The 57,840-nt window shown below is 36.3% G+C and overlaps 3 protein-coding genes across 3 annotated transcripts; all 3 read left to right on the top strand.

The window, feature by feature from the left end:
• The first annotated feature begins 4,801 nt into the window (after positions 1-4,801).
• Positions 4,802-18,063, top strand: LOC137714995 (vacuolar protein sorting-associated protein 41 homolog). The gene is made up of 19 exons (XM_068454190.1): positions 4,802-5,168; positions 5,926-6,195; positions 6,277-6,456; positions 7,307-7,567; positions 8,405-8,537; positions 8,629-8,719; positions 11,494-11,596; positions 12,639-12,742; positions 12,853-12,946; positions 13,090-13,245; positions 13,328-13,390; positions 13,571-13,636; positions 13,999-14,199; positions 15,204-15,281; positions 15,391-15,510; positions 15,618-15,698; positions 15,796-15,881; positions 17,168-17,249; positions 17,340-18,063. The coding sequence occupies exons 1-19, from the start codon at positions 4,908-4,910 to the stop codon at positions 17,781-17,783; spliced, it is 2,874 nt and encodes a 957-aa protein (XP_068310291.1). The 5' UTR covers positions 4,802-4,907; the 3' UTR covers positions 17,784-18,063.
• A 14,306-nt stretch (positions 18,064-32,369) lies between these two features.
• Positions 32,370-38,961, top strand: LOC137716087 (uncharacterized). The gene is made up of 9 exons (XM_068455480.1): positions 32,370-32,851; positions 33,011-33,197; positions 33,306-33,442; positions 33,527-33,639; positions 34,099-34,342; positions 37,295-37,447; positions 37,564-37,643; positions 37,765-37,814; positions 38,280-38,961. Exons 1-9 carry the CDS (start codon positions 32,435-32,437, stop codon positions 38,414-38,416), a joined length of 1,518 nt encoding a protein of 505 aa, XP_068311581.1. The 5' UTR covers positions 32,370-32,434; the 3' UTR covers positions 38,417-38,961.
• Positions 38,962-55,643: 16,682 nt separating this feature from the next.
• LOC137714133 (uncharacterized) lies at positions 55,644-57,387 on the top strand. The gene is made up of 5 exons (XM_068453416.1): positions 55,644-55,823; positions 55,926-56,075; positions 56,215-56,325; positions 56,700-56,766; positions 56,862-57,387. Exons 1-5 carry the CDS (start codon positions 55,662-55,664, stop codon positions 57,152-57,154), a joined length of 783 nt encoding a protein of 260 aa, XP_068309517.1. The 5' UTR covers positions 55,644-55,661; the 3' UTR covers positions 57,155-57,387.
• Positions 57,388-57,840: the final 453 nt, after the last annotated feature.

The following is a 57,840-nucleotide window of genomic DNA, read 5'->3' on the forward strand; positions in this document are numbered from 1 at the left end:
AGGTTGGGATTTAGCACCTATGCTTCTAGATAGGACCTAGGCAGACTAAACAGATTTAAGTAAATTTACATCTAAATAAGTGTCCATTTACACTTAAAAAATTATACTTGTATTGAGAATTTGGATTTATTATTTAATTAGGTTTATTATTTAACATATAACATACAAAAAAATATCAAAATTTTTGCTCTAGTATTGCACTAAATTTGATGATATGAGATGAAAGTTCAAGTGATTACGAAGTTCGTAGTATTTTATGAAATATTTTCAAATGTCATATGAATTTATAGTAAAGTTTAACAGAAAAAATGGTGTCAAATATATTGTATAAAAAAGTAAGTATTGATTGAGTAATACACTATTTCTTTATTAATTAAAATATTTTGTGGCACAATCTGATGGGACAACAATTCATAAAAATGGGGAGTTGGCACATCGGAAATGGAGAGATAAAGTATTTCTTCTTCATTAGAACCAACATCAAAGAATAGTAAAGCTAGGGCGGTCTTCTATGTGTTCTTCTTTGTCTGAAGTTACATTTTTCTTCTTGATTCAAAGTTTATGGTGCCACATCTGCATAGCTATGGTGGTCTGCTCTCTTCCAACACCTACCTAGACTGTTGGGTGGTCCTAGGAGGTCCTCATAGGCGCTTCTTCGGACTTCCAGATGGTCCCTAGACCACCCAGGTTCAGGAATTGATTTACTTATGTCTGCAACCACGAAAGGGATATAAAAAACAAACCATGTCACGATGATGTGGTGTGAGCTCGAGTTTTTTGGTAGAGGAACAATTATTTCTTCATGGTTGCATGACTTCAGTGGCGGCTTTGGAAGTGCCAAAGTTGACTTTCATACTAAGTTTCGTACTCATAAAAAGAAAAGGATTCTCGCTGGATCATTTTCCTAGGGATCCCGTGATCGTGACCGTTCATCATACATAGTGCGGTTAGAAATCATTTCAAAATTTAAACTTTAAAATTAATTATAAATAATACCTAACGAAAACTGACCGCACGATGTACGATGAACGATCATGATCACGGGATCCTCGCCAGATCCTTTTCCTCATAAAATGCCATAGAAGAAAAAAAGATGGTTTAAACTTTAAAATAAAAGTTTTCTACATTAAAGGGCCCATTTTAATTTTCACGCAAGTTTTCTGAAATCTCAAAGCCGCTCCTGCAAGTCTTTATATAATGGTAAGTATAAGTTTAAAAGTAATTTAGGGCACGTAAGACTCTTGTGATTGACTAATTTGAGACTCGTTATCTTGCCTATTAAGTCATTTAGTTGTTTTACTATGGAAGACGTGACAAAAGGCGCTAATTAAGAGTCTTGTTTAGGTAGACCTCTTAACCATTTCAAGTATCATGACCTAGAAATGGGCTATAGTTGTAGAGATTGTTATCCTATCAATTGTAACGTCCCGACCCGAAAATTTATTTTCGGAAGATAATTACTATGATAGGCCCAAAATTAAACTCTTGTTTATTTTCTACCGTTTACCACAATTCTTTTATTTAATTCTTAGTTACTCATAAAATCTATAACCTACTTTGTTTACCAAAAACATAAGGTAACTTTTTAAATTAATCATCCAATTCCTTTCCTTAGACAAATTTTCAACAAAGTGTTAATCTCGGTTATTTTCAAGGTTGCATCTAACTCCCGTTAGACTGCCTACGTACCCTTGAACGGAATCAAACGTTTCGTAGTTCATATTTCATTTCCAATTCTATTCAAATAACCGAAATAACCAACATTAGCTTTAATAAATGAAATACATCAAATGGATACCAAATTCATGTTTAGAATATTAAAATTTGGACAAAATGGCAGCATCGGCCCACTGCCCATGCGCCGCCGCACGTGGCGGTTTTCGGCAAACGGAAACCCAATTTTTGGACGAACTCCAAAAATTACCAAAATTTACAGGAAAGTAGAGTTCAAGGAGAGGAACAACTTTCATACCTAGGCCGAAGTCCAATTCGGCCGGGAAACACCTCAAATTGCCCACGAACTGTCGTAACCCTATATGTGGGTGTGCTTTGATTCGACCTCCATCCTCGCTCCGACGCCTCCACCATTGCTTGAGATTTATTCTTGAGATTGAGGGGAGTCTATTGGTGGTGGTAATTGGCTGAGTTAGCTTCAGAAATGGCGGATCGCCGCTGAGACACCATCGCACCCACCGGTGCATTCCCCGCGAATCCAAGGCCAAATTGTATGGATTTTGGGGCGGAATTGGTAGGGGAAGGCTAGGGAGTTGATTCCATGTGAGGGATGGTGGTGATTCGCCGTGAAACACCGTGTATGGAGTCGGAAAAATCGAGCCCCATCGGTCAGGTCGGGTAGTAACCCGTTCCCTTTTTTTTTTTTTTCTTCTCTCATTTCCCTCATGTTTCCCTTTCTGATTGGTCCTCTCCTTTTTCTTCCCCTCCCCTGATTGGTCCACCCCCTCCCTTTCTCTCATTTCCTCTCCATCACAGCCACACATGTGGCACATCCATTGCTCCAGAAAATCTGGAGCCTTCTAGATGAAGGTTAAAATTACAAAAATATCCCTAATTTTAAACGTTAATAACTTTTTCGTTATAATTCCGTTTCATGAACGGTTTATGCCTACGCGTTCGTGAGATTGAGCTCTATTCAAACATATAAATTATGACCTCGAAAGGTATACAAATTTTAGATAATTAATTTCCAACCTTCAAACGTCGTAATTAGTTTAATTTAAAACTAAATTCAAACAAATTAATATAAATTCTCGAAAAATAATATAAAATCTCAATAATACAAATACGTAAATTATAATAATTTCCAGTAACAAAATTTTAAAAATCCTCAATTAAATTTTTCATAACCATAAACAGTGTTCTCTAGGTGGCGCCGAGGTACTAGACGACAGTGCTCTGCCACGATTAACCCGAAATCGTTTATTAAATCGGCAAGGCAATTAGGCGGCGTAAGGCGGATGCCTAGGCGGGAAGACGAATGCTAGGCGGGCGAGACAGAAGCTGGACGATCTGGGCGGCATGGGAAAATACAAATTCCTACCCAGAAGTAGTCGAACATTGGGTAATCTGGGCGCTTTGCGTCTCGCCGTCTTGTCTTCCTAGGTCTCGCTGTCTTGTCTAACTGAGTTTCAATGTGACGACGGTATACGAGAGGAGGGAGAGAGAGAGAGAGAGAGAGAGAGAGAGAGAGAGAGAGAGAGAGAGAGAGAGAGAGAGAGAGAGAGAGAGAGAATGCATCTACAATTGCAAATATGCTGACGGCGGCCATGGGTCTAGAAGCGAGCAGCTTTAGTTAGGGTTTTTTTCTTCTAAAGGTGAGTCGGTGACTAAGATGGCCATTTCACCCATAAATACAGGTGTCCTTAATTTTATGTTTTAATAGGATAAATGGGTTAGACGGCCATGGGGTATTTTGTTAGGATCCTATTCAAAATTTAAAACAAGCCCAATCTTGCATTTTGTTAGTTAAAATAAAAGGCCCAACAAAATTAATGGCTTAGATAATGATACAAAACTAAAAAATAAGTCTAAAATTTTAGACATGTATATTTTTCTTTAAAAAAAATTTAACATATTATTCAATGTTATTTACATATTATATAATAAATTGAATAAATTTATATGATATATAACAAATTTACTTAAATCCACCTAGTCTGCCTAGGTGCTAGGACTCATCCCATCGCTCGACTAGCGCCTAGCGTCTTTTAGAATATTGAGCATAAATCAATTTATTTTTGATTTTCTCCACATATTCATAATTATGAATATTCCATTTTATATATTTAAATTGTCAAGGTATTACATCTATGATCCAGTGAGATCATTTATTCTTCAACTTTTTGGGCTTATCTTTCTCTGAGGCCTTTCTAGGTTTGTAGAGGAGTTCAAACTTTGCTTGTCCTCCTAAAATCAATATCATTTCGTCGGAATACATCATGTGTTTTCAGGACCCAAAACTAGTTGGATGGAGTAGATAATTTCCTTGATTATCAAATTTTTAATTAGGTAAAAAATCCCTTAAGTCATCTAAGCCCAGTAACTTGCTGAGTTAAATGGTTTGTAAGTTGGATTACAATATCTCACACATGAGTCTAACAAAGGTGTCTTCTATATCAAGTGAGATTATTGAGGCCATCCTTCTAGTATTTAATGTGAATCCAAGCGTGAGCTTATAGTCGGACGTGTTCTTGGAGGGCATTTCGCCTGTTGAGTTCTTTATGTCCACGTGTTAATTCTTATCAACCCATATTTGTATTAAAACTCAAAATTTCCAACTCACTGTCTACAAGAATCAAACTCAAAATTTTTGATTCAACATATAACATACTATAAAATAACATTCTATACCGGTGGTGCATTTCGAGTTCCATCACTACTCTTTTGTGGCCCCTAGTTTGCTGTGCCCAATTTCATGTCTCATCCATGTATTATTTCTGTTTGGTCGACATGTGTCATTCTACTTAACAGCAATTAACTTAAGTCTTAAACAAAATAAATTAATATAAAAATAAACCACAAAATGGGAGTCCAAGTGAACACGACAGCGACAACACGCCCAATGAATAAGCTACCCGCAAAATCTAGTCGGCAGTCGACAACCACTCTACCTTGCGGTCAGAACCCAATCGCGTAATAAGACCTAACACATTTACCGGATAAGTACGAGAACACGTGTCAATGAAATAGAAAGGGGACATGAAAGAGACACCAAGTTGGTGACAGCAGAACTGCGGCCCTCTTTTGTCGCCTTGGAAATTAATATACCTCGGAAGTAGAAACTCAAACCAAACAGATCTCTCTCCCAGTTCTCAACTCAATCATTCTTCCACCTTTGTGTCTCCGAGGCGACGGAACAACCACGAGAAGAGCTGAAGACGTACATAACAATGGCTCCGATTCCGCCCGATAACGGCGTCGAAGGAGACGATGAGAGAGAGGAAGAGGGCGAGGAGGAAGAAGAAGAGGAAGAGGAAGAAGAGGAGGAGGAGGAAGAGGAGGAGCCGAGGCTCAAGTACCAGCGAATGGGAGGTAGCATTCCCACGCTGTTGGCTACCGACGTGGCATCCTGCATCGCCGTCGCGGAACGAATGATCGCGCTCGGGACTCACGGCGGCACCGTTCAGATTCTAGATTTTCTCGGAAATCAGGTGAGGAACTGAGCTTGAATTCAATTCAATTTTCGTCTTTCGAATGATAGTGGTTGGGATTATTGCATTGACCGGTAGGTTAGTGCGATTCGTGGGGATTTGGTAGGTTGTGGATTGAAGTTGAGCTGGTTGGATCTGGGTTTCTTGGTAATTTTGAAATTTTCACTGTTTTACTGGGAATTGAATGTACGGGTTTTAACCCAGTTGCATTTAGTTTTGGGATGGTCAATGGGGTTTTCGCAATTAGCTCAAATGAAGCTGTAAAAGAAAGCTACTTTAGTTAAATTTCATTTGGTTAATTATATGCAGGGGTTATAAAGTTTTTTCTTTTGATTTTCCTGTTCTTAATTTCGTGTTCAGACGTTGGCGTGTTAATTGAATTTTCAACTATGGTGAACTTATACTTCTTGTAGGGTGACTTAACTCTACTTGTCCTAAAATCCGTCACTCAAAACATTTTGTTGTTTGATGGGTAAATTACCTATGCAATAGGTTCGAGAGTGCAAAGTTTAACCTTGACAAGCAATGTAGGTAGTTTGCAATATCTGTACATTGTTTGCAAAGATGATTTCTTTGGGATGTCTGTAGGTAGTTTTTGAACTCACAGTTCTTATATTCCGCTGTCAATACTAAATATTTTGTGGTATGGGTGTTAATACTCTATATCAGTTAAGATTGATATACTGTTGCATTTTGCACCTGATTTATCATTGAGGGCAATATGCCAATATCATGTACTTGATTGGCTTCTTTACAGGTTAAGGAATTCCCTGCTCATACTGCTGCAGTGAATGATCTTAGCTTTGACATAGAAGGTGAATTTATAGGAAGCTGTTCAGACGATGGGTCTGTTGTAATAAATAGTCTTTTCACTGATGAGAAAATGAAGTTTGAGTATCATCGCCCAATGAAGGCTATTGCACTAGACCCAGATTATGCAAGAAAATCATCTAGAAGATTTGTAGCTGGTGGTTTAGCTGGTCATTTATATTTTAATACAAAAAGATGGCTGGGCTTTAAAGATCAGGTTTGTACTAAAATTATACTTATAGCCTGTTAAAAGGATTTCCGAGTATGTTTTTAATTTCTCAAGGCAATGTATGTCTAGGTTTTGCACTCTGGTGAAGGTCCTATACATGCGGTGAAGTGGAGAACAAGTCTCATTGCTTGGGCAAATGATGCAGGTGTTAAAGTGTATGATACTGCAAATGATCAACGTATAACATTCATTGAAAGGCCACGAGGAAGCCCACGTCCTGAGCTTTTGCTCCCTCACTTATTTTGGCAGGTTAGTGAAAGAGTAACATGCTCACAGTATTTACTTGCACACATGACCACTCTTTATAAGCTTTGATGTGGTGCATGTTAGTGCAACTTGCGTAAAGTGCTTGTATTGGGTGATTCTGTAGTGCATTTTGAACTTTAAAGTTTTACAGTTTAGGGATTTTGTCTAATTAAGTAATGAATTAGGGTTGAGATTTGAAAAGTATAGAAGGGACATTATGGCGTATTGCTGGAGTTCTGGGGCAGCAGGTAATCTTGGGATTGTAATGCCTGTTTCAAGGGTAATTAAGGGCTAAAGTTAGTAGAAAATGTTTGCGCTTAATTGGGAAAGGGTTGGATAAAAGATTGGGTGGAATGGGAATCTCAAATAGTGGTATCTAATAGTTCCTTTAACAACTGATGTAAAACTGCAAGTCTTGCTCGTGTGTTTAAGAGCATTTACCTTTGCACCCAAGTTCTTGTGTTTGAATCATCCCTCCCCCAGTATCGCTTGTATTGAAAGAAAAACTGATGTAGAACCCAGGGAAATTCACCTAATGCTCTCATAACTCCTAGAAAAACTTTGGACTGGACATGACTAATGAAATGTAAGTGTCTGCACAGAAAAATTGTAAGATTCCAGTTCTACTCTGGACATTATAGCATTTATAACTCTAGGACTAATGGTTCAATCTCAATACTGATTTAACCCCGGAGTCCCTATTAAATCAGCTTCATGATAGATAAGACTTTTTGATGTGAAAAGTACCATCTAAGCTTCCTTTCCTATTTGCACAACCTTTTCTTCTTCATTCTTCACATAAAGTAGTTGTGGTGTCATTTCCTTATTGCTCACTGTACTTCATCATATTCAGGATGACTCGTTGTTGGTCATTGGCTGGGGAACATCAATCAAAATCACATCGATAAAAACAAATCAGTCAAGAGCCACCAATGGAACATATAAGCATGTCCCAATGTCTGGTATGAACCAGGTGGATATTGTGGCATCCTTTCAGACCAGCTATTTCATTTCCGGGATTGCCCCTTTTGGTGATACTTTGGTCATTCTAGCATATATCCCTGGTGAAGAAGATGGGGAAAAGGAATTTAGCAGCTCTGTTCCATCACGACAGGTACTTTTTTCCTCCTTGTTCTTTGGTAGAATAATTTGTCAGTGCAAAATTTTCATTTTTTATGGTTTTTTTGTTTTCAAGATTTTCCTCCCTCACTTTATTCAGTTTCCATTATTATGCTGACTCAACTGTGCTTTATGTGAGTAAGTTCTACGAAAAAAAGGGATTATTAGATCTAGGTCCCTGATGTAAATTTTTTTGTTAGCTTAGTCTGGTGGCCTTTAAACTTTTAAAGTTAAGCAGGAAAGTCAAACACAGCATTCGTTAAATATAAATCCAAAAAGTAACATGCCATTAAATTTTCTTAAACAACTTTCAAATACCAAACCATTCATTATACATGTCTATTTTTGATGAAATTATATTTATTAAAAGATTTTGTTGAGATCTATTAAACAAGACCCTGAGATAACTATTAAATTGTGTTACGAAAAGTGAAAATTAACATTCATGTCTAGCAGACACATTATCTTTATAGAACATCATTCACCTTTTTCTTACATCATTCTCATGCATCTAATTAATACATTTTTGTTACGCAATATTATTCATTTTTTTATATATCAGGATACTGTGTCTATGGATACAAATATGTAAAACATGAAAATTTGAGCATATTGTAAATCCCTTGTAGGGGAATTTTGTTAAATTTTCCATTTATGTACGACATAATCACATTCAATTGGGGGAATTTTTTTGATTAGTCAACTAGCATTGTACCTATACCTAATGAACTGTATAGTAAATAGAAAGTTACCTACTTTTCATCTTCTATTGTCAGTCATGCTATGACTGGTTCCTGTTATTGTTTCTAACTTTTATAATATTTTGAAGCAGGGAACTGCACAGAGACCAGAAGTACGTATTGTAACATGGAATAATGATGAACTTTCAACAGATGCCTTACCTGTACATGGCTTTGAGCATTACAAGGCAAAGGACTATTCCCTTGCTCACGCTCCTTTCTCAGGTTAACATACTTTATCTTTGAATGTCATCGTCAAATAATAGCAGAATAATTTACATTTATATAGCTGTAAAACCCTTTAGTTTGAATCTAGGTAGCAGCTATGCTGGCGGCCAGTGGGCTGAAGGTGATGAACCACTGTACTATATTGTTTCCCCAAAGGATGTAGTCATTGCAAAACCAAGGTCAGTAGTGTCTCTTTCTATTTGTGCCTCTAGAGTCGATAATATAATATATAAACATTTGTAATACAGAACAATAATTTTCTCCATTGACTCTTGAGTTTAATATTGAAGAATTGATCTCCATGTTCTAATAAAACTTTGTGATGCGGAGCCAAAGTGAAGGCTTTCCTAAATCAATGGGTGTTTTAGTCTTTTAATCTCTAGGGTTTTAGTATTTTAATATTTAGGGTTTTAGTCTTTTGATTTCCTACGTTTATAAGGTTTTAGATTCTTTTCAGTTTTATTGGGATTAGTTTTGGATTTTCTTTCCTAGAATAAGTTCTCGTTTGTGCTTGCGGCCCAGAATGATCTAAACTTAGGTGCTTGTGGCCTGGAATGATCTAGTGTCATCGTCTCATCCATGGTTTAAGAACATTTTTATCACAAAAAGAAGGATCTTGTTATCGCTTTCTTTATCTTTTTCTTTTAAATTTTAGTGGGACAATAATCTTAACCCTGAATAAGAACTCCAAATTAAAACCAATGGGAAATTTTATTGGAACCCAATAAATCTCTTTCCACGCCCAACTTTAAGGAAAAATTCTTGAAATTCCTATTTCACCTTGAAATAAAATTGAGAAATTAAAAAAAAAAAAACAGAAGTAAAATTTCTTTCCACACCCATGGCTTCTCTTCCATGGCTTCCCCATTCAAACACCGTTCATAGAACATAAAGGCTCCCTCTTCATCTCAAAGCTTTCATGTCCAACGCCTCCGCCACCCCTTCTCTGCTTGATGGGCAAACGTGCTTCTCCATGTTTGTAGGCCTTTGATGTGCGGTAGGTGTCATCTGTGGAAGGGAGTCAGAAATAAAGAGGAGTAGGTGGAGAGGAGACGCTGGCAACGAAAGATGTGCTGGCATCAGTGAAGAAGGTGCAAGAAAGTGGTGGAAGTCGAGGTGGTGGCATATGGTTTCATATTTTTTTTAATTATTTTTCTTTTCTCACGTTAATTTAGGGGCATGAGGGGAGAGTTTAAGAATGGAACCTCCTCCAGCTTTACTGGGTTGCAGTTTGATATTTCATCAATATTAAGTTTCATAGCCATAAATGAAGAAGAAAGTGATAATGATTTTAGCAAATTAGAAGAAATACTAGAAGAAGACTTAGATCTAGACCAAGAAGACTTCTCATACGATGAAATGACTGACGAGAATGAAGAACAGGTATTTATAAGTAAAAGTAAGTTTAAAAAGACTAAGTCTGAATTAGAAGATTTTATTAGAATTGCAGAAGAAACACAAGTTTGGGTAGAAAATCCGATTAAATATTGGGAAGGAAATCAAGAAGTAGCAAAATTGGACATTATGAATCCAGAATTAAGGATAATAACAAGAAGCATAGACTATGATAATAAAGACGAAGAAGAATTTCAGAAGAAGATAAAAACCCAGGACCGATCACAAGGAATGATGCACAACTTGTCCCTGTTTTCTTTTATCAACAAATGCTTGTTCCTTAACCAAAAAAACCCCCTTATTTTATAATGTTAGTAAAATACAAGTGCAAAATTTGATCAGTCTTCCTACAATAAGGATGTCAATATTGTAAGAAAAACTGCACTCATCATTCTGAGGGTGACCCCAGAATGCATTTATACGATCGGAACCGTCTATATTTTAAGTCATCAATCAAGGGTCATCCATGCAAAAAATTGTCCAAATCCAAAACTGTTTGGTCATCTTAAATTTACCAAACACATAAAGCTAAAATGAAAATGCGGATAATCAGACTAAACGGTTACTGATATAGCTGATTTTTGGCACGGATAATCCTTTAAAGAGTATCTAAAAACTGAATGGTTCCGATCATTGAATTGCATCCCGGAAATTTTTTGTTAAATTAAATGTGAGCATCCTTATGGTAGAAAGCCTATAAGTTTGATTAGGGGAATGACAGATTCATAATCCTCATATACTTAATAATCAAATTTATGTGTGAATTTTGATTAATCAAGTCCACGTCCAAGGTCCAATTAAACTACTGAAATATCAAATCTCAATTCTTCCATCCAAATGAAACCTTGGCTGATAGGACAGATGATTTGCCAAAGCCCCGATCGAGATGTTAAGGTTAGGGATATCCAGAACAATTCTAGAAGATATGGTTCTTTCACACTGTCAGTCCCAGCCTTTGCTGAGGTCTTGGGCTTATAGGAAGTTAAAAAAACAAAGGCTTGGGGTGGGGGGCATACAGTAAAGATGCTTAGAGCACAATCACCTTCAGTTATCTCCTGAATTTAGAACCTGAAGCTCAGCCTATGACTTGCTAAAACCACTGGCCCCATATTTGAAAGGGCAAAGAATATCAATCTAAAAATCTGCATTTAATTCTTTTTTTTAAGGATAACAAGAAGTAAAATTATGAGTTAAATCATGGGACTTTTCCTATTAATTTTTTTTGGTAAACTTATTTTAAATTTAGTTCATCATATCTTACCATACTTTTATGTTTTGTACATCCCCCCTCTAATGGTTGCCTTCTTATTTTGACACATGACTTGAGGATGTTTAGGGAATGAGCTTAAATGGATTATTGGCACTGTAATTCTTTCCAATACTTGTGTAGTGGTCGCATTAGTTTATGTCTTTGAGATTGATTTGAAAAGAATTTGAGGGGTACTTAAGTGGAGGAGAGTACGTTGAATTTTATTCAATCATAAAATCTTCAGAATTGAAGATATTTTAATCGGGTCCTGCTAATTTGATAAGAAACGGATGTATATATTCTTTTCAGAGATGCTGAAGATCATATTGCTTGGCTTCTTCAACATGGTTGGCATGAAAAAGCTTTGGCTGCAGTTGAAGCAGGCCAGGGACGGAGTGAACTTCTTGATGAGGTATTATCAATTCATTCTCGTTTTCATATCACAATAGAGAAAAGGTAGCAGTGTCCGTATTATGTTTTGTGCATTATAGGAGCTCTTTTCTTCCTCAAGTAACATGTAGCTTTCACCTTCGAATTAGTTTCTAAGTGCCATAATCAAGGACAGAGGCAGCTAAGGCGCACTGGGGGTAGCTTCCCCAACTCACATTTTTTTCCTGTTGTTGGGAGAACAAGTACTCATGTGTAAAGGAGACGGATAGCACACATTACCCAAAACACTCCCTTTCATTCACACTATTATAAATACAATGTCTTTCTATAGAAAAAAAGTGCTATTGACAAAATCATAGTTTAGTGAATTGTGCTGTGAGGAATTAAAGAAAAAAAGTGCGTCAAATTTATATAGAGAAGATAGGTTTTTTGTTGGTTTTTTCCCCCTTAAGTCATACTGGAGTATCTATTTCTTACCAGACTATGTAATAGATTATGTGTCTATTACAATTAACAAGTGAATTCTAGTGACCACATGATGTGATTACTGGTTTGTGTCCCTTATTGGATTCCTCTTTCTTTAAGAGTTTTACTCCAAAAAAATTTTGTCAATAGTTTTACTTACATTGTTCAAAGTCCACTAGAAAAAAATTTCTGGTTGTCCCTGGCCATATTCCTGTTGATACAACTACCATATTGACTTTGACATTAAAACACCTACCATATCGACAAGTTTCTTAGCTGCTCAATTTTTAGCCTTCTGGCTAAAATTATGGAGTACCACTTTTTCTTAGCTTTGACATTGAGTCCACTTGAGCGAGTTGTGTCATATATGAATATGGATCACTTAGTTTCTTATGCACCTTGGTCTTATGAGATTATTAACAATAAGGGAAATGACAAACAACATAGATATAACCAAAGAAAAACTACGGAGAAGCTCTGTAAGATTTTTTGGCTTTGTTATGTAATTCATGAGCTTATTCCCTTATACTTCCACTGTTAAAATTCCTGTAGATTTAGTTAATTGCACAGTTTGCTTAATTTTCCTTTCGTTTCTCTAGGTTGGTTCTAGATACCTTGATCATATGATTGTGGAAAGAAAATATGCTGAAGCCGCATCTGTATGTCCTAAATTGTTGCGAGGATCTGCTTCAGCATGGGAAAGGTATTAACTATCATTTTCTGTGACCCATTTTTTACAATCTTCCCAGTAAATAATTGGAAATTCAAGCATGCAATTCGTCCAAATAACTTGGAGCGGACTGTGCTTCACAGATGGGTTTTCCACTTTGCTCATTTGCGTCAGCTTCCCGTATTAGTCCCATACATTCCAACAGAAAACCCAAGACTTCGTGATACTGCTTATGAGGTTTGTGAGGATAACATTTTTAATTGCAGTGTGAGCTGCTACATCTTTTCTAAAATCATTTATTTGACAACCAAGAAAGGCTTGATATCTTTTTTTTTTTTTTTTTTTTTTGTTTATTTATCTTTTCTTCTCTGTGCTGTAAGGTTGCTCTTGTAGCTCTCGCTACAAATCCATCTTTTCATAAGGAGCTTTTGTCAACTGTTAAATCTTGGCCACCCGTGATCTACTCTTCATTGCCAGTTATCTCAGCTATAGAACCTCAGCTTAATACATCGTCCATGACAGATGCCCTTCAGGAGGTCAGTCAGGAATTATCTACTTGGAATATGAGTTTTTAATTATGATAATTCTGATTTTTTTGACATCGCTTCCCTTTTTCAGGCACTAGCAGTGTTGTATGAGATTGATGGGCAATATGAGAAAGCATTTGCACAATATGCTGATGTAGGTGTTCATGTTGCATATTCACGTGCAACACCTTTATTCACAAAGCACAGCGACAGTTAGAATTGATTACATAATATTTAACATCTTCTTAATGTAATTTGGGAATTGAGCTGTTGCATCAATTACTGTGCTTTGATATTAACTGGAAATTTCTTTTGATCTTTTTTGGATTTACAGCTTTTGAAGCCAGACATATTTTCCTTCATTGAAAAGCACAATTTGTATGATTCTATTAGGGAAAAGGTATGGTAAATATGTTCACAATTTATATGTTGTAAATTGGAATTTATAGTTTCTCTGTTTACTGCTATCCATAGATATGTCTATGTTTCCAACATTAATAATGGTCTTTTTGTGATTTTCCCAAGGAGGTAACCTTCATAATTTCACCGAAACATTGGTTCTGATATCAATGATGGTGTTGTCATTCTCTCTCTAATATAGAAAACATCAATATTACCTACTTAATGTTATATTAGGGGTTGGGGATGTGTGTAATTGATAAATAAGAGAGGAATAATTTTCAATTTATGGGTGTTTTATTTTTACTATCATGCTCGGCCATGCTAATTTTGTGTGCTTGGTTGTCGCCTCTGTGTTTTCAGGTTGTCCAGTTAATGATGCTAGATTGCAAGCTGGCAGTTCCTTTGTTGATCCAAAACAAGGATTTAATAACTCCATCTGAAGTTGTTAAACAACTTTTGCATGCAAGTGATAAGTGTGATTCCAGATATTTCTTGCATGCGTACTTGCATCCACTATTTGAAGCAGATCCTCATTCTGGAAAAGAATTTCATGATATGCAGGTATTGTGGAAAGCTAAAATAATTTAGTTGCCCATGTAATTATATTGGCTTCTGTTCTTTGAAATTCTCATTGTATGGGCTATGAAGTTACTTATACTTAATTGATCATTGCCTTAACTCTATCAACTTCCTGCAAAACGTAGTTGAATCTTTCTGGATATCAACCATATTTCATTCACAACTTAATTTACTTGCTCCACTTTTCTTTTGTTTGAATTAAATTCGTCCAAAATCCCCCCAGTCATTATTTTGTTGTTAGTTTAACTTAGTTTTCGGTTTTATAAGTTTATTTTGTGTTGATTAGAATCCCTTTCTAATCCTCGGAATAGAACGATCCCTACTTACTCATACTACGATTGCATAATTTATAGGTTTTAATTTGTGCGTTAGTCTCTATATATCTTATCAAGATAATGCCAAAACTGATTTATGGCAGACAAATGTAATCAACTAGGTTTATGGGAGCTTTTGGTTAGGATTTCAGATGGTTATTATGTTAAACAGTTTTGTTTTCTAATTTAACTAAATGCATTGTAGGTACCATGATAGTTGCCTTGTCATTTCCCGTTGTAGAGAAGACTAACATTCTCATATAATTTGGGTACTATGAGTTGTATCCTAATACATCCATATGCGCTCGGGGTGATTATATCTGACATTAGAAGATTGTTTAGTATTTCCAAGTTTAAGAAAGAACTGGTTTTCCCTTTTAGGATTAGACCTTTATTTTGCTGGTTTTCATGTTTTTGTTATGAGTGAAAAATTGAAACTGAAACTGCAGGTCTTTGCTATTGGTAAATAGTATGTATTTGGTACCATATAATTGTTTTAACAGTTTCCATATAGGAATCTCTTAAGGTATTTATTTTTATTTTGTTCTATTACTTCTCCGGCAAGAGCTTGTATTTGGTTCTTGAACTATGTTGTGCCGAGTGGTGAAATTGTATCTATAGCTGGTGTGCATGCCGTTTAACTCTTGTGGTGTCATTTGTTTATTGTGGTAGGTAGAGCTTTATGCAGAATATGATCCAAAGATGCTTCTTCCTTTTCTTCGTAGTAGTCAACATTATACCCTGGAGAAGGTTTGAACAGTTCATAAATAATCAGTTATCATGAAATTTAAATGCTCTTCAATGCATTGACTTGTGATATATATATATATATATATATATATATATATATATATATCAGGCATATGAAATTTGTATTGGAAGAGATCTTTTAAGGGAGCAAGTGTTCATTCTTGGAAGAATGGGAAATGCTAAACAAGCCCTTGCTGTAATCATAAATAAACTTGGGGATATTGAAGAGGTACCTATTCTTACAACATATGTCTTTAGTTGTTCCTTTGGGGATATTTGCTATCTCTTCACTTTGAATTGTGGCAATAACAAGATGAGTTATGGTTGTGCACACAGGCTGTAGAATTTGTAAATATGCAACATGATGATGAACTCTGGGAGGAGTTAATCCAGCAGTGTCTTGATAAACCTGAAATGGTATTATTCCGGCTAGCCTGCAGATTTGGTATTTATGCAAAGTTTGCTGCAAGTCCTCTTCAGTATCCTCTAATTTTTTTATTCTACTAATTTGCAGGTGGGCGTGTTATTGGAGCACACAGTTGGAAACCTAGATCCTCTCTATATTGTGAATATGGTTCCCAACGGATTGGAGATTCCTAGGTCAGTTAGATCAGAATATTGTGGTGGTGTATTTCTTTCTTGTATTCCATCTCTTATCAATTAATGGAATTCTTCCCTTTTTATAGAATTCCTAGCATGTTTGAATTTTGGTATTTTAAGCTGAATGAAATGTTGGTATTGGCCTACTCATTGGATTCTCCATAATGTTGATATTGGGCCTTATATAAATTTTGATCATCTTGGAGATTCCATTGACTGATATGGTAGCAAAGTATTGTGTTTGCTATGCATGCTTATAGCATTGATTATGTAATAATGTTTCTTCTTTTGTTAAAACCCTGACCCCGTGCCTCTTCGTGTCTAGATTTCCTGTAGATACAATAGTACATCCCTTGCTTGATTTAATTGGGTGGTGCTATTCACACCTCTTCCCCTGTTAATTTATGTCCTTTGATCCTCCTCAATTCATTTGATTCGATAGCCGCAAATCGAGAGGGGCGTGTGTGGAAGGTAAAAAGGGGTGTGAATAGCACCACCCTTTTAATTTTTGATAATTATTTCCTATTGAATTAGATAAATAAATAAATAAACAGAGACGTAGAGATGGGTCCTTTTCTTCTAGACATTTCTTGACTTTGTATGTGATTATCACAAATTCAAGGGCTATCATGTTTTCTTTGTATTTTGGTGGTGAAAGTATATACATTAGAATTGTTCCATTTGTGCCAACACAAGTAGAGATTACGGATAGCTAGAGTGTGTAGTGTTTTGATTCTTAAATGAGGTAATAAGGACTTAGATTGTGGAATAGCAAATATGAACAACTAGGATGTTCAGCTGGTGATCATAATGTATCTTAGTGGTCAGTGACTGAAGGAATGGTTTGACAGTTCGAGATATATAGTCGTTGTCAGGTCATTATTAGATCGGAACTGTATATGGATATGCATATATGTTGCTATTATTTCGTTGTTTGTAATTTTTGTTGCTCTGTTTGGATATATTTCTTGAGAAGCTTATGAGTCATTATTATTGATTAAAATAGGAGCATTAGATTGTCCCATTTTGACCAAGTTGGGATCAGCTACCAACATTTACGAATTGATTTCACTTAGTAATTGTTGAAAATTGTGTTACTAGTTTCTAGTGGTCCCAGTTAAGCTCCACCATTGCATCTTCCAAATTGATGTTGCAAATCATTAGGTGCAACTGTGTACATCTGTATACATGCAGAACTTCGATATTTTTCGGTTGTAAATATGAAGTTTTATGAGTATTTTTAACATAAATATGTGTATTAACCTTCTGTAATTTTGTTTTTTCAGGCTCAGGGATCGGCTAGTCAAAATCGTCACCAATTACAGGACTGAAACATCTTTAAGGCATGGGTGCAATGATATTCTCAAGGTACTCCTGTTTTCCATGTAAATTTTTTGCCTCTGATTTGAATAACGGAGCAGTGTAAAAATTATCGATTTGGTGTAATTGGGAAAACAGGCTGATATTGTCAACCTCTTGGTCAAATACTACAAAGAGGCAACACATGGAATTTACTTGGGCAATGAAGAAGATGAGGCACGGTCAAAGAGAAATGATAGTAGGGCTTCTCAGGTGATCGAAAAATCGATAGGTGTGAGAAGCATGGAGGTTAAGTCAAAACCCAGGGGCGGTGCAAGGTGTTGCATGTGTTTCGATCCTTTTTCTATACAAAGTGTTAATGTCATTGTTTTCTTTTGCTGTCATGCTTATCACGTGACTTGTCTTATGGATTCCACCTATACGAGTGAAATGAAAGGGAGTGTGGCCACTCCTAGTGAGAGAGTAGACGATTATGGGTATGACGACAGTGATGTGGATGACAATGGTGGTGATGATACCCAACCGGGTGGTTCCCGTATGCGTTGTATCTTATGTACTACTGCTGCTAGTGGAGTGAAGTGATGCATGCGCGTGATGTGAATGTTTGCATGCTTATTCTTCTTTTGGTTCAGTTTTTGAATGCACGCTCAATGTGAGGCTTTATTTATCTTTTGTTGTGCTCATAGTGGTCCATTCTTGTATCATAGATATACATATTGTGGAAAGCGGCTTTTATTTTTTGGCTAGCTTTTGAGGATTGATGCCATCCGGGCTAGTTTCTTTAGTGCAAGTTTTGCAGGTTTGTTTGAGTTGATATGTACCTGCATTGCTAATGTTAGAGGTTCTTTGGGCTGTGACAATATTCGGGAAGTGGAGGTTGACGGAGAAGCAATTTTACGTTTTGTTTGTTGTCGTTACTTTTTGTCTTCCTCAAGGAACATTAGAATTCACAGCATTTTATCCAGTTGATTAGTGATCCTTTTTTATTCTGGATGGTGCTATTCATGCACTTGTTTTACCTCACACGTTTTTGATAATTTTTGGCCATTGATCATCTTCAGTTCATTTGATCTAATGATCGGAAATCACTTGTGATTGTTAACCATGATTACGTCGTTTTAACAAATAGTGATTTAGGACCAGACATAAACTTGTCAACAATTTGATTCCAGATCAGATGACACTTGTTTTCTGGCTTTTCTCGTCGATTCAACTGAACTCATAGGTTGTCAATAAATATTCCAGATTTGATTTACTTTCATCCAATTTTAGTAGTTTTATTTTATTGCTACAAGGAAAGCTGGGTTGTCTCTGAATATTGAGTTCGAAGTGTTTCTTTTTCTACCGTAAGAGTTCTTATAGACGGAGTCGTTTCATTTGGTACCCCAATGTGGACTTATCACATCTTGAGGATGAACTTTCGTTCTTACAGCTATGTTTTTGAAGCAAATAGTTCAAAGTGAAGATAAGACTCATTTATCTTTCATTTAATGACTTACGTCTTTTGGAGTCATTTTATAAAGAGGAAGGTTGTTGTCAAATTTCGATTAAAATGTGAGTCAAAAATCCAAATGAAAAGAAAATGATTTTTTTAGAAACAAAACATGCCACTTTCGATTAAAATGTGAGCAAAAAATCAAAATCAAAAGACAATGATTTTCTAGAAACAAAACAAGCAAGTGGCACAGAGGATAATGTTTTTGGTCACATCACGAAACATACTTGCACTCCAAGTGTTACGGTCGCCGTCTTGATCATTGAAATTTTAATGGTCCTCAAATATATTGAGTTCATTGAAGAACTTGTATTGATTTAACGGGGGACTTATTTGTCTATTCATTTGTTATTAATGTATTTTCAAAATCAGAATTGTCTATTCTTCTTATTATATTTGTAAAAAGTTATTTAGTTTGAACACTTTATAAAATCATATTAAGATGATAGCACATGCGCTGTTGAACGTAACCTCCATTTAAAACTAAAAAAAGGATAACTTACCGGCTATCGTCCAAATTATTTTTTTCTTAAGCTCTAAAATCTACTCACTCTTATAGAAAAAATAAACGGCAAAAGACTGTTTACTATACCCTCATGTTTCGTAGTTTTCAACATTTAGTACATCAAGTTTTTTTCGTCCCAGAGTCATACCTAAAGTGTAAATTTTGGGATAGTCTCATACATCCGTTAGTCAAACTATTAAGTCTTCCGTTAACTGTGACGTGGCGCCCATGTGGACAATGAATGGACGCCACGTGTCATTAAAGGGTCCATGTGAAAATTAAAAATTAAAAAAAAAAAACTCAAAATTTCAAAATTCAAAACCACCTTCTCATTCCTCCTCTGCAACATCAATTCTTCTCCCAATCTGCCAACCCCACCACCACCATGTCCCAAAAATCTAAATCACGATGCAAAACTGCAAAACTCGAACAAAGCCTAGCACCTCCAATCCAAAACCCAACCCCCCCCCCCAAGAGTTCCAATTCGCCATAGCCAAAGCCCAGCACCTCCAATCCAAAACCCGACCCCTCGAAACCCTAACCCATATCGTCGTCAAGTACATTGGCACCGTAGCCTCAGCCTTGGCCTCCTACGCCGCCATGGCCAAGCGCACCAACACGAACGTCTTTGACTTCGCCAACGCCCTTCCCTTCGTCTTCCCCCACCCTCTCTAAATTTACCATTTCTCCCGTCCTCCATGGAACGCTCTCAGGCTTGAATCGTCACTACCAGAAGAGGGTTGAAGCGGAAGCTCGAAGAAGACTTCAGAGATGAAATGATCGAGGGGGAACTGGACTGGAAAATCCTAACAGTCGTCGAACCGCAAGACGATCGCCCATATCTCGTCGGCGGGTTCTAGAGCAGGTCTGGATTCTGGAGTCCATATTCTCATCCGCGCAACCTGACCGCCCATGGCTTCGCTTTCACCTCCAAAGAATGTAGCGTGCTCGTTGTTGTCTTTCATTTTGGCCGGTGTTCTTGGAGTTAACAATTTGTTCATCTTTAATCTGAGCGAAATCTTGTGAGATTGTTTAGGGCTTAGGGTTTTTTTTTGGTAATTTGTATGTAGAGGAGCTTGTGGACATTATGGTGGATTGTGGAGCAGTTATGGCGCTTGTTAAGCATCTGCAGGCGCCTCCGCAGGCCACAGACGGTTGAAAAAGCCTGATCCCGTACAAGCACGAGGTCGAGAAAGGGGTGGAGGGTAGGGGAAGATGAAGGGGTTCTGGGTGTGTGTGGATGAGGGAGGAGACGGCTGTTTGTATTTTTTTTTGTTTTTTTTAATTATTTTTAATTATTTTTTTAATATTAAAGTGGGCCTATATTGACACGTGGTGCCTAGTAATTGTCCACGTGGGCGTCATGTCATCAGTTAACAGAAGTTCTAACGGAAAACTTAACGGATGTATGAGACTGTCCCAAAATTAAGACTTTAGGTATGACCCTGGGACGAAAAAAACTTCATGTACTAAATGTTGAAAACCACGAAACTTTAGGGTAGTAAACAGAGTTTAACCCAAAAATAAACTATAACCACTAAAAGCAAATGTAGTCACAAATGTCAATGAAAAAGGTTAATTTTTTAGTAATTATATTTATCAAATAAATATGTAGTTTGCAATATAAATAGGGAAGTGCAAATGACCTTTTACCATAATGGTGGGAAGGTGTTGAACCCTTACATGATGGCGTGGGTTTAAATCCTGTTGGTGACTAATTTAACATCTAATCTAACAAAATCTATCGCCTAACCCACAAAAAAAAAAAAAATAAAAAAAAAAATATATATATATATATATATATATATATATAAATTGGAAAGTGACTGGACAACATCAATTTCACCTTCTCCATAGGGTAGTTGCCATTACCTCTTTCTTGCTCTATCTTGTTTCGACCCATTTCTGATAGGATACATTGATCTTTTTTTGGGTCAAATGAATAATTCAGATTTTTCAGAATCTCTATTATTTCATATAATTTCTTTTTATTTGGAAATGTTCGGATTGAAACGAAATTTTCATGCCAGAATCATAACTTTCTTTTAATTGACAAATTATAGAATGACAAGATAAGGCAACAACTTAACATCAAACTAACGACAAATGTATGTATCATAATTGCATTCTTGTGAGTCGAACATGAAAACCTCTTCATCCAAGATTGGTTCGCTATAAATTCTTTTGTGCTTTTATTAAGGGGAAAACTAACCAAAAACCCAAGAAAACTTTTCTTTTGATCATTAGGACAAAACTTTGCAAAAATGCCTATCATGCCCCTCAAACATCAGTACAAGATTGCTCAGTTCACATGACTTCACTTAAAGGAAGAGACATGAAAACTGACACTTTCAGATAGCATTGCAATGCAAGAACCAAGGTGGCAACGCATGCAGCAGCCCAAGCCAAAATGGATTCATATGGCCAAAAGGAAGGAGAGACAAGTCAACCAATTTTCAGCAACAGTGCTGACAACTTTCAGAAAAAAGTGTGCTGTCACTATTTAAAAAATTGTAAATAATTGAAAAGTTATTTTGTTTAGAGATTAGGCTTTGTATATAAGGGAGTTATTCCTCCCATTCAGGACACACGAAACACACAGCAGAGATACATCATACCTACACCAACCTTCAATCCTCATACACTCAAGCATTCAAAACCTTCCTAGCATCCTTTGTAAACATTTCTTTGTAAACACTTCTCTTTGTAAACATTTTGTATATCAATAAAAGTTCAAGTGTACATATTCAAGAAATCTCCAAGTCTTAAGTAAGCTTTCTTTTCTTCCCTTAGTGTGTTTGTTTAATTAGACTTCTAGTCCAAAACAGGGAAACACTATTGTAGTTATATTATTAACCTGCTAAACTGACGATCATACTTTGTTCAAGCACTCTGTTATAGTTGAATGCTTGCCATACAAATAATTGGACATTAACTAGGGTACCTCTGAGTTCTTCGTACCTCTGAGTTTAGTCGTTAAGGCCTTATACTTGTACTGTGAGTGGCCATCATGCTGAAACATGTCGAGTTCCATGTGCAAGGTTTTATGTCTAGTTGTTATAATGGCTATCCGACTATTTAACCGAGCCCTACTTTCCGAATTTGGTATCAGAGCCAAGTTTAGCATTTTAATAGTATAATTATAATAGTAAAGTACCTTGAGGACGGAAGTCATTAACACAACTGATATCACACTTGCTTATTTTATATGAACAACAGATATTATTGTCCTTGTAGACCTTGTCAACCACAACCACCATGTATTTATTGTCCCAGACATCCAACTATAAATAGTATAAAGAGAAGATTAGCATACATATCCAAAAGAATTAGCAGGACTTTGAAGAAGCAAAAGTTTTATCTTGGTTATCTTGAACATCCTTCATTTATTTGTAAATATAATAATACTGAAGTGCAGCATAAGGTTTTAGAAGCAAAAAGAGCAACAGATCAAACTTTAGAGACCTTAAGAGAAGAAAGAGAGTTTCTAAGAAATCAGTTAGCAGTAACTTTAGAGAAAGGTAGACTGTAGTTTATGATAGATTACCTTAATTTAGAAATTAGTGAACCACAAAAAAGAAAAATAACCTCAGACCAAAATAGTTTAGTTTGTTATTTCCCATTGAGAAAGCATAATCATATTTTGCATAGTGAAGAAAATCCATAAGCCAATTGTATTGTAGATCTTATTATTAGTCAAGCAGAAAATATAAAATTAGAAAATAATAAGCATAATCATTTGTTAAACCAGTTGTTAGAGTATTTTCAGAAAAATTCCATAAAAACAATTAGACAAAATTTAGACTATATTACATCTTAGTTAGAAGATAATAATAAAAATATTCAAAAGTTTCCTAGCAAAAGAGAGATAAAAGAGCTTGTTGACCTCATAGATAGTAAGCCGAAGCAAGTAGAACTTAGATCATTAGAAATAGTTGAGCAGTTAAAATTAGAAGTTCAAAAAATTTAATTAGTGCAAAAAGAGTTGAGTGAACAAGTAGATAAGTTACATAATAAAATAGATAAATTATTAGTTTAATGACTGATTCTAGAACTAGCAGAAAATATATCTAAGCTTTGAAAGAAATTAGTAAACTAGACAAAGAACCAGTAGGTTTAACAGATTTTTCAACACAAGTATCCAGTAGTAATATTCCCATTAGACAAAATAATTTAATTATTCAATTAGTTTTAAGTTTGGCTGAAAAATTAGATCAAGTTGAAGAACAAATAGCAGAAATAAATCAAGTTTTACATAACGCATCTCCATCACTTCCACCATCTTTGTTAGATAAATTAGAAGATTTAACTTTAAGTGCAAATAATAATAGAAGACCTAAGCTAAATCCTTTTGATAACAGAAAATGGAACTCTTTAGGAAAAAAGAAAGAAGTAGTTAGAGCCGAAGATATTTATCCATATGAAGAAGAAACACAAGAATTTATTAGAAGAGGTTTTGAGAGAATACAGAAAAATAAATATAATTTGTATCAATTAGGTTTATTTGAAAATAGAAGCAGAATTGTAAGTAGCATCAGTCAACATGAAATTAGTTGTATTGATAAAGAAGTTACACTTAATTTAATTAGTAAGGAAGCAGTTACTCATTTGAGAAAATCACAATTTAGTCAAATTCACATAGGGACAATATTAATTAGAATAGCAGGATTGACCAGAGCACAAGTAAGTACAAAAGCTTAAGTATACATATATGACGATAGATGGGATAATCAGCAACAAGCAGCAAGAGCAACAGCTGAAGTAGACTTAAGTTCAAACTTCGCAATCATAGGTTGTATTCCAAATTATGTTATGACAATTAATGAATTTAGTAAATATATTAAAGTAAGCATAAGAACGAAAAATTATAATATGAAAGGTGAATATAAAAATTTGTGTATTAGCTTAATGTATATTGGTAAAGTGTCTGATAGATATAATCATAAGTTTAATTTAGAATTTCAAAATTTAGTTCAAACATTTGATAGTAAACATGTAAATATGATAGAAGCAAAACCCATAGATAATAGCTTTTTAGAAGGAACTCAGTGGGCATTACCTAATTTACAAGTAGCAAAAAATAGACAACCAGATAAAGTACAAATATATGAAACTAGTACAGGTCAAGCAACAATTAGGTTTAGTAATTACAAGCAACTAGAAAAAATAGAAGAGGATGAAAGCGAGATCGAAAATGAGAGTATTCATATGGCTTTTGATAATTTAGATATTAATTTAGTTGACAAAAATTTTGATCAAATTGTAGATAAGCTCGTAGAAGATATTGATCATTTAGATGAAGAACAATACTTAGAAAAATATAAAACATATGATTTAAGACTACATAGAATTTCGGATGAAGAAATGAAAAGTTTAATTTTAGAAATAAGAGTTGAACATATTTTAGGACCAAAAGAATATAATAATTTATTAGAATTGAGAGCAAAATGCAAAGTAGAATGTAATCCAGCAGAAGAAAGTGGTACATCAGGAGTAGAAAATCCAAATGCAGGACACGCAAGAAGAACTGATCGACAATTTTTGAGACCTTCAAATGAACACTATAATGAAAGAGCACGAGTAGACTACATAGAAGAAAACATGATAAAACCTAGAAAAAATAGGATTCCATATTTGAGAGGTTTAGAACAAATTATTATAGCAGGTAATATATTAAACTTAGATAGTGTAGATCCACAAGATTGGGAAAGAACGATTGAGAGATGGGAAAAAAGGTTACGTACATACAACATTAATGTTAGATTTTAGTAATTCGCAAAATATGTTAGATTATTTTGAGCATACTTTAGATGGTTTAGTTTTTGATTATTTCCAATCATGGAAAGTTCAAAATCCAGAATATCATCAGGTAGCTAAAACACATTCTAATATTGATGGTTTTGTTACTTTAATTAAACAAGAATTCTTAGATCATATTAGGTTAGATGGCAGAAGCAAACAAGAATAGAAAAGTGCAATTAGAAATTTAGAACAATTACAAATTTATGATTTATAGTATATAACTGAATATACCACAAATTTCTTTAAATATTTAGGAAGAACATGTAGAATTAGTGATATTAATTTATTAGATACTTATATGATAAAAATAAAAGGATCAATAGGTGAAAAGATTTGGAATGAATGACAAAAGCACCCAAAGAAAAATGATATTGCAATAGGACCTAGAATTCAACATATATATGATATACTTAGACAATAGTGTAGTAAAATAAAAGCTAAGAGACAAATTAGGAAACAATTTTACATGAGTTATAAAAATATAGATTTACCACAATATAATGGTTGTCATAAGAAGAATAAGCATAAGAAAACATACAAAAAGAAATATAGGTCATACAAACCATACAAACAACATAAGAATTTCAGCATAAGACCTTCAAAAACATATAGGAAGAGAAAATATATTCCAAAACAATTTAGAAAGAGAAGTGGTAGACCTTGGATTAGAAAATATAAAGCGCCAAAAGATAAGAGTAGTTGTAAATGTTATTCATGTGGAGAAGCTGGGCACATTAAACCTAAATGTCCAAAATTAAGTAAACAACCGAGAGAAAAAGTAAATTTAATGAAGTTGTTTAAGTTAGAAGAAGATGAAGACATACAATCAATATATAGTTTAGATGATTTGAGTGATAATGAGAGTATTTATAGTATAGAAAGTATAAATATGATAGATTCAGACTCGGAAGATTCAAGTAGCACAAATAGTGATTTAGAAGAGTATATGTGTGTATTTATAAAAGAACAATATGAAGAAGAATATAAATACATTAATTTAAGTTGACCAGAAAAATGTCATAAGTGTAGTAAATTAGTTGCAAATAAATACTATAATACATATTCAATATTATATAAAAAGTGTTATAGTAATAAGTTATTAGAAGTTAATTCAGCAGAATCACAAGAAAATACTGAAATATTAGGAAATACTGTTTATAGTATAGAAAAGTAAAAAAATAGTTCCTTAATTACCATAAATTGTGAAATAGAATTAGCAAAAGAACATAAGATACAAATAACAGCTATGATAGATACAGGGAGTACAAAGAGTGTCATAAGAGAAGAATTAGTACCAGAAAAATATAGGCAAAAATTAGCAAAACCAGTGAGAATAACACAATTTGATGAGAGACTAGTTTACTTAACACATTGTATTGATAATGAGTCTATTAAAGTAGAAAAACAACAATTTAATTTACCATTAACATTTGTTTCACCAGTAGGATCATACCCATTCATTTTATATTTGAATTTTTTGAAAAGTTTACAAGGTTTTTTATTTATGAATCCTAGCATAACATTTTTCAAAAGAGGTATTACAATAATTGACCAAAGTAATATTGTAGAAGCTTATAAAAGCATAAGTATAGAAGAACCTAATCGTCAAGATGATTATTATTTAGAAAACTCAAAAGAAGATGATGAGCTTAATAATATTGAAGAGTTTGATGAAGAAATATTTGAACATGAATATCCGATTTTAGGAGAAAACCGTATAAAAATATTACAGTTAGATAGACCAAAGAGTTTAGAAGAATATTACAATTAGCAGAACAAACTAGAATTATAGGAGAAGACCCTCAGTTGCATTGGAATAAAAATAAAATATTAGCAAAATTAGATATAATTAATCCAGATTTAACCATTAAGACAGCTGATATGCCTTGTAGTTTATTAGATAAACAAGAGTTTGAGCAGCAAATAAAAGAGTTGTTAAATTTAAAAGTAATTAGACATTCCAAGTCTAGACATATATCAACATCATTTATTGTTAGGAAACATTCAGAATTAAAGAGAGGTAAGACTATAATAGTTTTTAATTATAAGAGATTAAATGATAATACACGTGAAGATAGTTATAAGTTACCAAATAAGGATGAACTTATAAATAAAATTAATGAGAGCAAATATTTTAGCAAATTTAATTGTAAATCAGGATTTTGGCAAATACGATTAGCAGAAGAATCAATTGAGTGGACAATTTTTACTTGTCCAGAAGAACATTTTGAGTGGCTTGTTATGCCATTTGGACTTAAAAATGCTCCATCAATCTTTCAAAGAAAGATGGACCAGATTTTCAAGAAATATGATAAATTTTGTAGTGTTTATGTAGATGATATTTTAGTACATATTAAAAATAGAAATGAACATAGGAAGCACTTAGAGATAGTTTTACAAGAATTTATCGAAAATGGAATTGTAATTAGTAAAAATAAAATAGCATTAGAAAAACAAGATATAGGGTTTTTAGGAATGTATATCAAGTCAGGTACAATACAATTACAAGATCATATAGCCAAAAAGGTCTTAGAATTTCCATATAAGTTAAAGATAAAAAACAGTTATAAGCATTTTTGGGATTGTTAAATTATGAAAGAAATTTTATCCCTGATTTAAGAAGAAAAATAGCAATATTACACAGTAAAGCTAGCAAAACTGGACAAAAGTATTTTAATAGAGAAGATATTAAATTAGTTCAAAATATAAAGGAAGAAATTACTAAACTTAAGCCATTAACATCACCATTAGAGGATAGTTACAAAATAGTTGAAACAGATGCTTCATCATTAGGATGGGCATATATATTATACCAGAAAAAGTATAAGGATTCACCAAAGTCTGACGAACAAGTTTGTAGATATTCATCAGGAAAATTTAGTGATGTACAGTCAAAATTACCATCAACAGACTTAGAAATTTTAGGAATAATTAACTCACTTGAAACATTCTCTTTATTTTTACATAATGAAGTATTTACGATTAGAACAGATTGTCAAAATATAGTTTTTCATTATAACAAGATACATGCTAACAAATAAGCAGCCCGAAGATGGGTTAATTTTGTTGATTCAATTACAGAAAATGGTTTTAACCCAATTTTTGAACATATAAAAGGTAATGACAATACATTAGCTGATATCTTATCAAGATTAATTTGTTGAAACAAGAATGGAATATCGTGGACCATCATCTTCAAATGGCACAAGACCACAAGGCAGAAAATCATCTTTCAATAGCATAATGACGCACCATGGACCTCCACCATTCAGTGGATTTCAAAATAGCATAAGCAGACCAACATCACCACTAGTACCCACTTTCAATTTTAATGGCAATATTGTTGAAGGAATCAGAAATCTAACTCTGAGGTACAGGACAAGGGCACCAAAACTCTCTGATAAGTAACAGGTTCTCTTAGATAATTTTTGGAACATCCAAATCAAACAGCCAAGCATGAGGTTAGGTCATGAAAAACTAATTAGAGCCTTAGAACATGAGTTTGATAGTTTTAATTTCAATTTCCATCAAAGCCAACATCATATTCATTCTCTTGAGCACAATCTTCAAGTCATTTCTAGAGATCATGAGTCATTACTTAGTAAGTTTACCAAAATAAACCAAGAACTCCAATCTCTTAGAATGCAGCAAAAGGCAAGTGATACTCTGAAAAGAGAATTGAAAATAGGTTTGGAAACAACCGATCAACATAAGAATAAAGAAAAAGAGGTTATTGAACCCATAAGATAAGAGGCTAATGAGCCCATAGAAGAGATTAAGATTGAACTCTTAGAAGAAGAAATTGAAATGGAACAACATCAAAATTATGAGCAGCATCAGCATCTGAGTGATAAAGAAAAACAAAAAAAATATGAAAGTTTTCTTAGGAATTTACCTTTAGACTTAATATTAGAAGAAATTTCAAAAGCAAAATTAAGAATAATGCCACCAGACATGCAAAATGAAATCCTGATCAGAGCATCACAGTCCATGAAAGAATTACAATTACAATTACAATGTACTTTGTACCAATCAATATTTGAATCAAAACCAGGATGAATATTATTACAAAGATGTATCTACCATGTTTTTGTGATAGTACAGAGAATTGTATTTGTAAACCAGAAGTTAGCATAACTGTGGCCAGGATTAACATGAGAGATTTTAGACCATGACATTTTAGTTATGAGCATCAGAAAAGGCATAATGTGGTAGAAGTTACCCCAGCCTTACTATTAGAGTTTGACTATCTTGATAAAATATTTATTAACCATATTTCTCAACTGGAATCATTTCCTGAAAAACTTATGAAAGTAATAGAAGATTATTTGGAAAGGTGGAAAGAAATTTGCATAAGTTTTATTAGTAGTCCTTCAGATTGGTATGTACATACGCATAAGGATAAAGCTAGGCATATAGCCATGATTAATGAAGAGTTTTTTAGACCATATCCTATCACTCCACATAGGTGGACTCCTTCATACAACAATATTATAAAATTTCGAGGAATCCAAATGTTTGCCTTAGATTAGTTTGAAAATTTTAGGTATGATATGATATTAGTAGCAGAAGAAGAAGAAATGCATATTTACAGTAAGTCAAAAGCCCGTCATCAGCCATACTGGAAGCCTCAAAATTACAAAAGAGAAATAGAAGATATGTATTACAAGGTGAAAGAAGATAGAGAAAGAGATGCAGAGCTAGTAGAAGACGATGAACAATACTGGAACAATTTGACAGAAGAAGAGCTGCATAACATTGACAACATGATGGAAGCATGAAAAGCTGACAGCAAATTAGCATAAGTTGAATAGCATCATGTAAAATAATGTATTTCTAGACAGAAATGTCAACATTATTATGGACCACTTTCAATGGCATAACAATAAATAAATAAAAGGACTTGACCCATTATGGGATTTTCATACGCAAAATGTCCTTTTGATTAAGAATAAATAGTACCAAGCTCTTCTCGTTAAAACTCCCTTTATTAAGTTGATAGATAAGTGAGTGGATTATGTCTAGTTTTTGTAATTAAGTTCTTTTACCTTTATGCAATTATCCCAGCCATTAAAGTCAATACAATGCCAAAGTCTCCTTTCTTTGAGATGTCATTGTACATTTATATATTATATATTTTTGTGTGTGTGCGTATTAGGATAATGCTATGTAAACCAAATTCATATTTTTAAATATCTAAATTATCCTTAATATCATTGACTTCGGGTCTATTACTTCTTATCTACATTTATTTTACATTATTTCATTAAGTTAAATGTTTTCAAATAGCTTATTTGGATTTAGAAAAGAAAAATTTTAATGTCGTGATTCTATGCATATTAGTAACAAAAATTACGTGATATCGGAGTTTTGTTTTCAAATATTATAAATGTAATATAGTTGTTTCACATTTGTGTAAAATTGAGCATTTTTTGTCTTCTTTCCAAATGATGCTAACATGTAAATTAGTATATCTTACAAAAATAAAATTGTTAGCTTTGTGCATACGATTCTCAATAAGGATTTTTGTAGCTTCAGGTGAGGAGGGTATTATTCAAAATTGCCAATATTTTAAATATAAATAGACGTAAATTCTTTTGCACAACATACATATAATAACAATATAAGTTAGCATTTTTTGGTTCATTTCAAATGATCTTGACATGTAAATTAGTATATTCTACAAATATAAAAATGTTAGCTTGTGTGTACGACTCTTTTTTTTCAACAAAGATTTTCGTAGCTTCAGGTGAGGAGGGTTTTATTCAAAATTACCAATATTTTATGTGACATCCCACATCGCCCAGGGGAGTGATCCTTATATGTATATTCCCATCTCTACCTTGCACGAGGCCTTTTGGGAGCTCACTGGCTTCGGGTTCCGTAGGAACTCCGAAGTTAAGCTAGAAGGGGGCTAGAGCAATCCCATGATAGGTGACCCACTGGGAAGTTCTCGTGTGAATTCCCAGAAACAAAACCATGAGGGTGTGTTGGGGGCCCAAAACGGACAATATCGTGCTACGGTTGAGTCGGGCCCGGGATGTGACATTTTACATATAAATAAGTAAATTATTTGGCACATACATATAATAATAATAATAATATAAGTTCCTAATAAATTATGTAATAAATCATGCAAAATAATCCCTAAAAAATAAATAAATATTATTTGATTTAATATTATAATAATATAAGTTCCTAATAAATTATGTAATAAAACATGCAAATAATACCTACAAAATAAATATATTATTTGATTTAAAACTAATTAATATACCTGTATTTTGCACAAATATATATAGGTAAATTATTTGCACAGAATATGTATAATAATATCAAAATGTGCCTACCATAGGTAATAATACATGCAAAATAATTTACCAAAATAAAGGAATGTTGATTGATTGGACACATTGAATAATAATAACAAAATGTGCCTAGTATATGTAATAATATATGCCAAATAATTTACCTACAAAATAGAGGAATGCTTTAAGCCAAGTGTTGCATTGGGTTATATCAAAAGAACTGTATTTTATTTTTGGAAATGTTTGGATTGCAATGACATTTTCATGGCAGAATAGAACTTTCTTTTAATTGACAAAGTACATGATATTTATAAAGATACTTGTAGGATGAGCTATTAACTCATCTAAGGCAACAACTTAATATTAAACTAACTATAAATGTATGTATTTCATATTCGCATTCGTGTGAGTCAAACATGAAAACTTCTCCAACCAAGACTGAGCTCGCTATCAATTCTTTTGTGCTTTTATGAAGTCTATGAAGTCAATAGATAAGACCATCTCCAATGGTTAGGCTAAAAGCCAAATTTTTTAGCCCGGAAAATTTAGCTTTTAGCCTAGAAACAACTTTTTTGCTCCAACCGTTATAGCCTAAAATTTTAGCCCGGGATTATTAAAGAATGAATTTAGGCTATTTTTTTTGTTAAATTAAATTAAAAAAAAAAATAAATATGTAGACTATCGTAAATTAATTTTATGAACATTTTAATCTAAAAAAATTTAAATTCCGATAAATATTGAGTGAAGTCCACTTCGATTTCTGGGCTAAATTTTGGGGGGAATTTGGCATTGGTTTATCATTTAGCATTTAGCCCAAAATTTCCTCTTGGGTTGGAGTGGGTTTGGGGGGAAATTTTGGGAGGTAATTTGACTTTTAGCCCACCATTGGAGTTGGTCTCTCTAGAAAGGAGATAATATCAAACTTTTTTAATATTAAGTTCTTTTACCAACCGACCACTAAAGTCAATAGTCCAAGTCTCTGGTTGATTATTGTACATATATATATATATATATATATATATATTATTTGTGTATATGTATTATACATGCATGGCTGTGCTTAGTACCAGATTCCAAAACACACAACTGAAACCCTAAAATTATTCTCTTCTACAACCTTGCCATGAACCCATTTATATCTTTACTTCTATTCCTTCTACCAATCATCTCTCTATTTATCACAACCTCGGTTTCTGGTTCACCCATGAAAATCCCAAGGCTGAGTCCTACCGGAGGAACATTTGTACATGGAAATTATTTTGCAAATGACCAACCAAAAGCTTTGTCTGCACTTGATCAAAACGAATTTGAAACATTTTACTACACCCAAACACTTGACCATTTCAACTTCAGGCCCGATAGCTTCACTACTTTTCAACAAAGATATTTGATCAACTCCAAGTACTGGGGTGGCTCCAATGTTAGTGCACCAATATTGGCTTACTTGGGCGCAGAAGAATCAATTGACAACGATCTTGCTATTGTCGGCTTTCTCAGTGAAAACGCCTATCAGTTCCAAGCTCTCCAGATATTCATTGAGGTATGCACAAAAGAATTTCCGGCTGCAACATAGAAATAAGGGAAGTAGTTTTCTTGCCGGACATTAATTTACATGTTATAAGATTATTATTAATTTGGACTGTTGATCAAGTGAGTTCTATTGCATTACTTAGTCTGAGACTTTTATTTTTCTCACCAGCACCGGTACTATGGGAAATCAATCCCGTTCGGATCAAGGGAAGAAGCATTTAAAAATGCAAGCACTATTGGATACTTCAATTCAGCCCAGGCAATAGCAGATTATGCAGAGATCCTCATACATGTAAAGAAGCAACTTCACGCTGAAGATTCTCCGGTGATTGTTATCGGTGGATCATACGGTGGAAGTGAGTGACTGCAGATTCACCTTCACGAATATTGTTTTAGTAATTAAGATAAGTAACTTTTTGGCCATGTTTTTTATTCTCCCTTTTGATTTTCCATTTTTGATTCAGTGCTTGCTTCATGGTTTCGGCTCAAATATCCCCAAGTCGCAGTGGGAGCTCTAGCCTCGTCAGCTCCAATTCTTTACTTTGATAACATTATCCCACCAGAAAAGGGATATTATTCCATTGTGACCAAGGATTTTCAAGTAAAGTCTTTTTCTTTGATGACGTTTTAACATCAATGTATGTCATCAATTGGAGTTATATAACTTTTTGGAATGCATGTGCAGGAAGCGAGTGAGACTTGCTACCAAACAATAAAGAAATCATGGTCTGAAATTGATGAAATTGCCTCTAAGGATGGAGGCCTCTCAATTCTTAGCAAGAAGTTCCACACTTGTAGGTTAGTGTAGCAAACCTTGACATTGTATGTTGGGATTTACATAATTTCTAGACTAGTTAGCTAGCTTGATATTTCTTTGTATCAACAAGAATTATTTGCACTTTTTTTCATCTACATAAGTCTGAGGAAATTGTATCGTTATTGAGAAATTGGCTGAAACAATATAAAATACAAATCTCAGTTGCAGAATTGGTTGCTTTTTGAGATTTGTTGATATGTCATTATCTGATGATCATTTCAACATTTGAGATTTATAAACGGAATTGTTACTGTCACTCTAAAATTCTTATTTTACACTCTAAACTTATTATATTTAGAAAGAAAAATACATTTGTGAGGATTAAAAAAATGAGATTTTTAGAGTGTACAATAGCAGTTTCGTTTATAAAAAGCCTTATATATAGTCAATTTCCCAAGATTAACGATCTCTTATTAATTCATTGTTTTATTGTTTTTTAGTTTGCTGAACAATTCTTCTCAGCTGAAGGACTACTTGCAATCAGTGTATGCTCGGGCAGCTCAATACGATAGTCCACCAAGTTATCCAGTTACTGTTGTCTGTGGAGGAATTGATGGAGCTTCTTCTGGAAATGATACTCTAAGCAAAATATTTGCAGGCCTTGTTGCATACATAGGAAACCGGTCGTGCTATGTTAATCAACCCAGAAACCTATCTGAAACAGATATAGGGTGGGGATGGCAGGTAATTAGTTACATTAATTTAGTTATCTTGTCACCATCTCATAATTGATTAATTATGACAAACTTAAAAAGTAATACCAATGCTTGCATGCATTACAAGACCAATTTTATAGCTTCAATTTTTTGTTCGATTTTGCATTTATTTTACAATTTACTATTATTAGGGGGAGGGGGAGAGTTATAGACTACTACAATAATTTATGGGATGGAAGAGTTTCGAACCTAATATGCATAGGCAGAAATCCATCATCCTATATACTAGGGTATTAGTATTAAGGATAAACATTTAACCATCGACTAGATTTTCTTTAATTAAGGTGGAGAGCATTTGAATCTAAAACCTCTTGGAAGGATCCTTTTAGCATTGCGAAGTCTAATACCACTACAGTACTAAGTTTCAAAAATAGTTTCGTATATTGACCCTTGACTTAATTAAGTTTATGATTCTTTTTAAAATTAAAAAAAAAAGTCTCAAGTTTGAATATTCAAATTTAATTTAGGCGTAGACTTTGAATCCTTCATCCTCGTGTCACACATACCCTACTCCGCGCATGCGCAACTCTGTGCAAAGCCCACCTAAACACATGTACATGTTTTAATTTGGAGGATAATATTATCATAGGGAAAGAGTAGTCAAATATTTACGCTGATTTGTTCAAAAGAGTAGTCCACCACCACTTGATAAAAATCAGATGGCTTTCAAGTGGTCACATACATTGACATGCGCATGCTAGCTAGGTTGCTTACCAAATAATTTGCCAAGGTTGAGTAATCATCATTCAAAGGGTTGACTTGATGAAAGACAAATTCATGTGGATCATACTGCCTTTTCTTTTGTGTGTTGCATTTGCGTATCACATAATTCCAATTTTCATAAAGTCACATTTATGTTCACACCATGTATAACTAATCTATCGTACTTCGAGTTTGTTTGTGATTGCATCTGTAAGAACATGTAGATACTTATATTAGAAATTCATGTGCATTTTAAAAAACACTTGAAAGTGCTTCTTGAAAAAACAAACACTTAATAAGTGCTTTAAGAAAATATGAACTTGGAAGTAGGGGTGGGCACGGGCCGGGCCGGACCCAAAATTGAAGGAACCGGACCGGACCTGTTTGTAAATAAAACGGGGCAGGGTGGGGTGGGTTTTGGGTTTTTAAAATGGGGTCCGAACCTAACTCGACCCTTTTGAAACGGGCCGGTCCTACGGGTCCCCACAGGTCCAAGTGTGGGTGCCTCAGCTTCCTAGCAAGTCCACGTCTCCTCCATCCTCAGGTACCTCCTCGAGTCCTTCATCCGCTTCACCATCACGATAAACCCGAACTCCATCACCGCCTTGTATGTACTTCCCATTGTGGATCCATACATATAAAATCATGGCACCCTTTATCCGAAATCAACAAAATCAATCACTTTGTCTCTAGTTCCTTTTCAAAATCAACAAAAGGGATATGAGTTTGTACCCATTGCAAGATCCCTACACAGATAACAACATGCAAGAGACATTGTCCTTCAATTGTTCCTTAATCTAAACATTAGAAACAAAATCAAAGAAGGATGAGACTAAAGTCTAAACTCCACAACAAATTCAGAAAAAAGAAGAAGAAAAAAAACCCCATCTCATATTTCCCACAATACAGTACCTACAGATTAATGAAAACCCAGATGGGCTAGATGCCCAATCTTGCAGAAAATTAAGATATGAGAGGAGACATTGGAAGACTAAGAACAGAGAGCATGGTGGTCGACTTCGACTCGCATGGCATTGACGATGGTGGTGTTTGACCATCTCGAGGTGCTGATGATGGGGGCCTTCGTTGAGGAGGAGAATCAAGAGATAGGTGGTGCGACGGTAGTGGCGGTTCTGAGTTTGATGTCATCGAGGTCGAGGAGGAGAAGATGAGTGATAGAGAGTCTGTGGGTGGGAGGAGACGAGAAAGAGTCTGAGTTACAGACTGGGATATGGGATCTTAGATGATGGACTAAGAAACGGGCTAGTCCGGGGGCCCGTTCTTCTCAATATTTGGACTCGGGCCCGAACCTTAATTGCCATTGCCCCGCCCTGCCTCGTCCTGTTTACTCTCCAAAAAATTGGAACCATCCCGTACCCGTTCCGAACCTAGATTACCCGCTCCAACCCGCAGTTCCACTATCCGTTTGCCCACCCCTACTTGGAAGTGTTTCCCGAAAAAGAGCTACAAAGTGTTTCTTTACCTTTGATAATATAATCCAATATAAAGAACTTGATAATTTTACAATAAGTAGAAATTCAATAAATCATGGAAGAAATGTATGTGCCGTACTATGTTATGTATAGGAAAGATCGGAGATGTCCAGTTTCCTCCTAAAGTTATTCAAGAAAACTTGATTAAACGGTTGAATACAAATAACTTAATTATTGTTATTCTAATATTGTCATACATATGCTATAGAATCCCATTCATACACTGACTGTGTCTTTCTTGTTTAGTGTTTACTTAGTACTTGAGCCAAATATTTGTATAATTGAAAGTTGTTAACAACCCAATGCAGAGAAAGAAAGAGAAATTGACTGCAAATTAAATCTGATTTTATTCTAGCTAGCGACGGAAAAGAAATAAGACGACCGCGTATATTAAAAAAAATAAAATTTGCATAAATGAATATGGATTCTCAGGGGGCAAAGCTAATGTTAATAACAATCTTAATATTTCTGAGAACTTAGATTCGAATTAGGTAGATTGTATTAAAAAAAAAAACCGTCATAATACAAACATCAATGTCAAAACCAATATCAATACCAATGTCAATGCCAATATCAACAATTATTAATATATCTTTTGGTGGGAAAGTTTACTCTCTCGCACACAGACAGATGGGTTTATAGGGCTACAAAAATTGGACAATGAAATGGGGCCTTCTAGCTTTAAGGTTCTAGATGTGACTCATGACTTTCTGCATTGTACTTAGACGTGTAGTGACATGGTGATACCCATAAGCATCAGCAACGACACCATGTTTCAACCTGACCCGTTCGATCTGGAAGCCTACATCAAATCCTGCAAGGCAAAGTATGGAGTCCCTCCTCGTCCACGTTGGGTCACTACGTACTTCGGAGGCCATGTAAGCGTCCTCTTTATAATTATATTCAACATTTTAACATCAGTATTTTTCTTCATATATTTTAATTCACTTTAATATGTTGCTGCTGATGCTAACAAAAATTATACCAAACACAGGATATAAAACTAGCTCTCCACAGGTTTGCTAGTAACATCATTTTCTCCAATGGGCTAAGAGACCCATACAGTAGTGGCGGGTAAGCATGAAAATTACTATATACACACAAATAAATTAAAGGAATATTGCTTTGACAAACCAACATTCATGCATGATGTACCTGGCAAAGTTAACCGTTGTTTTTAACTCTCATTACACAGGGTGTTGGAGGACATATCACGCACTGTTGTTGCCGTCCAGGCAAAGAATGGTACATGTCAAATTCAATATTTTCAGAAGGGTCAAACCAAAAACCAAAAACCAAAAACAAAATGTTATATTTTGGGGTCTTTTGAAAACTTTTTCGGTAACTAATTTCAGTTTTTGACTTTCAGGAAAATAAAAAGTGATTTCAAATTCAATCTTTTTTTTTTATTTTTTTTTTGTGTATTTAGAAACAAAAACTACAAGATTGGTTTTCCAGTTTTCATCTTGTTTCTAAAAACTGAAAAATGTTTTTGTCAGTATTCATGGTCAAATAAAACTTAAAAACTGAAATAGTCATCAAACAGACTGTTCACATGTATTACATTTGAAAAAAAAATTGATAGGGCAATAATCCCACCTAAATATAATTCATTCACTTAAAATATTACAAGAAACGGAAATACCAAAAGGATAGAGACATACGGAAATTGTTTAAATTAATGTACAAAATTAAAATTTATTTTTACAGGATCTCATTGCTTGGATATACTTCGTGCAAACCACGCTACTGATCCAGGCTGGTTGGTGGAGCAGCGAAAAACTGAAGTGAAAATCATCAAAGGATGGTTGGCCGAGTACCATGCCGACCTTCAGGCATACAAATAATGAAAATTACCCCTTCAAACAATAAGACCACGGAAAACAAATTGATTAGGGCAAATCCCAGCTACAACTTTCTGTGTGTCCTGCAGGGAAAAATCCATTAATTGCCAAAGACAAGGGCCACCCATTGATTATTAGTTGCATGTAACATTTGAACCTATGTTTTCTTCTCCTTTGGATGTATCCCATATTCGTTAGAATTTGAAAAGGGAAACCATAGGGGTATTTACAAACTTTATAGCTACTATCAAACGTAATCCCTAATTTTTCGTTATTGTTTACACCATTAAAATATTGGACTTGCATCAATGGCATCCCCACTAGAACTTCAATGGCACATATTACCCTGTCACAGTAGCATTCCACATCAATAATACAATAATATGTGTTATTTCTTGTCCATGTGTTTTTGTATTATTAACATGAAACGCTACTGTGATAGTGTATTTGTGCTATATAAGTTGTCCTCCACTCCATATTCCTTTGTACTAGAGTTCTTGCCACTGCAGCTGAATTGGCTTGGGTTAGGCAGCTCTTTTGATCTCCATGTGCCTTTATATATAAATTCCTTCAATTAATGCTTTATTGTGATTGTATTTTTGCCATTGCATTATCTTCTAATTCAGTATTCCATTGAAGAATGAAACACATTGAGATATATTACCACTTTGTCAGAAAAGGGTTACAAGAGGGGATTTGAATGTGCAACATGTATCTTTTGCTGAACAATTTGTAGACATACCGGCAAAGGATCTTTCTGCACCGCTGTTTCATCAACGTTGTGCCAATCTTATGCTTGGCTCGTCCAAGCATGAGATTGAAGGGGATGTAAAGATATCAACCATTGTAACATTGCCAAGTTTCACAAATTGAAGAAGGAAGGTGTTAGAAGTCTGTTTAGGTTGTTAAGTTAGCTATTTTCTGTTCGAGTAGTCAGCTCAGTTTCTTCGTGAGTAAAAAATGAGAAGTCTCTAAACACTGTAAACTTGATCATTTGAGACTTAATGAAAGCAAGAAAGGATTTCTCCTTCTCTCTCTCTCTCTCTCTCTCTCTCTCTCTCTCTCAAAAATTCTCTCCGTGTTCTCTCTACTTTCTCTCTGTATCCTCCTTCCATTTTAAGGGGCAGTTGTAAATTTGCAGTTGAGTGATCTGTGTACAATGTTCATTTGGACTTTATTATGAAATCTCCAATTGACCAAAAAAAAAAAAACAAAAAAAGTAAAACCATTGCCGAAGAAAACACTGAAATTGAAGGAGAATGTTGGATTAAAATTTAGAAAGTGAAAATAAACCCATTAAACACATTTTGTAACTTTGAGTATGCATGGCTGGTTGTTGTTAATGAGACTAGAAAAGACCGCCTATCGTGAGCATGCCAATATTCAGTTTATACGTTATGTATGTTTGTAAACACACAACTGAAACTAAAGCCTGTTAATTTGCATTCTTCTACAAAACCTTTGTCATGAGCCCATTTCTATACACACTTCATTGCCTTTTACTGATCATTTCTCTATATGTCACCACCTCTTTTAATTCTTTTACACTGCTAAACATTCCAAGGCTGAGCTCCACCGCCAGCGGAGGCACATATTACACGGCCAAACTCAAGCTTTGTCTGATTTTGATGAAACTCATTTTCAAACATTTTATTACAACCAAACACTAGGGCTGGTTTGGTATTGTTGTGTTTTGAAAAAAAACTGCTTCTGTTGTGCTGTGAGAATAAGCTCATTTTTGTTGCTTCATGTTTTCGGCTTTTTTTCATCCAAAACTGTGAAAATAAACTGTTTTTAAATGTTTACCAAATACCTTTTTGAACTCAGCTTTTTTTTATACTCACTTTTTATAAAATCACCTCAATACCAAACCGGTTCTTAATCATTTCAACTATATATAGGTCTGAAAGCTATGCCACTTTTTAACAACGATATGTGATCAATTCCAAGCATTGGGGTGCACCAATATTTCCTTACCTCGGCGCAGAAGCATCATTAGAAATGCTCTACTTGCCATCGGCTTTCTCAGCGACAACGCCATTCGGTTCTCTCCAATTACACACTGAGGTATGCATGAAAAAGATATGGATCATGTTTGCACGCATACAAGTACTATTTTGAGACAACTATTTTTCTCATCATCCGCTTCGGTACTATGGGAAATCAATCCCATTTGGATCAAGGGAAGAAGCATTTAAAAATGCACGCGCTCTTCTTTACTTCACTTCAGCTCAAGCAATAGCAGATTATGGTGCGATTTTCACGCATGTAAAGCAGCAATTTCGTGCTGAAGATTCTGCGGTGATTGTTATCGGTGGATCGTACGGTGGAAGTGAGTGGCTTCAGTCTCCAGATCCTTCCTCACAACTCACAATGTGTTTCTTTTTAATTTTACATGTCTGATTTTCCCATTTTCTATGTTAATTTGCATGTATGCAGTGCTTGCCTCGTAGTTTCGGCTAGAGTATCCCTATGTGGCCATTGGAGTTGTGGTCTCATCAGTTCCTCTGAAAGGTCTACTACATTTTAATAAATATTTTTGAAAAATCAAACTTGTGACTAACTAAAGCTGTAAAATTAACTAAATAAAAATAAAGTCACGAAAATTTGAGATACAAAAATTGAACAGAGAAATCGAGGATGGGATTTCACAACAACGGTGGTGGTGGGGGTGGAGGATATGGTTGTAGTAAGGTGGCGGTGGCAATATGGTGTTAGAAGTAGTTATAATGATAGTTATTGCATTATGGTGGGTGGTGGAGTATATTATCAGAGAATTGAAAAAAATGATTGGGGAAGTGTTATTGGCACTCCAAAAATCTCATTCTACACTCCTCATAAGTGTATTTTTCTTTCCAAATATAGAAAGTCTGGAGTGTAGAATGAGATTTTTGAAGTGCCAATAACAATTTCCAATTGAAATCCATCAAAATCTTAGGGGGAGATGTCGGATACGCTATAACAAAAGACTCATTATAAAAGCAATCAAAGTCCTTCAAAGTTCTTCAATGTTCATGACTTTTGTAAAAATATCGATGTACTAAAAAAAAAAATCCTTCAAAGTTCATGACTTTTTAAATTCTTTAAAATTAATGAAGTTTTGAATACACCTAGACTTTTGTAGACTCGCAAAAAGTCATAATTGAATACCAGAAGATTTTTATAGATATTTTAGATGTTATAAATATCAATACATTGTGACTTTTATTAACACATTGAAAGTCTATATTGAATAGGCTTGGATTTGAGAGTGAAGCAAAGTCTATCAAACTCCACATACAATACATCCTGCTAAGATTCTATGAAACTCCATTACACTCTATATGTTTACAATTTTCAAAACCCTTTAAAATTTCAATTGAATACATCTCACTAAATATTAAATTCCGAAAACGAAATAGTTTTTTAGGAAATACCCAGAAATATGACAGTTTCTTAATCTTGGGACAGAAATAGGACATTTTGAATATGCACACACCATGCACAATAATTGGACATAAATAGGATTTTTCCTACACCCTGAAATGACCAAATTGTCCTATCTCATAAATAGGTTATCCAGAAATTACAGCTCTCATTTCTCATTTTGTAGAGAGAGAAACAAAGAGGAGAGAGAGAAAATCTCTCTCCCCCAACTCTAGTTCGAAGAACCCTAACCCACCCATCTTCTTCATCTAGGAGCTCTCTCTAACCCACCCATCTTTTTCATCCAAGCTATCTCTCTTTCTCTCTGTCTCCTCCCTCTACATTTCAAATATGTACAAGAGCTCTCTCTCTCTAACCCACTAATCTTCTTTGATTTTTACCTTTTCACTCGTAGGTTTTGTGAACTGGGTTTGCTTAATTTGGCTTGTGATTGATAGATTTTTGGAGTTGAAGTGATTGGTTTGGTGTTTCTCGGAGGAGACCCAAATCCTTCATTTTTTATTTTTATTTTTTATCATTTTTCTGATTTATATGTGGGTTTTGATTTTTTCTATCTTCTCCCTCCCTATGCTCCCTCTCGATCCAAATTTACAAGCACTAAAATAGGGTTTGGCTTTTGCTGTAATTAAATGAAAAAACGTATTAAAGGTCAGTTACCTTTTGGAGAATAGATAAATTTGAGGGAAAATAGAGAAATCAAAGTGGAAAGAAGGAAGAGAGAAGGATATGGACGAAATTGTTTTGCGTACTCGTTCTCTCTCTTCGTATTAAGCTAGCTCATACACAACATGTACACAACATGCACACATATCTGAGTTCAACCCGAAAACCCATAGCTCACAGCTCTCTCTTCGAAATCAGAAAAAGGACGCAATTTGATAAATGATCCTAAACTTTATATGAAGAATTGAAGATTCATTATTTTGAATTTGGTATCAAATTTGATTGGGTTCAAATATTTCAAGGATTTGAAAAACTTGTAGTTTGAATGGGCATGAAAGAACCCAACTGAATCAAAGGAAATTGTTTCACGAACTCGTTCCCTTTTCTCGTATTTGCAGGGCCTGCCTTTGAATCAAAGGAAAAAGTAGTAAACTACATTAATGTGAAGAGTATCAAAGATGTAAATACACACCATCTACGTATAATACACTATATGCACACCACATGCACATAATATGTATAGTACATGCACATGATATGCACAAAACGAGAGAAACTTTAATGGCAACATATTACTATAATGGGTACAATTAAAACATACTTGTTATGTATATAAGGTTAAAATACAGTTTGAAAAGTCTTGTTACGTATATCAACCACCACTTAACCGTGCACGGAAAACATGATACTCGTTGTCGTTATTTCACGGACACGCATGACCCTTAACGTCCTCTAAGTTTTTTCTTAATTTTGTTTTTCATCGAGGCCAACTAAGTTGTGGTCATACTCGCTAAATTCCGGGGCACAACATATGTGCATCATAACAAGTGAACATTCTCGCTTCTCATATTAAGATGTAGTCATGCACACCACATGCACATTACGGAAAAAATTTCACAAATTTTTGCAATTGAACACTTGAACCATAAATTGTTCCATCCCAATCTTGTAGCACGTCAAAACTTGAAATTTATTCCACAGCCCATACTGTGGAGCCAAAAATAATCAAGAAAAATATGGAGGCGACATATGGATTTTTGGGCAAAAAAGACAAGATTACCCTCGAGACACATCGGAACTCCTACGCACGAGCAGCAGACAATCATCACTCAATCTAGGTCAAAAGTGATCAAAATAGGTATTTATTCAAAACCTTCCCACAAGGTAACCTCCAAATATTCATTCAAAATAGGATTAATTACCTAAATTAATTAATTGATTTTCTAATTAATTTTCTAATTGATTGCAAGATATTATGGTGACATAATATCTTGCAATTACACCCAAAAACCACCAAATGTGGCCGGTTCCCACCTCTCCAAAGGGGGTCGGCCACACCCCTATAAATACCACTTCATTTCTCCAAAAACCTAAGTTGAATCCTCTTGCAAAATTCTCTAAATTCTCTAAATACTTTTCCCTCAAAATTCTAACTTTGGCATCAGAGGTTCTTTGGCCAAAGCCCTCCCCCATTCATCGTGGGCGCATGAGGCTCTTGGCCTTGACCTAAGGTATTAATTGTTTTTGCAGGTGCATTTTCGTCCAAGAACAAGAAGGAATAAATTTGCATCCATAAATTGGTGCTTTCATTGAGAGTCTTGATCAAACGCTTGTAGAAGACTCTCGCATTCAAGGATTTTCGTTTTCTTGTTCACTTGTAGATTTTTCGTACGTTCTTATTCTTGGAATTTTTATTTTTAAAAATTCTTTGATAACATGTAAAAGAAATATACAATGGCAAGAGATTCAGAAACCTCGACGAACGAAAATTCCAACGTTCAAGGATTAGTACCACGACGATCTACGAGGCTCAACACAACGATGAGTGGAGTGGCATCACCCCCACAGGGCACCACTGTGGCAACCACCATGGTAGCCACCCTCAGCAAGGCCCACAACACCACAACCATGGCCCATGCCTTGCCATTTAAGCCCACACGGGCCCAAACCCAAGGCGAGACGACCCGAGCCACTTAAGCCTGACGCGAACCCAACGCGTTGCCAAGCCGAGCCCTAGCCTCGCACGCACGTATGCCACACGCCAAGCAGCGCACTTCCGTGGCCCAGCCTGGTCCTGCAACCCAGCCTATTCGCGTGGCCCAACCTACTCTCGCAGCCCAGCCTGTTCTAGTGGCCTTGCATGCAACCCAAATTGGTCCAAGATTAGTTCAACCATCTTGACTTCAAATTTATGGGCCTACGATTGAACCAGAGGCGTTTTCACCACATTTGTCCTCGGATTTGACATTTCCCAACTAAAATCTCACGCCCGGAGTTTACCACACTTCCACTGCTCAAGGAGACGTATTCCTTCAAAGCTCTTTCAACCTAAATGAAGAACACTACTTGTCTCAACAAGTCATAGAATTGACGAGCGCCCTCGCATAATAGACGACCTTGGTGAATCAGCTCTTGCAGCGCACCGAGATGCAACGTGCCCTAGACGAGGTGTTCCGAAGTAGGACAAGGGCAGGCAAAGAACCTCTCCAGTAGCGTCCCGGCAAGCAGCCACTCCACCAGCCATTAACCGAGGGTTCAGGCAGTGTACACTCTCGATTCGGCCCCCGAGATAGTGTATACTCCCGTCTTAGCATGCGGATGAGCGTGCACTTTTAATTAGGCCCACAGACGAGCATACATTCACGGTTGGGGCCACATTCCCATAGTCAACCTGAGCAACATTCTTGGCGAAATGTTCATTCGCGGCTAGGCTTACAAGGAGCATCATCCACCTCATATTGGAGTAGGCAGCACGAAGGACGGAGGGAAACAGTCACTTAGTCTGGCTCAAGCTCAACCAGTAGCCTATAAAGAATTCCCTCGCCTGCTAGGAACAAACCACATACACCGCAGTCGCGGCATAGATGAGCCGATCGTGTAGAAGAGCAACCTAGACCAGTAGGTCACAACTTGGGACAGCTGAGAGCTCCGTTACCCCCAACAAATGCAAATTCAGGAAGAAGTATAAAGGCTCATGATCGAGCGATTACACGATTTTCAACATAACAAGGTCACTAACGAGGCACTACGATGGGACATGACCAACATAAACAGGTCAGGCTTCACAGACGAAATCGAGCAGGCAGAGCCTTCGTGTAAGATCAGCATACCATATTTCACATCCTTCAAAGGGGATGGAGACTCGGAAAGACACCTAAAGCACAACCAAAGCGCAATGATCCTCTATCGAAACAACGACGATCTTATGTGTAAGATATTCGCCACCACTCTATAAGGCGAGGCACAAGATTGGTTCTACACCCTACCGCCACAATCTATTCGGAGTTTTGACAAATTGTCTTTGGATTTCACCAAAGAATATTCATCTTATCGCTCGATCAAGAAAAAGTCCTACCACTTGTTCAACGTCAAAAAGAACCCAAATGAGTCGTTTTCCGACTAAGTGAAAAAGTTTAAAACAGAGAAGGCAAAGATAGTTCGATGCAACGACTTGATAGCTAGAGTAACCATCCAAAAATGACTCCCAGCAGACCACCTGCTGTTCCAAGAATTGATCATGAAAGAAGATCTAACTCTGGCAAACTCTTTCATTCTGGCAGAGAAGTATGCACTTTGGGACAAGGTTCTTCGATGCACATTCAAGGCAAATCCGAGCGATCTTAAATATGAAGTCCTTCATTACTCTGAAGAAGATTCAAGGTCTGACTAGACGAGTAGCCGCATCTGAAGCAACAATAAGCTATACCCTTATACGAAAAGAGCTGGAGGCCCAAGTACCTATATTCCACAATTCAAAAGCTTTCCTCGATGCGGAAACTAACTACCAGAAATTCAAAAGCTAACTTTGGCGACAATTGTTGCAACCCGGAAGCTCAAGTTATACCTTCAGACACACAAAGTCATCCTCATGAGGCACTATTTCTCCCAATCCAGAAGCGCGACGATAAAGGCGCAGACACTAACGGTGCAAAGTTTTTTTACGAACGCAACAACTCAGCTCAAAAGGCATGCAAATGTATATGAAACTAGAAAGACACTCGAAAGCAAGTTTTGTCATTGTCGCCCCAGAAGATTCTACATAGGAGCAATATGTACCGGCAAGTTGAGCACCATCTTCTGCTGCGCGTCACACGGCCCCAGCCGACCTTAGCTTCATAATTTAGGTCTACAACAGCCTAATACGGGTAATTGAGCATTCCTTGCTACGTGTAACATGGCCCTAGCTCCACGGCTCCCTACTGTGCCTTTACGCCTAACCTAGGCGATGCAACAGAGCGACCCAACGACGCTTTAGAGGCAGCCGAGCATGCCCTAGCCACGTCTACTTCGCCGAATTGAGACTTCTGGCATTTGTATGTCAACGGTGCATCCAACTACAAAGGCTTGGTAACAGACATGGTCATTGTCACCTCAGACGGTTCGATGCTCGAGCAGGCGATTACCTTAGGCTTTAAGGCATCTAAGAACAAAGTAGGGTATGAAGCCCTACTAGCAGACCTCTGAATGATAAAAGACCTGGTGATGAAGAAGCTTGCAATTCATTCCGATCCCCAACTAATCACCAGCCAGATTATTGGGGAGTACATGGACAGACAACGCCCTCACTCAAGTTCCGTGGACAAACAATGCCCACGCAGACGCACTAGTCGGCCTAGGCTCCGCCGTCGACCACTAACTCAAACGCTCTATCCTCATGGAATATCTAGACAGGCCAAGCATAGAGGCGGAGCCGGCAGCTGAAGTGTCACAGGATAGTACAACTCCAAACTGGCAAAGTTCTATTATAGACTACCTGGTCAATGACACACTTTTCATGGAAAGGTTGGAGTCTATAAAGCTCTAAATAAAGGTAGCACTCTACTATATATGGAACGACATTCTCACCCGAAGATCCTACACTAGACCCCATCTCTGTTGCCTAGTGCCTCATGAGGACCTAAATGTTCTAAGCTTAATCCACTAAGGCGTTTATGGAAATCACTCCAGAGGCCGATCCTTAGTGTAAATGTCTCTTAACATAGGCTATTACTAGCCTACCATGCATCAAGACATTAAGGAGTTAGTGCAAAAATGTAACCACTGCTAACGCTACAAGCTGGTACCAGCAGTGCCTGCTAAAAAGCTACACCTATAGACGAGTCTTTGGCTGTTTATGCAGTGGGCAATTGACTTGGTAAGGCCAATGCTGCCCTCTACTGGAGGCAGATGCATGATGATCGTGGCCACCGATTACTTTACGTAGAACCTATGACAACCACGACTCAGGCAGACATAGAGTGCTTTGTATGGAGAAACATTATTTGCCAATTTAGCATCCCCAATCCATTGTCACCGACAACAACCTGTAATTCATGGGCAAATATTTGGTGAAGTTCTTCCAAAAGTATGGCATTAAGCAGCACATGTCCATATCAAGATATCCCCAAGGCAATGGGTAGGTCGAAGCATCCAACATAAAGATTCTCGACTGCCTTAAGAAATCCCTCTTCGACAAGAAGGGAAAGTGGCCAGAAGAACTCCTCGGATGTTTATGTGCATATCGTATGACTAAATAACAAGATTAGATCTGGCAGAAATAATCCTTTCACTTTAGCATTTGGTTAAGAAATAATCATTCATCCCAAATGTTATCGTGCCAAGTATCATCACTATACTACCAAGCATTGAGCAAAACAGTAAGGAGATGGCCACAAGATTAGATCTGGCAGAGGAGAAGTGCGAACAGACCATCACTCGTATTGTAGCTTACCAGCAGGAGGTCATTTTAGCTACAACAAAATGGCCAAGATCTAACAGTTCCAACTAGAAGATCTAGTCTTAAGAAAAGCCTTTATACCTACAAAGAAGGCTCCAAAAAGATGGATTCCATCTGGGAAGGTCCGTACAAGATTAGCAAAATAGACGACAATGGTAGTTACATCCTCGCCACCATGAACGACAAAGAGATTGAAAAGTAGTGGAACGCCTATAATCTGAATAAGTACTATGTGTGACCTCCTGCCATATCAAAGCCCGAATACTTAAGCAGTTCGATGGGCACCACCTGGCAAGCCGATGACTATCCAGTTGTTATGCAGTTCCTACCTTATAGCTAAGTTATTGTTCGTTTCACTCGTTTTTCAATGAGGAATTCAGAAGTAATCTATAACTTGGCTCGGCTGCATGCTTACAACAACTGATCATTCCTGCACTTCAAAAGAAGACCGTGCCCTTCTTAATGACTTATCGTAGGAATTACGCCCCCCGATAGACCAACCATACTCTCTAGTGTGAGACGGTAAACCAATTCCCTAACACCCACATGGATCTGCTCTCCAAGGCAGGAGGATAAACTTACACTCCGAATATCCAGATATGGATATGCCGGGCTGCCTTGGTATAACTAGGTGCACGATGGCTTGCGCTGAGATTCCTAGAAGTAGCCACAATGGCCTTTTTCAAGGCTTAGCTAGCTGAAGGATTTTGGGTCTCTTGTCCTAATCTATGGGGAATCGGGCCTTAGAGACGGAGGAGGCACATTACGCAGTACGCCTTATGGACGGCTGCCTTAGAACCCTAAAGTTGTTACCGAGTGCACTAAGGTAATCTACGGTTTCCAGAAGACTGCCTACGGCTTGCCCTTTGAGCAGTAAAGCCGCGCTAGACTTATACAACCGCATATTCTTGTGAAAGGTTAAACAAGCTAGCATGCATACACGAAGCTTTATCTATTACCGACATGCTACGTAGTCGATAAACTCACATTTGCCAAGCACGGAACGACCTACACCAAGTTCTAAAGTGTTGTGATACTTGCTACGCAACCTACAGTATTGGAGAAAGCCAAGGTTAACAACCTAGTGGTGATGCGGACTTGTCTGCTTCTGTAAGTTGGGCGTCTGGCTACTAACCCTATGGCTAACAACTTTACAAAGTTCTACACCAACACCTACGACTGCATAAGCTACGTGGCCTGTCTGCTTATAGAAAACTAGTATGCATGCCATTGGTCTATAAAGTCTAAAGGTTAGGGCATGAACAAAAGAAGTGAAGATGAAGAAAAGTGAACGAAGCAAGTTTATTAAATTTTCTAGCAAAATTAATAAACGATTAGCAAAAATTGAAACAATTCAAGCAAAGCAAAAACAACAAGGAAAACAAAGAAAATCCTAATGACTACATAGAGGACTATTCCTCAGTAGCTTAGACACTCATTGACTATTCGGTCGCCACACCTTCAGCAGCCGCAGCACCCTCAGCAGCGACATCATCCAATGCTTCATCCCTGGTTGCCCTAACCTGGGCACCAACCTCTTTGACTAATTCATTAATGGAAGCCTCAAAAGCAAAGGCAATCAAGTCTTTCGAAGAAATAAGGAAGGTTTCGAAGTCTTTCCTAGCAAACTCGAAGTTAGATGGCCTACCAAATAGATGATCTACATAACCTAGCTTGTAGAAATCATCATGAATCTGAACAAGCGAAGACTTAAGCCCAATTTTTTACCCTTCAGCTGCTCGTTCTCTTTGAGCAAACCAACACGGATGCATTTCAGCTTATCTATTTATGTCTTCAAACTTTCGTTGATCTTCAGCGCACCTTGGAGTTCCAACACTTGGGGTTTAAGCCTATTAACGACCTTCTTGAAGTGGATCACTTAGTTATAAGAAGAAATTAACTCTTCATCATTTGCATAAGCAGCATAATGAAACTAAAAAACGGTACACTCAGAATCTTGAATATGAGGTATGTAACATCCGATCTCCTTCTCTGCACTTTCATACTTAACTTGGATTGCGTCAAGCCTAGTCTTCAAGTTAATGATCTCTTTTTGAGTGATCTCAAGCTGCAGAGAAGTGAGGGCAGAGATATTAGACCCCTTCAAACAACGAGCTCAGATTCCAACCTCTTGATCTTCTCGGTAGAAGAATAAACCTTGGCTGCCACAATCTTTGCCACCTCTTTGGCAGCCTTGATATCCTTTTGGTCAAGGAGCATAAACTCGGTTATTCTGCTTCATGGAAAGTAGGGCAGTCTTCCTATACTCGGTCGTATGCTTCGCAAAGGAACTTTGGCAAATAACCCCTATAATGCCATCGATAAACTTGGCACAAACATCCATGTCTTCAAGCATATCTAGTTTTAAAATCGCACAGATCTCAACAGTCTCCCCATAAGCAGACTTAGTGGATTTCTCACAACTGCCCACGCGAGCAGTCTCCTCCTTCCCAGTAGGCGAATCAGTCTCAGCAGTAGGGGGAGTGAGCCTTGGTGCCACTTTAGCAGTAGAGTCCACTTTATCATTCTTCATGATAGCAAGTTTCTCCAAAGGTGAACCAGACTTAACTCACAACGGATGTCTTGGTACAGACTTCAGCACTGAGGACATGACCTCTACGTTGAGCAATCCTATCAGCAATCATACTAGCCATTCTTAACATGGCAGGCGTCGTAGGCTCAAATCTAGTAGCCTTATTTTTCTTCCCATTGGAATAAGTCATGTCAATCACATGCTTCTCGGCAACAAGCGGACCCTTACGAGCAGCGGAGGAAGTCTTCAGTTTTTTCTCAACTGGCATCTCTTGAGCAGGTGGGGAATATCTCTTCTTTCCACCTTTATTCATAGTAGGCTCCACGACAGCGATTAGACAAACCAATGCATCCGCCTTGATCTTCTTTACCTCCTATCTTGGGAGCATCCCACTTTCCTCCCGGCAAATAGGACTAAGCAGCCAACGCCATTCATAGTGCTCAACATGGGAGCTCAACCCATAATGGTTTTTCCCCTATTTTTTCTTTCGGACTAGCAAGTATGAGGCTTGCATGCCCAGCATTCCAGCAGCTTATGAGGTCCGTGACTTCCTCATTTTTCTCAATCGCCAGCATAGCCCACGTCAGGTCCAAGAGCCCAAATGATATGAGCCATGCGGCTAGCCTAACACTGCGCCCCAGCACCTCAGCAGGCGAACCAGTCACATTAGCAGGGGAGTGGGCCTTGGCACCACTTTAGCAGTAGAGTCCACTTTATCGCTCTTTATAATAGCAAGTCTCTCCAAAGGTGAACCTGACTTAACTCTCAACGAACATCTTGATACATACTTTAGCATTGGGGGCATAACATGACCTCTACGCTGAGCAATCCTATCAACAATCATACTAGCCATTCTCGACATGGCAGGCGCCACATGCTCAGATCTAGCAGCCTTATTTTTCTTCCCATTGGAAGAAGTTATGTCAATCACAAACCTCTCGGCAGTAGGCGGACCCTCATGAACAACAGAGGAAGTCTTCAATTTTATCTCAACCAACATCTCTTGAGCAGGCGGGGAATATCTCTTCTATCCACCTTCATTCATAGTAAGCACCACGACAGTGATCAGACGAGCAAATGCATTTGCCTTGATCCTTTTTACCTCATTTCTCAAGACCAACCCATCTTTCTCTTGGCAAAAAGGACTAAACAGCCAACGCCATTCACGGTGCGCAGCAGGGGAGCTCAACCCATATTGATTTTTGCCTCATTTTTTGTCTCGGACCAATAGGTAAAGGCTTGTATGCCCAACATTCCAATAGTCTCAATCCGCGACCCCAATCGCACAAGCTGCCCTTAGATCTAGCCAAGCCGAGCAGCCCAAGCAGTGGTTCCAACCATAACACCTCATCGGCCCATATCGAGCCAACTCCTGGCCCTTGTCAGCCGACGTGCTACGCCACCCCGACAGCTGCCCTGCGATAGCACTATCCAAGAAGAAAACAATGAAAGATGGTCATTTGCATGGGCAAGTGTAAAAGATTGCTAAGGGAGGGGGAACAAATATCCTCTAGCTTTCTCTCTCTTGTAGGGTAGAACAAATTGCTCTCTAAAGTTGATTTAATCATCTACTTAAGGTAGGCTTAAATAGACTTTAGAAGTGATTTATTTTCCTTTCCTAGAAGGATCTAATTTCTAATTAAGGAGGGAATCTACGTCAAAATAGGAAACAATTCTACATTTCCTAAAGCAAGAAGATCTCTACACCTGCTGTCATTTCTTGCAAGTAGCCCAACAGGTGTAGGGGCATTTGTGGAGCCAAAAATAATCAAGAAAAATATGGAGGTGACACATGGATTTTTGGGCAAAAAAGACAAGATTACCCTCAAGGCACATCAGAACTCCTACGTGTGAGCAACAGACAATCATTACTCAATCAAGGTCAAAAGTGATCAAAATATGTATTTATTCAAAAACTTATTTCATCCATCCTCATCAAATCCTCCCAACAAGGTAACCTCCAAATATTCATTCAAAATAGGATTAATTACCTAAATTAATTAATTGATTTTCTAATTAATTTCCTAATTGATTGCAAGATATTATGGTGACATAATATCTTGCAATTACACCCAAAAACCACCAAATGTGGCCGGTTCGCACCTCTGCAAAGGGGGCCGGCCACACCCCTATAAATACCACTTCATTTCTCCAAAAACCTAAGTTGAATCCTCTTGCAAAATTATCTAAATTCTCTAAACATTTTTCCCTCAAAATTCAAGTTGAATCCTCTTGCAAAATTATCTAAATTCTCTAAACATTTTTCCCTCAAAATTCTAACTTTGGCATTGGAGGTTCTTTACCCAAAGCCCCCCCCTTCATCATGGGCGTGTGAGGCTCTTGGCCTTGACCTAAGGTGTTAATTGTTTTTGTAGGTGCATTTTCGTCCAAGAACAAGAAGAAAGAAATTTGCATCCACATATACGCCCCAACATCAAACACAAACCTTAATTTAACTTCTAAGTATTAATTAATCTTACAAACAACCCATTTATTCCATAAATCATTGATGAATGAACTTGGAACTAAACACCCTACCTTAATATGCCTGCCGAAGCTTTAGTTGCCGGAAAAAATGGAACTTTCCGACCAAAACAGAAAATATGGTTCAAAACTCAGCTCACTCTTCTCACCTCTATCTCACATCCCTTTGTTCGAAATCAAAGGTATGAGGTGAACCTAAAGTTCATTTATGTGGGTATTTTAGTAACCCATTTATGTGTGAAAGAAGAGAGAGGAAGGGAGAGAAAGTAGAGAGAGAACAATTAGAAAATGGGAGAAATAACCCAATTATGTGGGTATTTTAGTAATTTTGATTTTGTGCATGGCTTGTGTATGACTAATTTGTCATATTTATGTCTCAAGATTAAGAATTTTTTCCATTTTAAAGTATTTTGCTAGTTTTTATTTCCCATCTTTTATTATGTTGAATCCTTAGATGGGCTTGGGCCTGTGGTTATAACTTATATTGAAGAAAAGGCGAACATGTGGAGACCGAAAATCAGAAGAGAAATTATCCCAAAAACAATTACGAGTTATGAACTTACGACATCCCTCTCCCACTGGTTTCTACTTCTCGCTCCCTAGTCTTCACCATCAGCTAGTGCCCACCGCCACGGCCGCCACCACCGCCTTCGTAAGTTGGTTTTTCATCTTCCAAACACTTGTTGGGAATTCTTCCATTTCTTCTTTTGTTCTCTTACAACTTTTATTTGTACTATTTCTCTTCCTTTAATTTAATTTTTTTATTCTATTTCTTTCTAGTTTAGGGATATAGGGATTTAGGGTTTAGGCATGGCAGAGCTATGTAATGGAAATACATTGGAAGAAGATTTGCTTTCTTCAGTTGGCTGCGCTTTGATTTGCAATAGCTTTGATTTGGTATCACAAATGAATATTGGAACTTTTAAATTTGATCGCTGAATCACGTCTAATTGTCATTATCTCTAGTTTTGATTGAAGATTTAAAAAAAGGGAACTTTGTGCTCCCTCCCCGTTACTTTGATGTGATTTTTCTAATAAAAATGTGGCCACCGGAAAGGTAAAGAGGGCCGGATTTTTTTGACCTTTTTCGTTTTTTTATGATATCTTTTGTTGCCAAGAAAATACATTTCTTGCCTTTGTGTCTCTGGAGAAAAACTTTAGTTTTCATTTCTGATTCTTCTGGAAACTGTTGGGCTCAATACTTTATTGATTCTGTTTTTTGGCTAGTATTTTAGGATTTTTCATCATTTGAGACTTTATTTTGATTTTTTTTTCCAAAACTTAACTATATACGACTTAACCAATTACGTAATGCAAGAAGTTTTCTATTTTTCAATTCATACTTTGCGTTCTAATTTTTAATTTTTCCTCACCTATGGGTTTCTTGCATTCAACTTGACAAATGCAGTAGCAATATATAGATCGTGGAATTGTTTGAATGGAGAATAGACTTTGAAAGAGCGTAAGCTAGCTCTTCTATGATCAGTTAGCTAGGTCCCTTAATTTTTTGTGGTGCAGAAATTAGTAGAAGAAAGATGGGTTAGATAAGGTCCTAAAAGCCTTGTGTTTGTTAGTTGGGTTTGGTTCTGCATTTCTATTAGTTCAACTTGAAAGTGCAAAAATGAATTGGATTTCATGCATGAATGAGTCAGTGACCAGTTACCTCAATATGCATCTTTTGACCGGTGACCAGTGACCATGGGTGTGAATACATATGCATGTGTCTATAATCAGTTTTTTAATCTTAAAATAACTATTCAGGGATTTATTTTGTATATGCAAGTGACTACTCAGTTTCTTACATCCTTGTAGGGGGATACCTCAAAAATGTTTCTTCATTGTTGCTCAGTTTGGTTCAGTATTCGATTAATTTAAAAATCATACGTATGCATGCGTGTAATGTATATAAGGAGGTCTGTCTTTTTGTGTGTCCAAGTGAATACTCTGTTGTGGGGTAAGGTTCATTACGTCTTCCTAAACCCTTGTGTTTAATTCATTCGCGTCGTCTAATTGTTTGAATCTTGTTATTCAGTTCATTTGTATGTTTAAAACTGGTTTTGTAAGTTTGGGACATTCTGAACAGACAAACAAGCGAATAAAATATCCATGAAACTTTTAATCTAGGGAAAAAAGGAGTATGTAAGGTCAGATATATAGCAGCAATATTTTGCAAAAATAAGCCACGGGGACTGATGCATGGAATTCTATTACTTAATAACTGAAGCAGATGTCAACTGGTGATAATATTGTGTAACAAATATATTTATACGTTATATACTGAATATATCTAAACTTTATAGTTAGCCGCCCCAACTCCTTCATTTGCTTGCTCTCTCTCTCTCTCTCTCTCTTGACAGTTTATTGGTTGATTTATTCTGCTTTATTTTGTTTGGGCAGCTGGAGAATTCTTCTCTTTGGTTGAAGACATGGTGGGTTGGCAGAAGCATGTACAGTCCCTAATCCATCAAGTTGGGAAAAGAGTGGGGAATTATAGTACTTCTTCCTTTTCTCCTTGTCATTTTCTAAAACTCCAGACACCACCTTCTCAAACCATGTCAAGGCCCCTTTATCACTACTTTCAACAGTTGGTAAGGCACAAAACTCTTCTGATTTTCTCTTTTCTGCTTTTCTCTTTCCTTTTGTTTTAATTGCCATTTAATTATTGTATTCGCTGTTTTCCATATCACAAGGGAATTTCCAGTTCAAGGAACTTGCTTGCAGATTTGTCTGCTGGAGTTACTCCTCTACCAGCATCAGATGGTGAAAAAGGTGAAGAACAGGACCGGAAATCACCCTCTGGACCTTCACAAGTTCAATTTGTCTTAAAGGGAATTAATCAGGTTACCACATTTTACACTTGTTGCATCTTTTTAAATAATTGTTTTTCCTTGGGCTGCAGGTGCAGATGGGGGTGGGGATGTTATACATTGAAATGGGCATACATTTATTAGTTTTAGCTCACTCCCTGCTTGCTTGTAGAGCCCTAATAAGGTCAACTTGGTTGCCAAACTGGTTCGTGGTATGCGTGTTGAAGATGCATTATTGCAACTGCAAGTGACAGACAAGCAAGCTGCAAAAACTGTGCATCAGGTGATAGAGCCCTTCCTTCCACACTTGTTAAGCTAGGAAGCCTGTTAATTAGATAAATACTCGGTGTGTGTGTGTGTGTGTGTGTGTGTGTGTGTGTGTGTGTGTCCTTGAGTATTTTGTCTTACAAAATGATATTCATTTCTTACAAATTATAGTAATCATCATGTGAATGATTTAATATTTTGAATAGGATATTGGCTTCGATGTTTTTTACATAATTATTTGATTATGCTCATCTAGAACTCACAGATGAAGAAATGTCTAATATTTGGATGTGTTTCACAGCCTCTAGAGGTTTTGTATTTTTTCCTTTGAGTCATAACCTTTTATAACAAAATATTAACATTAATTAAGACCGACGCTACTGTTCGCAGGCTCTTCACTCAGCCCGGGCAGATGCAACTTATAATCATGGGTTGGATCCAGAACGTCTTCTCGTTGGTAAATAATGCAAGTGCAGTAATGTTTCCTCTATTTATTCTATTATTTTTCTAAAAAATCAATATTCATTGCTCTGCATTCTGTCCTTCTTGCAGTTGGGGCCTTGTTTGGAAAGGGATTCGTGGGATTCCGCAAGAACAGACTTTACTACCATGGTAAAAGCAATGATGGAACTAAAGTGAGACCAAATTACCAACTAACGGTGATGCTAAGGGAGATAGCTCCCAAAGAGGAGGAGGAGATAGCTAAACAGAGGGTTAACAATTTTCTCTATCTCAAGAAACGCCTCAGGTTCACGAAGCAGGAAAATAAATTTGTTTCTCACTACATTACCAGCGATCACAAAGGCAAAGCCAGTACCAGTCGACCAAGTGGTCTGGCTTCATGAGCAAGCTTCCCTCCCATGGCTTGAAAGATTTTCGAGATGCATTTCGAGAGCTCATCCTTTGTCGTTGCTATTCAATAAAACATCATGTACAAGTGTGAAAAACCAAAGTGTCAAGAGTAGGATCAAGCGGGTCGTTGTCTCAGTTTCTGTTGTTTTAAATGCTCAGATGTAGAATATCTCAAGTCATTTTTATTTAATTGGTGCATTGAGAGAATATGGTTCTACTTCCTTCTCCTTTTGCACCATGCCTTTATTTCAGCTAGACAGATGAATAGATAGCACCCTCTTGGTTATGAGTAACTATTGTGCATACTTTTTTTTTTCCTTATTAAAAAAATGAACCAGCTATGACTTCGTCACAGTAGCTCACTCTTCCAGGGGCCGAGAAGACTCACAAAAGCATTTCAATCTCTCCTTGGTTATTGCGATTCACTAGCGGTAGGAAACAAATCTAGGACATGCTTGTGGAATACGGGCCTAGAATTCATCCCTAATCACTGGACCACCCCGTGATGGTTAACTGTTGTGTATGCTTGGAATGCTTGTTATGCGGTGTACTTCTTGTATGTTATCCAAGAGAATTTACCGTGTATGGAGAACGTGACCACTTGATCTTACTATTCCACTGAAGTTATAGTATGTATTTGCTTTTTAATATACATCAACCATGTCGCCCACCTATTGTC

The sequence above is a fragment of the Pyrus communis genome, chromosome 14 (assembly GCF_963583255.1).
Source record: "Pyrus communis chromosome 14, drPyrComm1.1, whole genome shotgun sequence".
In the NCBI taxonomy this organism is placed as follows: Eukaryota; Viridiplantae; Streptophyta; class Magnoliopsida; order Rosales; family Rosaceae; genus Pyrus; species Pyrus communis.

Coding starts and splice junctions, on each gene's coding strand:
- LOC137714995 (XM_068454190.1), top strand. CDS start 4,908: ATGGCTCCGATTCCGCCCGATAACGGCGTCGAAGGAGACGATGAGAGA. Junction 12,947..13,089: donor TTCGTGATACTGCTTATGAG/GTTTGTGAGGAT, acceptor CTGTGCTGTAAG/GTTGCTCTTGTAGCTCTCGC. Junction 14,200..15,203: donor AAGAATTTCATGATATGCAG/GTATTGTGGAAA, acceptor TTATTGTGGTAG/GTAGAGCTTTATGCAGAATA.
- LOC137716087 (XM_068455480.1), top strand. CDS start 32,435: ATGAACCCATTTATATCTTTACTTCTATTCCTTCTACCAATCATCTCT. Junction 32,852..33,010: donor CTCTCCAGATATTCATTGAG/GTATGCACAAAA, acceptor TTTTCTCACCAG/CACCGGTACTATGGGAAATC. Junction 37,644..37,764: donor GACCCATACAGTAGTGGCGG/GTAAGCATGAAA, acceptor CTCATTACACAG/GGTGTTGGAGGACATATCAC.
- LOC137714133 (XM_068453416.1), top strand. CDS start 55,662: ATGGTGGGTTGGCAGAAGCATGTACAGTCCCTAATCCATCAAGTTGGG. Junction 55,824..55,925: donor ATCACTACTTTCAACAGTTG/GTAAGGCACAAA, acceptor CCATATCACAAG/GGAATTTCCAGTTCAAGGAA. Junction 56,326..56,699: donor CTGCAAAAACTGTGCATCAG/GTGATAGAGCCC, acceptor TACTGTTCGCAG/GCTCTTCACTCAGCCCGGGC.